We start from the raw sequence: 72,089 nt of genomic DNA, 5'->3' as shown, positions 1-72,089 counted from the left end.
TCTATGACCAAAAAAATGGGATTACTATGTTCATCCTGCTCACTTGGGCAACAGTACTTTTACCTAACTTTTAATATCAGATATTTCCACATGCAAACATTAGAACTGGATCAAGGAAGAGTACGTAAGTGTCCCACAAGGGACTTCATATTGGAGAACCAAAGCACATCCTTAACAGGCAAGGGCCCACAAAAGCTAACACAGCAAACCACAACGGGAAGGTTATCTGTGTGCTTTTCTAGTTTGTTTTGAACTGGAGGCTAAATGCCATAAACAAGCAGCACCTCCTTACAAAGTAAATGCTTACTTTTTTTATTCAGAACTGCTTTTCTCATTAATTCAGTCTTCTCTCTGAAGCAGCTTATTACTGTTCTGTTCCCCAGTGCGTGAAATCCAGCTTTTCCTCATATGAATTTTCTTTAGTAATAGGGTTTTTCTAACATCTCTATGAATTTCTTACTAGCGGTGCCAATGTTTCATTTAAAATATTGCTAAAGAGAATCCAATCCTAAATGTATCAAAATCAAACTATATAGTACTTTCCATGTTAATCCAGTAAGCGTACCTGAGGAGCAAATGATCATTCCCTGGACCTTCTGTAAAAGTTGCACTACTGGCACAATTTCAATGCTAACAAGGGTTTTACTGTATGTATAATTTTAACAAAGTTAGACATTACAGACTCTACAAAGAGGCATTCATAACACTCTGATTTATTTTTTTTTTGTGGGTTCTCTTTCATTCTTACTTGCAGAGACGTGAAACAAATCACATTTTTAGACAATTCAGTCTGGTAGGCAGTAAATGAAGTTGCAGAAGGGTACATGGGTAGAAAGCAGCTACCAATAAAACAAATCCTACAAATGTTTGGTGCAATTTCCTATAATTTTGATATCAATTGCTTTAACTTTTTATTGTTTATCTCCTTTTTTGGTACTAATTTCAGGTGTTGCACACTGCACAGCTCAGGGATGAATATTGAATGATATAGACCAAGACTTAATTTCCAGTTACTGCTGCTAAAAGAAATGACGTTATTTGGTTATTCTTTACTGTGTTACATACTTTGCTTCTGTAACTGCCAGTCAAAAACTCTTTTAACTCTTCCTTTGGCAAGACGGGGCAGCCACATTTTTAAGAAGTTGCATTATATTTTCTTAGATTCCTTCTTGCTTGTAAGCCCATACTGCCATAGTCTCTTTTACAGGTAGAATTTAAAAATCATTCTTCAGAAGTACTCTAAGATATTCCAGTTATGTTGTTAAAAAATATTTATATTGCTTAATAAATATTTCAGAGGAAAGTGTGGGAAAAAGGTATTTCTTACTGACCCTGGAGGCATCACAATGTCACCTCTACACAGAGAAGCGTCATACTCAATAGCCATCAGAGTTCTGCAGGGCAAGGATGGGCCGTTGCCCAGAGACTCAAATTTGGATTTCTATTATTTCACAAATTTCCTATTTTACCTTAGCCAAATTACACAAACCCAGGCCTTCAAAAGTTATCCAGCTACTATAGATTACTTAGGGTTTATTTACCTAAACAGTTTTTACATTCTCTATCCATTTTTTCCTCTCTAATATGCAGACAGTACAGCCTTACCCAACACGGATGTTAAAACTAATAAACACTTCAAAGATCATCACTTCCTCTGTAAAAAGTGTCAATGACTGACAGAAGGAAACCTAGCTTTTTGAAGCATCTCTTTTGAAGAATTCTCATTCTAACTTAAGGGCAAATGTATTTCTTGAATAACAGAGTACCACTGTCATTAACCTCGCCGAATTGCAAGCCTTGGCAAAAAAACCCCACCTTTCCTACTGTTGCTTTGATTCAAATTATTCATGTTTAAAAAAAGCCAAATTAGGAAGAAAGAGGAATTCAGTTCCATAAAGCAATTTCAGAGATAATGAGTACCTGCATCCTCACTACAGAAAACATTACAGAAGAAACCTTTTATTGTCTAGCATTAGTACACATGGGCTCAGGAAATTCTGGTGGAGAATAAATTAAATGTTAATTATGTTTCCTTTAACCTAACCCTCCTTTTGATATACCTGTTTCTAGGAATATCATGTCCATAGATGGTTAAACTTTTCTTGGGTTAAGATGTTTTATTTTAGATGTAAAAAGATTTAAATTGGGTATTCCATTCCCAGGTGGTTTTTTTGTGGGTATTTCCTTCTCTTGAAGAAAGTCCATTATAATTTTAATAGCACCACACTTTTTTTTCTTCTTCAATCCTGTTCACCTCATTCCACCATTTCTTGCAAATTGCAAAGAAATTGAGTTGTTTAAATATGGCACTATTGAACTCACTCACTGCATTTCAATGTCAACATATATTAAAGTTTTAGGTTTCTTTTCCTTCCATTTTACTACTATTCTACTAATCTTCTCTCCTTTCTCAGAGTCCAGCCCTTTGTGCAGTTGTTTGGCCATCTGCATTGTATACACAAACAAAAACCAGAAGTTAAAGACAAACATTTTAACCTTATTACATATTCAAGTAATATTTCCTCCAAAGAGAAATTTTGCTCCTCTCATGCATAATTTCAATTTTATTTTTAGTTAGTTATATATTCAATGCCATACTTTACCTTGAAGGTTCATAACTTTTATCTTACAATAAAATCTGTCATCATTTCCACTGGGGTTTACAGTATTAGACTCCAAAAGACTAACAGTCCTGCAGCTGGCACTGAACTTGTTCTCTTACACAAATCTAAGGGCTCTGTGCTGGCATCATGTTCTGCCACCAGCAAATCCTCCTGCTGGGAGGAACGCAGGGAAACAAGAAGGAATGAAATAATCAAATGTCAGGACTGCATAGGGAGTGCAGACTCACCAAAGCTTTGACAAAAATAAAAATCTATTTGTTATACTCATGAGTCTCAAAGAAATATTTGCAGAAAATTCTGGATGGAACAGAAGACAGAAACGAAGAGCTGTTTTAGTGTATTCTTGTCTTCTCTTTGTCTATAACATTAGCAGCATGAAGAAATGACACCACAGTAATATTACACCACTCTACATTATGCAGGTGTGCAGTCTTCGAGCATGTAGACACTGGGGTCCAAAGAAGCAGACATGACCCTCATGTGAATGGGTGAGTCCCATGAACCAACAACAGGACTGAAGCGCTGCTCAGGTGAAGACACTGCAGCCTGAAAAGCCCAGGGCATGCTGGGACAAATGCAACTGCTGGTTAGGTTTTTTTGTTTATTTGTATTACAGATGTCTAAGGGAGAGAAAGAAGTCAACTAGTCTGCTCTGCACACTGAATATTTTCAGCCAAATTGGTTTTGCTTGGTTTTGTGTTTTTCTTTTCCCTTCTCTCCCTTCCTAATCTAAGCAGCACTTATGAAATATCTTTTAAAACAGGCTGAATTTCCTGCTGCTGAAACAGTTGCTAGTTTACACAAGCCTTAGCTTGTAATTTTGACAAACTAAGTGAGCAAATGCCGATTCTTGTGTCTGTCTTGCTACACTAAAAAAGCCACATGTCATTATGATTGTATGTTTGGAGGAGTTTTCTTACTATAAACATTTCATAGATTAGCATAAGCAGTCATTAGAGGAAATAGTAAAATTGCTCAGCAGAGCAGGAGGAAAATGAACCTGAAAAGAAAAATACAGAAAATGCAGATAAGCAAAAAAGAATTGGGCAAGCTGCAAGAAAAATGAGAGTTGAGCTAAAGAGGAAGAGGAGTCAGTCTTTGGAACCACTAAGTTGGAATACTGCACTGTTTAAATGGGGGATACTGACATATCTTTCCAGACTCTCTTGGTTTCCTGGAAACAAAGTTTTGTTCAGGGGCAGAACTCAAAATAACCATCTTCCCCAGGACTCAAATAGGTAATAAAAAAACATGCATATTTCACATTAAGGCAGAGAGTGGTAACAGGTCACATCTTCCTTCTAAATAGAGGTACCAAAGGTAGGGACACCATGAGGACCCTTTGCCCCTAGAAATCTGAGCTATGAGGAATTAATGAATTAATGAGTGGAACTGCATCTTTTCTTTCAGAGGAAAAGACATATTATCAGTGAGAAAGTTTCTAGAACAATATCCCCTCCCCACAAATGGCTTTTAATATGAGACAATCACTGCCTGAAGTACAGCTAGGTAGATGTGGACCTATTCTGAGGTTCACACCTGCGGCTACAAACACATGAGCAAAAAAAAAAATCTCAGCAACACAAAGGAGCCTTTCCTTCATATCAAGACAGTTTCATATTCAAGACAGTTCTCACCATACTCTGATCACATCATTAATCATAACGGCCCCATAGCCACCAAAATATCCTCCTCTTCAGGAAGGGCAAAATAATACTAAAAGGTCAATAGAAGTAACAGCACAAATCACAATAGCATCCAATTGCATCTGCTGTGGTAACAACAAGATACTCAAAAATGGCACCAGAAGCCTCTTGATCAATGACTGAAGCAGAAGGATAAATGAGCTCATCAGTGAAAGCCCAGCTGACTGACAGATATAGCAAATGCCTTGACTACAAGTGCTTGAAGTTCATTACTATTAATGGTAGATTCCCACTTGGAGGCCTCAGTTACAGAATTCCTAGTGGAAAGAATGGTTTGCGACACAGATAGTTCTTCTCAGAGCCTTATTAGAATATTGATACACTGGGGTTTAGGATTTAATGGTGCATTATATGTTGAGGATTTGGACTGGTAATTTTAACTACACTCATTTACTAAGTTTTTGTTAAAGGCAACTCCATTGGAGTTAACTTCAAGAAGTTATTGTAAGATACCATGCTATTTCAGATAGCTCTTTTAAACAGCTAAGCATGACTTAAGTATTTCATATCATGAAGAGAAACATGATACATCAGCTTTTACACAAACATAACATGTTCTTTGTGGGGTTTACTGCAGTAAAACCTCCCACCTGCATTAGCTACTTAGAGATGCATTTAAGATCTTATGCAGAAATGGAGAAGTGTTATCCCAACACTTGCAAACTTGCCTTCTCTTCTTGTGTATCAAGTAACTCAGTTCAGAATCTTTTGCACAAAACCATATAAATCATTCTGATCTTAAGCATCTTTAACAAAACCACAAACATGCAGTGAGGATCAGCATGCTTACAAGAATACCCTAATGAATTACAGATTGCAGAATGAAGAACCAATTTTTGCATTCAAATTCTAGCAGAAATTTCTAGAAGAAAAGGTACCTTGGAAAGCAATGTATGGACAGTCTCCATTTCTGAACTTCTGCCTCTGAATTCCTCTGCTTCCATACAGGTAAATTAAGTTGCACTTGTAATCTCATTAGCTAAAAAATTCTTGCTGTATCTTACAGTTATACAATTTCTGCTTTTTTATTTTTGTTAGATATACTGATTTATACATATAAAGTGCTCAGTCACACACATTTTCCATTTAAGATGCACAGAATGTCAATAAAAGCTGCGTATCATCTTGCACACTGTCCAACTCTTTGGTAAATAAACTAACAGCATCCTGTTGAACCTTGCTAAGGAGAGACTTTGCAATTTTTATTGGAGTATGCAAATAACTATAATTACTTACGCTGCAAAAATTGTTAGTAATAAGTACTTTTGAAAGTCATAGATCAGAAAATATAATTTTAAATTAATAATAAAAATAATCAATATATAATTATTAATATAGGCTTACATAATATATAATTATATATGGTGATATAGATTAACAATTTAATTAAGAAAATATCTATAGCAATATCTCAGCTAACTATAGCCATAATTACATTTAATGCAACTGAAAAAAAAAGTTCTGTTAAAAAACCCACTTGAAGTGTCAGCCTGACATACTACTCTGTTGATTTAAAATGGTGCCTTTAAACATGCTGCAGTAAATCTGCAGCTTCCCTAATGTTAATCAAAAATATGCACTAGATCAATGATCCAATGCATTTATCGTGGTATATAAGTGCAGTAAATTTAATAAACAGCCACAGCCTGAATTGTGTTTATAGCTTGTGGACAATGCTTCTCCAGTCAATTGTCAAACACATTTCCTCCCCCTCCCCCCCGTTGAATGAAGTCTTCACTATAGGTCTAGGGGAACAAGTGATATTTAGAACCTCATGCAAGTGACATTCAAGAAATACTTCCCCTCATCATTCAGCAATAACTTATTCACTTTTTTTCATTTTATTCATCCAATTGCTACAAGAACAGTTGCCAGCACATTTACATCATAACATTTACCTTCATGTGTGGTTCTCAAAAATATTATTTCTCCACCAAATGGAACATAGAAAATCAGATAGATTATTTCTTGAGGGCAATGGAAAGAATGTTGTTTACTGCTATTTTTCTAGGTTTGTATATACAACAATACTCTGAAATTAGCTCTTTGGGAGGGTAAATAAAGTAGAGCCAGCCCACTCACTGTACAGCAGAAGGAGTAACTCATTTTAATCCCATGTTAACATAATTTTGCCTGGATTTTTTAGAAATAAGCTGATTCTATTCCATTCCGGTGCAAATGATGCCTCGATAAGCACAGATTCCATTATGTGTTTAATAATTGACTATTCAATAAAGCATTGACGCATTTTTGTCTGGAACTAATTCACCTTGGTCAGTGTATCAGCATGAATGTACAGTGAATTACAGATCTGGTCTTGAAATGTAAAGGCCACATGACTTATTCATCTCAGGTTTTTTAACCTACATATTCATGATAGGCACTGCTTGGAAATTAATATTCTAACTTGTATATGCTAGTATTTATTAAAATAATGATTCATTGAAAAGCACCTTGAACCTTTATCTGGAAAACAGCACCTTCTGTAACAGACCTGACCTCAAAAAAGGAATTACTCTTTGCTGTATTTGCAGAGATGTGTGTGACATGGCATATTAACAAATAAAAACAGTGGTATGAGCATTTAAAACATTAAGTTAGGAAAAAAAAAAAGCTATTGCTATTACTCATACATATCAATATCTCTGTGGCAGAAAAGCAAGCACAAGAAAGTCTCCACTGCTCCATGCAGACCTGTTAAACCATCATTTCCAACTCAGAAAAAAAGTTTTTAATGAAATATAGGATGTTCTGTCTCACCAAAAAAATGAGCATCTCCATCACCTCTGTTCTCACCAAACAATCCCAACCAAGGTCAATCAGCCTTTTTAGTTTGAAGCACAAACTTACTGATTTAGGCCACACAACCCCACTGAATTTAGTCAGTATTAGCTGAGAATGAAAAATAAGACTGACAAAACCAATCTCTAACATTTTCAACAAATGAAATTTAATGTCAAAGAGAAAGAGCAGTAATTTTTCTCCATTGGGAAAAATCTCTTTTAGCCGTACAGTAACCAAACTACTTTTTCATCTTTGGAAGCTGCATGTCTAAAGCTGAAGTTGGTCTATAGTATGTCAGCCAAGCTAGCACCTTTAAGAGCAATAAATTCACATAAAAATTATTCATGTCAGTTTGCCATAACTGCACTATCGGCCCAATGGTGCCTTTGAATTTCCTCCAGCTATAAGCAATGCCTAATGCTTCAGAAGTAAAATATCAGTGCCCTGAAGTAAGACATAAGTTGTTTTTATCCTGATCTGTAAAATAATAAGTGTTATATTTACTAGTCAGTTCTTACAAGACACTCTCCTTTCCTCCAGCACAGTGATAGGTCAGTGATATCCTTTGGATGATTATAGACTATATAGGAAGCCTTACTGATTTCACTTATTCTAAATGTGCTTGTCTTGAGCTTCACACCTTGGGTTACTTCTGGTCACTAGGATAGGGAAAGATTAAGAATCAATTAGTGAACCTTCCACAGTTTCGATTCCATCAGTCATACCTAGTGAAATCTTGCTCCTATTTAACAATTTCATCTGTTATACTATCTGATAACATATACAGGCTGACATAAATCATGTTATATGATAAACAGATTATAATATTCAATTTAGCACTTTAAGAGATCTCAGTTACAGAATGTGCTACTGCTTTATCATTCTTATTAGGAAGTGCTCATTCTCAGAAAAGTAAAGAGTACACTATCATTTCAAACATATTTTTGCAAGCTTACCTTAATTCTTGCTGTCTCTCCATCCATCCTGATTTTTTGGTTCTAGCCTCTTAACGTGTTCATTTCAAACCACAATAGATTTTCTTCTCTTAATTTGCAGTTATTAATTTTTACCTCAGAAGTTTCAAGAAATCCTACGTACCCCTCATTTTGCAAAACAACAAAGAGTACTGCAAACATTTTTATTTGCCACCATGCAGATGTATCTTGAGAAACATTTTGTTAAACTGGATCAGTTTTGCCAAAGCTGTGATAGAACCCACAATGAGAATTATTCTCCAAAGTCTCCATGCAACTGCACTGTTGAAAAAGCTCCATTCAAAGGGACCTGCTATCACAGCAAAAACTCACACTTACAGGTTCAAGGTATACACAATCTGACATAGTTGTTAGATTCTATTTTTGGGGCTACTTACAAATACCCCACATGCTCAGGCAAACAGCCTTTCACTGCTGCTATCAAAACAACAAAAGAGAGTTGCTGCATTCTGTTAAATAGGTCCTGTTTGTCACCCACATGTGTTGCTGATGAGCCAGGTAATTCTTTTGCATATATGGAAAGGGCCCAAATTCCTGTCAGCTGCAAGCAATTGGCTCAGCTGTAGCAGCGGGGCCACTGCAAGTGCCCCATTACCTTTTAGGTCTGGATCCCATATAGAAAAGAACAAACACACACTGAAAAGACCTGACCCAGCATTTTTAGAAATCCACGTTCATTGACTTCTAACACACTTGACATGTATAAATTTCATTTCCCTGAGGACTGCTGGTTTCACTGTGCAGCTATCCAAGTGTTAAACACCTTCATTCTTGATTGGATGCTTGTTCGTGCCTGTGTCTCATCTGTTACTGGTGGAGCCATCACCAGGAAAAGTCAATTTTGCAGTTTTCTGAAGCAAGCAGTAACTTACAAGCTGCGGACTCAATTCACAGTCCAGTTAAAGTGCTGGGAAACTCTAAAATGATTTCTCTAGATGTTTAATGTGGTCCTGTTGTACTTAACAATATTTCTATTATTCCACACCTTTTTTATTGAGAATACCTTTGAGAAGTGCTATTGATTCCCAGTGATTTATTTTACTTCATGTTTATTTAAAAAGATATGCACTGTAGCTATTTATATGGCACTTTCACACCTATACTTGTGGTTTTGTTAGGACTGCAACTGCAGACGCATGGGTAACAAGGATACTGCACATAAAGATCTTAATTCCATAGCCTATTTTTCTTTCCCTGTTCTTCTGAACAACTAATATTCATTTGTAACACAGAAAGCTGGTGTTTGGTTTGGTTTTGTTTTTTTCTGTTTGTACATAACTGTTAAATTGTTGCTGCATTTAGCAAAATGTATCTAGGGAAAATGATAAAAGGGAAAATGCTTTGAAGACTTTGGGACATAATGCAGGCTCTGCATTAGCTGGAAAATTACTGACATTTCATTGCATGAGGGATGCTGTTTTCTAAGTGGATACTTCACCTTTTAAAGGGCTTATTACGAGGTTGGCTATAAGCCGTACCATTACACACAGATTTTGCCTTTCATCACAACAATGGCAGCAACAACACTCTTCTAAAGCTCTAGAGACATTTCAGCTGCTGATGGCTTCTAAGTAGTGAAAATAAACCAGCAGTTTCTCATTCCGGAGTTATTTTATGCTCTTCCAGTTAGCTCTCTTGGTTCTCTGTATGCTGTCTCAAGTAAGTTGTCAAATGCCCTACCCAGGACTAAAATGAAAATGCACTTAAAAATCTTTAAGAGAGGATGATTGCTATTAAAGCATTCATATCTTTAAAGAAAAATAGACAAAGCCCTACTTATAGGTAGTCTCTTTTTTAATATTAATATATTGTTAAGTGAGTGTTAGCACATCATAATCAGCTACTTTATTTTGCAATAACAACTAACAATGACAGTTACGCAAGATTTTATGGCTCTCCTGAAGGAAAAAATCTTGACACAGCATTAATGAAAATGAAAATTCAAAAAACCAAACAACCAGCCCTTAGGTCTGCTTTTCACAGAGCTTTATATAGAATATTCTTCTCTGCAAGGGCTTATTTCACCAGTGATCTCTGCAGGAAGAACAGAGCTACAGATAAAGTCAGGCACTGCCATCAGATTCTGAATTGCCTGTGTACGGACAAGCCAATTAGTTACTAGCAATAAGTCATCAGGTGCAATTGAAAGGAATATGCAATCTGGCTTTCCCTTTCTCAAGAGGCACTTATCTTCTCATCTATTGCAGCTATAACTTGAAACTCCTCTGCAGTTGCCATCTGGCATGTAAGTGTGGATCTGGGCCTAAATGAGAAACAATAAAGATGGATGAAAGCCTTCATGTTTTGTGCTGAAAAATACTGCTTTGTAAAAGAACCTTTATATTAAACTCTACTGAAATCAAGATTTTGAGCATTATATTTATGCCTCATCATATCATTTTAAAGTTTATATGAAACAGATTAAATAATCTTCTAGCCAAGTCATTAAAAACTAGATGGGTAAGGGCTGAGAGAGAATTCCCCTAGCTGACAAAGATGACAGAAACCAAGGAGTAGAACTATGTTAAAAATGGGTAAAATATGATACTTAGATCACATTTTTTTTATTCTTTACAGTACTGCATATTTTTTAAAAGTGTACAAATATGAATGAAAAATATACCTTTATTTTTTTTTTTAATTATTGCTCTGTTGTGTATCCATGGTACTTGAGGAGGATGGCAATGTGAGCTACCTAGGGAAGGCAGGCATGCGGCTGACACTGAGGGCTGCAGCTGGCCCCGTGAAATTGTGTGTGGCTTTCTAAGAACATGAGCACCACCACCACCCGTGCACAGAGGGAATTCTCTTTTGTGGGAAGAGTGGCACTGCAATGTCTCCTCAAAACACGAAAACCACACTACTGACCACTTTGTTGGTCCACAAAAATCCCGGTGTATTAACTGGAAGTTATTAGCAGGCAAAATCTCCCTGAATTTCCTCCTGACATCAGTAGGAGAAGAGAAGGAGGGCACATGGGGAAAAATTCCTGTAACTATAGCTTGCCCTCAGAAAAAAGCCACAAACTTGAGCATTTCAGCAAACTTGTGTGGCTGCAGTAGCAGGAATCAAAGTCTGGATCACCTGTACTACTTACAGCGGGGAAATGATGCACCTTCAGAGGAATTCCTCTCAGATAAGCAATAACAAAATCCACAGATTATACCCCTTTTTCTATGTTACATGACTCCATGTTATGGAGAAGCTATTCTGAAAATTACAGAGCTCTCCAAAAGATGACAGCTCTGTTGCACAACAAACTGTCAAGGTTTTGAAATTAGTCCTTGTTCTGCATTGAAAGAACACAAAATCCTTTTGGTATCTTTGTAGAATGGAATTGTGACAGATATCCAATTTTATGAAAATCCACATGCTTTCCCGTATCAGACCTGTTTTCTGTTCTCTCTGCCGTACCTGTGCAAGAGACCAGCAAGAACTATACAGTCAAACGTTTATCAGAACAAATATGCCACCACAATACATTTCAGTTTTGATTAGTGCTATATTTTAACTAAAACTAATTTAATAAAAAATATTCTAATCATTACAAGACTGTTTCCTGCATTTTAAATAGAATGTTAATGCCCAAAGCTTCATTGTTCCTCTCACATCTATCAGTGTGAAGTTAAGAAGGTTCTGTTAGGGCTAAGAAGGCAAAGAAGTTACTGTCATCTATCAGTTTGTAAGCAAATGTTTGTTTTCAATCCAATTTCATTCTTGGTAAATAGATGTAAAATTTATATTGTATGATCAATAAAATCTTTTTTTTACAAGTGGCATTTCTGCTCTGGAGACTCTGTGGCCTGGGCGCTGCCCAGTGCGGCTCAGCTCCCCACAGCGCTCCTGCTGCCTCTCACTCCACAGAGGCCGCTGTCCCGCTCAGCACAGGGACGTCTGTCCAGCTGCAGCAGCACCCAGACACCGATCAAGTGCCACATCACATCACTGAGAGAAGTATTAACTCTGCTGATTTACTCACATACCACAGTGGGGACACTACAGCCACCTTTGCTGTACAGAAACATATTAAAGTGCAAGTATTTTTTGTTTCGTTCCTTTCTGAGCTAGAGCAGAGCCACACCAGGAAAACAGGAAAGATTTCCTTTTGACAACAGGGTTTCTCCCACTTTCAGCCCAGCAGAACTATTAGATCTCAGACGTCCAATGATGTAGAAGCTTTAGGTATAGGAAAGCTGAGATTTGACAAAATGTGGTTTCCAATACAACCATTAAAAACACCTGCAGTAAAATTCTGTAGATTACAGAGGAAGAATATAGAAGCATGCTAACACCCAGCAACAGATATGCCAAAGGGTTCAAGAATGAAAAGCAAGGTGCTAAATACTTTTATAAAATCCACTTGAAAGAAACACTACCAAGTTTCTTGTATTAAAAAATTGATTTTCAAATGATTTGACAAAAGTTGTTGTTACTTCCAGATACAACTCTGCACAATTTTATTAAGAGTCATTAAACTACCAAACATAATGCTAATGCTGAGATGTTATCAACCAATTATACCACTATGCTGGAAAGCTAATATGGAAAGTTGTCTGAAACATTATGCAAACAAAAGAAGCTATTTCAACATCACTGAAATTTGAAATACTAGTAAGTAAATTGATTACCAAAAGGAAAAGACAAACGAAGACAATGCCTACCAAGATACAATTGATCTAAATTGCCAGAATTTTACGAACAGTGCAGGATTAAGGAGAGAGGAAAAAAAAAAATTAAAAAAAAAAAAAGCATGCTTGACAGACTCCCTAATAACAGAGAGAAAGAAATGAACCAAATATTCCATTCTGTTCACTTGTGACAAAAAATTGCTTTGATCGTCATGGAGCCTGAAACAAGCGAGAAATTTTTATTTATCTGCCCTTCAGTGTTTGTATTGTATCTTCTAGAGAAGCCTTCCTTGCAGGCAAGTTAAAAACTTTTATGATTGTTATTTGATCCCTTTTAAGTTGTTTTTTTGTTTTCTTAGCTTTCAAATCAAGCTTTGTATTCTGTTCTGTCTCTACCTCTGCCCATTTATCTTCTGCAGCTTCAGAGGAACAGAGCACACTGGAGCCTGTTTTGCTTTGCTTTTGCACTGCATTTTAGCTTTTGGTTTCTACTGCTTGCTTCAGTAATAATGGATTTGCTAATGTTTGCCTTTAATTCTAATAGCAATCAAGCAACTGAACGATTTTCATTTTGAGGAAGTTAACATTTTCTTGTCCACCCATATTTGCGGTATTTAATGTTCAAACTAACTGTAACTGCAGCATTTAAGTAATTCAAAAATAAAAGCTCGTGTATTTACTTCATAGATTAAGCTGAGTGAATGATCACCTCATTGTCCAAGCCAAGACTTCAAGCTAATGCTTTCCAATTATGTTATGGAGGGTAAAGGTTAATGAACACTTCTCTCATGTTTCTCTTCTCCATCTCCTCCCAACAGAATTTTTTTCAGATCTGAAACACACATCAGTAAAGGCCAGATGCCAAGAACTAAAAGATTATGCTGACTTGCTGTGCCGCTGTTTTGGCAGATTTTGCAATTACAAGGCCTAATTCTACAGCCTTGATTTGCACAACTTAATGTAGGACCCTGGGAGCTTCACGTCTTGAGAACTGCAGTGGATGCCAAATTTTTGTACAGCTACCAATTCAGAGCATCTGGAACAACTTTGGCTTGGAATTTCATACTCATAGTTTTGCACCTTGACATGGGTATTCTAACTGATGTTTTACCTAATAGTAATAGAAGAGTAACAACATAGTACTGTTGCTCCAAACTCCCACGGGAACAGTCCAGAATTGAAACCCATGAAAATCAGATTACTCTGACAAAGAGCAGAAGCTGTTGCAGTGACTACCATTATCTTTGAATAATGTCAGAAAGTTACATGATTTTGCAGTGGCACCTTTGTCTTAATTTAATTGCTAGAAGACAGGTTTTAATTACTTCATCTTTCATAATAATCTTGGAACTTTTTGTTGTCATTTGTTCTTTCTTTGAAGCGTGGCATCTCAGTGCTTCAGCTCTTGCACAATTTCTTGTCTGATACTCATCTCTTCCCATATAATCTCTGTTACATTGCTGCACTTCAGGCATGATTTTCAATTTCATCCACTTCAAGAGGTCTTAATGGAAGACACAGTTTAGGATCAGACCTACTGCTCTGCTTGTTTACCATTAGCAAATTATTCCAGATACAACTCAGTTCAAAAATAATTTTATTTAATAAACAGTTTCCTAAAAACTCTGATTTGAAATAGAAAGCTAATCTTGAAAGGCAACACGCAAAAAATGCTTATTACTAAAACTATGATTCAGAGTACAACTAAAATGGTGAAGGACAGATCCTCAGCCAGCATAGACCAGTTCCCATTGAGATCAGTGGAGCCACATTCACTTGTGTCAACTCAGATGCTCACCCTCAGTTTTCAAGCTTGACACACAGATGTTTTAGTCTTTGAATTGGTTTTCCTTTTGTAAATGAAGTTCAGTGCTTCCTTTTATAGGGAATCTTATTTATTCCCAAACCACATAGCAGTAATTCAAAATCTACAAAGAGCAGGTTTTAATTCTAGCTACTGATTTTCAGAATAAGCTTTGTACGTTTAGTAAGCCTAGTCAGCAAAAATAAATGATCCATTATGCACTAGGATGTCAGCTTCATAAAGTTTTTTAAAATGGACATTCCTCCCTCAAAGGGAGTTGGGGGAATTATTGTTTCTATAACATTGTAGGTCCCTTGGTAAGAAAGATTATTTATACATACACATTAGTTATTTTCAAAATGGCTTTTCATCATTATATGATTGCACAAGGATTTTAAAGCTTGAGAACCTATAGTCTAGGCTGCTTGTAATAAGAAATTGTTTATGTTGTCTCTTTGTTCAACATTTTTCCTGTATTAAACAATGAAAAAAAAAAAAACCACTCCACCAGCAGTATTTTTTTCCTACCATCTTAAATTATAAGTTGTATTCTAAAATAAAACTTTGTGGGACTGGGGTAGGAGCAGAGAAGAGCAAGGAAATGCCATGGAGAAGCACACAGCCACACTCAGGTAAACAACAATTTCAGGACTGCCCACACAGCCACTTTCATCATCCTTAAGTATGAGCTCCAGGGAGCATCTGCTTGGGTGAGGGATTTAGCATTAGGGAGAAAGACCCAGAGCCACATGCATGTAATGTATGTAATGTATGTAATGTATGGCACATACTGTATTGATACAAAGCTTAAAGAAAACAAACATGGGGGATTATTTATAAAACTAAACAACAGGTGTTGCACAATGGAGGAAACAACCTTTAAAGTGGAGGAGAAAGAGGATTAAGTTACATAGTGAAAGGCAGATAAGATAAAAAAAAAAAAAAAGAAAGAAAAAGTAGTAACCATATATCCTCGTCTTCTTTAACTTTATATAATTACCTGGATCGTTTTTCTTTTAAGCTTGTGCCTTGTCTTGGGAGTCTAATTTATTATTTCAGACTTTCTTAAGTCGTGCCTAAAAAGTATACACCCTGCTCCCAGTCACAAGCCCAAGACAAAATCACCCCTTAGCCAGCCTTCAGCAAGGCCACCCAGAGATATAGGTACAGCTCATGAACTCCATATAGCAATGAAGTTTCATCATTTGCATGTGCCTTTTATACAGCACAGCCTAAAAATACAATCCAAGATCCTATTTATTTTTTAACACAATGTCAGAGAAGAGGAATAGCTGCGCTTCCCTTTAACATTATAAAAATTAGGAGGTTTTGGGTAGGCTCTAAAACTAGCTGGTGACATTCTGACATCTCAAGAAAGTGGATTTTATATACTGAAGAATTAAAGAGAATAAGCAAAACAACTCAAAACTTTCTGGACTTCACTTTTTGCTAGAATCTATTTAGCACACACATTTCATGCCATTCGTACATTTTGCAAAATATTCAATAGCTGATGAAGAAGGCTTTTCATCAACCAGAGGAAGCTGAGCTTCGTTATTCCCAACCTCTGAGAAATTCACAGGAACTCAAAAACTGTTTTCAGTTGCAAATCGACCTCGCCACCCTGTAAGCGCAACCCTGAAGCTGCAGAGCCCATCATTAAAAACAGAAATAACAGAAGGAAGCCAAAAGTTTGGAACGTCACCTTCTGGTGAATAAAGGAGTTAAACACCAACTTCTCTGCTCCCTAGCAGGAGGAGGGAGCCTAACAGTGCTTGGGAAAGAACACGTGGCCAGCCGCAGGCGCTGGCGGGAGCAGGTGGCGGTGCGGGGCCAGCCCCGAGGGCGAGGGGCACTGGGGCGCTAAGGTGGAGGCAGCGGCCGGAACCCGCGGCACCGGCCGCGCTTGTCCTGCACGGCCGCCGCGGGCCGGGCCGCGGTAAGGAAGGACGGACGGACGGGAGGAGGCGGTGGCGTGGGGGCTGGCGGCGGCGGGAAGGGGCCGGCGGGTTGGCAGCAGGGCGGCGCAGCGGCCCTGCCGTCAGTGTCACGGCCCCGTGGCAGCCACCGGGCGGCTTGCGCTCGGGCTTCGCCCCTCCGCAGGCAGCCGGGCGCGGGGAGCCCGCAGCGCGGCGGCGGCGCTGGGCGAGAGCGGGCCCGGGGCGGCGCGGCTGTGCGGGCGGCGCGGCTGTGCGGGCGGCGCGGCTGTGCGGGCGGCGCGGCTGTGCGGGCGGCGCGGCTGTGCCGGCCCCGCGCCCGCATCCGGGGACACAGGAACCGCAGCGCGGCGCCGCCGGGTGCGGAGCGGAGCGTCCGAACTGACGGCAGCGAGCTGGGGGAGCTTCTGTCGGATTGACAGCAGCGCCAGTTTAGCCCTAGAACACTGTGAAATAAACATCTAGGCCTTTAATTCCGGGACTGAAGTCTGTCGTACTCTCCATGTCAAATACATCAGAAACATATATCCAGGACCATCTATGTATATTTAAAATAGCAAAGTAAAGCTTTTTTTTTTTTTTTTCTTTCCCAGAACACCTACTCAAGTGTCAGTGAGTGTTAAAGAAGACGAGGATATATGGTTACTACTTTTTCTTTCTTTTTTTTTTTTTTATCTTATCTGCCTTTCACTATGTAACTTAATCCTCTTTCTCCTCCACTTTAAAGGTTGTTTCCTCCATTGTGCAACACCTGTTGTTTAGTTTTATAAATAATCCCCCATGTTTGTTTTCTTTAAGCTTTGTATCAATACAGTATGTGCCAGTAGTTCATTTTCCAGGCATTATTATTTCCTACATAAGTCTAGATATATTGTGTGATTCTAGCAGTAAATCAGCTGCATGCCTTTAAATTCAAAAATGCAAACTGTAGAATTTAACCTAGCTATGATAAGCTAATTAGCATTCAGATATCTAAAAGACCTTAGAGAAGCCCCGAGATGTCTGAGGCGGACACTGATGATGCAATAGGTGACAGTCCTGTCAAAGGGGAATTCAAGTTATTTGAGGTTCTGCCTTTTAAAATAATTTAATGAGACAAATCGGATTTCATTGCAATGATGATTTTTGAGGTCTTACTTCACAAACTGTACAAGTAGTTAACTGCTGCATCTGGCATAGCAGACCAAATGAGCCAGGTGAAGTTACAAACCAAACAGTCCCAAACAATATTTTTTGGCTTCTTGAATAGCAGTAGCTGCATGAACTTGACCATTTGAAGTGCCTTTCCTGAGCTGAGACTAGAACTGCTCATAGCAGTCAAAACATGGCCCCATCCAGGTTTTCTGCAGTGCTAACACAGCACCCTGCGTGCGCTCAGTACTTTTCTTCAGGACGCCCAGCATTTGGTTGGCTTTTTGGCTGCCAGCAAAAAATAGAGGAGGTGCAGTCAAAGTTTTGAAGATAGTATAACTGTATGTTTAGTCATATTGATTTCAATTATTTTAAGAATTTCTAAACATTTAGAGTGAGAGTTGCAAAGGGATTGCAGTGGTAATTAGGTACCTAATTTAATTGTAGTTATTTCAGAATGCCACATTTTTGATAGACAGAAATCCCCATACAGGTGAGGATATTATTAAAGAACAAGCAATATGTTTTGGATAGTAAGCAGGGAACATACGTGTTTGTATAATTTCCTTGAAGTCTTTTGTTGTACAATTTGAAGCAAATAGAAATTCTAAGTTCATCATTTAAGTAAAATATAAAGATAAGCAATGTGAAATCTTGAGCCTAGGAGCCATTTACTTAAACTACGTCATTGCTATGGAAAATCCCCTGTGTTAGTAAGCAAATTCATGTGTAAGAAATGCATGTAATGCTTTTCATTTTGGTGGCTTAAAAATTTAATTGCAAATAGCTTTCTCACTGTCAAGTATGATACACTTAGGGATACCTGGATGCCACTGAAATGGTGTAGGAAGGCATGTTGTTTCAAACAGAAGCTTTATATGTTCATTATTAACCTCAACTGTTGCACTGGGTTTGTTGCTTCTGGCAGTAACTAATAGATGAAGTTTCAGAGGAAAATTATAAGACCTATCATGGCACTTAACAGACTGAGCAGTTCTATATATTACAGCAGAATTCCTTCTTGTTTCCTGGAGGTGGTCAGGTAAACCTTGGAGCACTGAAAACTTTCTTAGTCAAGTTTTTCATTTTATTTTAATTTTTTACTGTGCTAGAAGATCTGTTCGGTATAACCATGGAACTAGTGAGATGTGCTTTCCTAACTACACAAACAGTGTCGGGAGGTAGTTGCTCCTCACACAGTAAACAGCAAATGTCCCTGTTTGGAAACAGGAAAATAAACAGTGGGATTATGGATGTTGATGTTTTAGCTTTGGTCTTGCTGGATGTTCTGGAAATCCTGCATTACACTGTGGTTGCTATAATATATGTGATTATTTTGCATCTGTGTGTTCTGCAGTAGGAATTTTAAGGGTTTCATGAGTTTGCTACCTTTTAAAGCCAGCTTTAAAGAAACAGATTTTAGTGATCGAAGATGCTTTCTTTACCACTTAAATATCTACCATTTTTGTGCAAGCTGTTTTTCTGTTACTAGACGTGCCTTAGGTTCTGCTAAGTATATTTTGCTAATTTTAAGAAAATTGCGGAAGACACTGATAGAAAAATCACTCTGAACGACTTCTAAAAAGGAACTCTTGAAGTTGTAGTAAGAATTTGTTTTGACAGACAAGTTGGTGCTTTCACTAAATCAGCAATTTGCTTAATAATAGCTACGCACGGTTGCAGTTCTATATGTGTCCTCTTTTTCTAGAAATCAATATCTTGTTCTTTGTGGATGACTGACTCCTAATGCAAATAGAAGGATGACTATAGTTTATACAACTGTAGAAGAAGAAAAAGTATATTCACTAGTGTGATAAGGGCACAAGGAATAGGAAAGGAGTCATGTTAGATGTTGAGAGATCACTAGGAGTTATTGGATAAGTAATTCTAAAGATCATACTGCAGTGAATACAAGAAGATGACAGGAGCTGACTGTCTTCTCTTGACTTTGTTGAAATGCTACAACAGGGTGCAGGAACTGCAGTTGTGGAATGTGTGCTGAGATCTTGCATTACCCAGCAAACACTGAGTGTGTCTGGTTTGCCAACCTGGTCTTTTTTTACTTATTTTCACGTAGTTCTGGGTTACTATAGTATCATTGGCTTTGTAACCAGATGAAACTGCTACAGAGCTCTGTGTCTAAGCGTTGCTGAATGTTTTAGGGGCAGTTGGGATGATATGCCTTCTTTACAAAATGGGGAGCATTCCATTAATTTCCCAGAGAATACCGAGAAAGAATAAGAGCATTATGCTGTGGTTTGTGGGAAAATTGCTGCCTGGAAAAAGCTGAAGAAAAACTGGCGAGTACCCCAAATTAAGCTGATCTTCTATCTAAAGCAAGCAAACCCTATGCATTACTAAAGACAGTATTTGTTGTGCTTTGGGCCATTTTCACAGATACATGTAAAAAAGCCTGGATGATTCTTATAAGGTTGTGTAAGCTGCTGCTCTAGTGAAGACTGCAACGAGCTTGGCGGTGATGAGGTTTGGGGGTTTCTTTGAAGCTGATTTACAAACCGTGATGGGACTTGTATTTTCTGAAGTCTGTTGTGGGGATTGAAAGGGGCAACTTCATATTTCTGATATGCTGAATCTGATAGAAAATAATGTATCCTATCATATACTTTGTTAATGGATTTCCAATGAAAGTCAAAGAAATTAAATGCACCCAAGTCACTGTAGTTTAACAATACTGTGATCCATCATGTGGCCCTGGAAAAGCTATTTTAGAGGATTAGTGTGTCACATTAGGCTATGTATATTATTTATGTGCATCTTGTAAAATTCTTCTTGGCTGGGATGAGTAACTTTGTGATGAGCAAATAAAATATCACCCTCGATTATACTTTTTTCATTTTTTCTCTCACCCAGATATTTATGTTATGTTCATTACTAAGGTGGGAGGTGGGGATATACAGGTAAGTGTTTGTCACTGTTGTGGAGGATTGACTTCAGTGACAGTAGATGTTGGGAACTTACTGACTAGAGTAACTTCTGTTATGGCAGTAACTCCCATTAGTTACAACGTGATAAAATCTGATATCCATTCATATTTTTAACAGATATTTGTGCTCTGTGATTTGCTATGATTTGGGTCAGGTACTAAAGTGTACTTTTTATTTTCTAATTTTTAAAAGGTGTCTTGCAGCCATAACATCCTTAATGACACCTGGTATAACTCAGCTGGGCTCAGTGCAGCCACATGAATTTATTGGAGGTAATGATGTGGCCCAGTAAAGAATGGATGTATGTAGCTTTGAACTTGTTCAAATCTAAATTTAATCTAAATTACTCTAGATTCACCCTCACAGGAGGAGATAATGCTTTTATCCTGTGCTAGGATTCAGTTTATTTCTGCTCTTCGCAGAAATTTTACCTCAAGGGTGAGTCTGCCTTGCAGTGGGCACGAATCAGCGTCTTGTCCTCCAGTTTATTAATTTAACAGCTCATGAATCAGACTGCACTGCTCAGCACTCTGTTGTGCTTCTGATAATTAATCAGATATGGCTCTAATTACTGACTTTCAGCAGAACTTAACTATGGTAATCTGTAATATCATCTATTATTGGCATATTGTAGGAATATAGGCAACAGAAAAAGAGCTTGTAGGAATTTTTTGATGGAAATTATTTTTCCATCATAAACCCATTTTTATATAGCTTAAGTGTGGCCTCCTCATTTGAAGGTATCTGCCTTCGTGTATGTAGCCACATGATGTATCATAATGTTGAAAGCTTTCTAAACTCCAGATGCTCACATGTCAGGTAACTGGCATTTCTAGGCAGACATCTGCTTGGCCAGGGCTGTTGTGTGTGTGCTCGGGGCAGAGCACACGGACTCAGAAGCGCTTGCCAGAAGGAGCCAGACACAGTTATTGCACGAGATGGGAATGTACTGTAACTTGTCTCCTTCAAACCTTATTCTTGAAGTCATCTCTTTCATAATTAAAAACAATATCTATAATATTCCAAAGCAGCAAACGTTCTCAGTCTCAGTTCAGAGCTGTGCTTTCGTTTGCTTCTATTATTTATGAATTTTGAAGATTGACAGCAAAGATAACAAAAATGTGTTATCTTTTAGTGATTAGAAGTACAACAAAAGGCAGTGTCTGACACGTCAGGAGGGAAGCTGGACTGACAGGAGATGTATTTACAGAGTTTACTGACTTCATGTGAAAATCAAACATGGTTGCTTCTTTTTAAAACCAGAATTACATTTTAGAAAACAAGCCAATTACTATGCTCTTAAAATAAGCATAAAAATCTTACTAATACTGCTTGCTAATAATATATTAACTGACTTATTCCCAAGTTTTCTGTCAAATGCTTTTAAGCTAGTAGGAAGTAGAAGATGTGGTCTTGCTGTAGAAATATTGTAGGCAATTATTAAAACTATTAATCACATCAATAAAAAAAAATGCTTTCGTAGCTCAGTTTGCATGTGTCTCTTGCTTTAACAATTTTTTTTCATTAATACACTATAAACATTTTCTTTAGAATTCTGAAATACAGTTGTGGGGTTTTTTCCAAGTGGGATTTCAGGTCAAATGATTTGATCCTTTGGGGTGCACACATAGACATGGTACTGATGCAGCAAACACTTAATAGCAGAGCAGGCTCTGCTAAAATCTTGTCATTTTTAAGCAAGGCAGCAGCAAATCGCTTCAATCATATGAAGACGGTTCAGAGGTACAGCAGTTATGAGCAGACGGGGAGAGCCTCAGTACAAATGTAACTTTTCAATGATTTTCTGCCTCTTCTCTCAAGAAACTGAGGATTTGAAACTAGTTTGCCAGGTAGTGAATACTTAATATAACATGTTACCATACAATTTACTGTTTCTGCTTCTTGAGTTAGAGTTTAGCAGGTGCAGTAGATGAAAAATTGTGGGGGTTTGTCTCTTTTAGCACCAACATCTGAAATTTCTGATTATTATGAACAAGAGAATGTCAAAGAAAAAATTTGAGATTTTTCCTATTAAAATTTAATTTTTTAAGAATACCACGTCATAAACTCAAAAGACAATGCTGAGAAAATGATGTGAAACAAAGTGTATGTTCTTGGAATTTTTTGTTGCATTTCTCCTCTGGAGCCTGTGCTTAATCCATGTCTAAATGTACTGGGAAGGTATACAGTGCTGTTGTATAGGTCAGAAAAGCTGCTAAAATTGCATGCACAGAACAATGCATTGTTCCTTGTAATGCATATAGTATGCTTGTTAAAATAGGGGTAATATCAGTATAGGAATTTCTTCAAAATAAATCCTGCCTGTGTATGTCACAGATGTAAAACTGAGAATTAGGGAGAAGACACGAAGTAAGTAAATTATTTAAAGATGTGTTCACCTCAGTACATGTGAAGCCGAGTCCAGCCTCTGAAATTGTTGAACATTAGTTCTGATTTCACAGTTACGGAAGTGGAATCACAGAGATAAAGAGCTGAATTGTAGAAAGACTGAGTGATGGCCATTTCTGCTGACTGATAACATTATTACATTGCAGTACTCCTGGAAGCTGAATAACAAGGAAAGAGCAGAGAGAAAGTTTGCTTTCTCGGTTGTGGCTGTCTTTTAGATGTTGCACTCTGTCCTTTCTTCCCCTTCCAATCTGTGTGCATGGTGCAGTTTTAATTCTCCTTTGCTATTGGAGACCAAGATACATGTTAGACTTAATTGGGATTTCTTTTTACAGCCTTGCAACAAGACTGGATCAGCAGTTGAATTATCCATGCACAAATTTTTCAAAAGTACTTTGTATTTTAGCTAGACTCGGGAGCAGCAATAGAAGGAAACACTTTGTTTTCTGGGGCACTATTAATGGAATATGCATTGTGTAGGGACAATTGCTAGGGAACAAATTATTCACAGATTATTTATTTAACAAAGTACATTATTGATGTTAAACTTGGGTGACTTTTTGCAAACATACAGCAACTAATAGGTACAAATTCCTATTAGCATATTTAAAGTGATGCATAAACTGCTGCTTTCTTGGTCTATTGGCCATATGGAAGAGAGGCAATTTATTGACGTATTCAGGACTGGCTTAATGGCTTATTTTTATGGAACACATGAAATCGAAATATATTCCTCTGGAGCAATGAGCACACACAGTAAATGCCTGATAACAGCACAGCCACTGACTTGTTTGTAGTTTCTATTCAGTTGGTGATACTAGTAAAGGACAGTCTGCTTCACACATGTAGGTAAAATACGTATGACTGAACCAAATATTCCTAGAAGCCTGTAACTGTAGGAACACGTGGATGCTGCAGCACTTGGAAGTGTGATGGCCACTGCGTCACACCAGATGAGCAGGTCAAGAGGTCCTCCTTCCCCTCTACTCTGCCCTGGTGAGACCCCATCTGGAATATTGTGTCCAGTTCTGGGCCCCTCAGTTCAAGAAGGACAGGGAACTGCTGGAGAGGGTCCAGCGTAGGGCAACCAAGATGATTAAGGGAGTGGAGCATCTCCCTTATGAGGAAAGGCTGAGGGAGCTGGGTCTCTTTAGTTTGGAGAAGAGGAGACTGAGGGGTGACCTTATTAATGTTTATAAATATATAAAGGGTGAGTGCCATGAGGATGGAGCCAGGCTCTTCTCGTTGGCAAACAATGATAGGACAAGGGGCAATGGGATCAAGCTGGAACACAAGAGGTTCCACTTAAATTTGAGAAAAAACTTCTTCTCAGTAAGGGTGACAGACACTGGAACAGGCTGCCCAGGGGGGTTGTGGAGTCTCCTTCTCTGGAGACATTCAAGACCCACCTGGACATGTTCCTGTGCAACCTCACCTAGGCGTTACTGCTCCAGCAGGGGGATTGGACTAGATGATCTTTTGAGGTCCCTTCCAATCCCAAACATACTGTGATACTGTGATACTGTGAGGCTTTTTCTTCTGTTAAAAGTTTTCTCCTCTGTTTGATTTCTAATGACAACTTAGCAGAAAAACCAGTTAAAAGTTGTTTTTTTTTTTTCCTGTTATTTTGGATGGTGATATAGTGATCATAAACCCGTAGTTAATTAATACCAGCTGAGATAGCAGCTAAATCAGAAAGTTTTGTTTGAAATCTTAAAAGTTCCACTATACCTGTTGAGTAACTTTAGGATACACTAGGTAGAAATAGTAGGAATAAAAACACTGCTGTTTTGGTTTTAATTTATGTATATAAATATTTTTTTATATGGTGGTGGGGGGTGTATATGTATAAAAACATCTTTTGAAATGCCTCTACTACATGTTTACTATTAGTACTTTCTTGGTTTGATTTTTCGTTGTTGTTGTCTTTGTTGTCATCTTTGTTGTTTTGGTTTGGTTTTTGAGTTTCCATTAGCAATACTGTCTGGTTATCATTAAGAATTACAGGTTGAAGTCTTACCCTGGGGTCTCTGAGGTATTGATGAGTAAGAGCTGCAATCAAACCATCCAACAGATCTGTTTCAGGTGAGAAATAGAGAGGTCTATAGAATTAAAAGCATCTTTAAAAAATAATATCATTCCATTTATAACTTTTAAGATGGCAAAGAAAACACCAAAGGAAATGTAAACTGTGCTTCATCAGAACAGAAGACAGGATGTCAGAGCCATCAGCTAGCAGATGGAAGAGCTAGACCTGCTATTGATACATATAATAGAGAAAAATGGGAATTTGTTTTTCCCCCTAAACACGTATTTGTTTGATGCGCTGACTGACACTGCTTGGCAATTGGGTAAAGTTATATGACTGTGTCATTGATTTTAGGTTGTCACAAAAGATTGTATAAACACATTTGCAGGGCTGGATACTGAGCAACGTCATTGTAGTTATTACTGTAAAACATTTCTGCTTCTAGGAAATTCTTAGTCTGGAATTAATTGATTTATCATTGAGAGTTCAGCATTGACTTATCTGTGGCAAGAGAATGTAGCAAAAAACTGGGACTATAGCAGAATACTGACATTCTAGCAACAATTTCTTTTTCAGGTAGTCACAGATGCTAATGTTTTGCTACCTGTTTCAAGACTAAAAAGACCTTTCCCCATACAGTGAAGATACATTTACAGAATTGCTGATTGAACAAAAGAACACTTTGGGTTTTTTGAATAAAGAACCTGTAAAGTTTGCATACGATTTTCACGTATGGGTTTGTTAGTGTCTATACAGGGATAGTAAATCAGAGTAAAGAGAGCAGGTGCTGTGAAATGTGCTTCCTACAGCTGCTGCAATTGTAGACTATAAAATTGTTGCTAACTTTCAACAGCTCTACAGCAGGCAAGTCTTTTCTCCCCCAGTGTATCTCCCTTAGCATGAGGGGAGATAAGAGAAATAAGTAAACTAAAATGAAAACATAAAATAATCTAAATATGTGTATTCAGTACTAGATGGTCAAGGTACAGGTAGCACATATGCTTCAACAAATTTTCTCTATAAAAAGTTAGCAAACTGCCAACATATCACAAGTTAAAATATTAAAACACGTTGCTAGGTGCACTGAAGGTTACTAAATGGTACAGTCCTAGTCTTCAGAGTTATAAATCCTCTGTAAATGAACTGATAGAGTTGGCAGCTATAAAACATCAACTTGACATTGATTTAACCATTATTGTTAAATTCTTCTAAGCAAGAAAAAGCGGGGTGTGAGGGGAAGGGAATATAAGGACTGAGAACAGCAAGAGGTAGGCTCTGATCAACAGTGCTTTGGTACACTGCAGATGGAAAATTTGGGTAAACAAAGCACAGAATCCATGCCAGATTCCATCTGATAACCCAAGACTGACTTCTGAAGTTTGGGATGCAAGTGTCTTTTGCAAGAAGACTGTTAGAATTGATGGAGAGGGCTGGAGGCCAGGGGAAGGGAAGAGAATGGTCTATGTATGATATATGGGTGGAAGCACTGTAGATATTTCAAATCCTAGGAAAAGAAGAGAGCCCTGTCGAAATATCAGATTCACAGATATGTATGTGAGACACAACTGTTTTTATCATGCAGGATATATTCTGGATCAGTTGTAAAAAGAGCTATGTAAAGAAGGAGCTCCAAGCACAGCGACTAACTTAAACTGTTTTCTGCTGCACTTTTATTGATATCTCTGACATTTTAACTAAATTGTATAAGGGCTGTTTATAAATGCACCTGCAAGACTCCTAACAGTGTTGCTCTCTACCCATTCACCCTATTCAGAGTTTTTTAATGTTCCCAGTGTTTTCCTATAAGAGCTGTAATTTCTCCTCCCTGCTGTTCCCTGTCCTTGATCCACCATCACCTGCTCTGCCATCTGACAAAGAAACTATACAGGCAATTACTGGTAATCTGGCTAGAAGTATTTGCCGGCTGCTTGCCTGCCCATCAGCCACTGCCACCCACCTCTAAGGGAGTCAGACCTGTAGGTTTGGATGTTGTGTGTGGGATTTTGTCATATGTTGCAAAGGTCCATTGTAAGAACTTAAAAAAAAAATCTGCTTTTTTAGCAGGCCCACAGGTTCCAAAGTTATGAATAGCAGATTGACAAAAGGACAGAACCTTGTTTTCTGATGAAAGGGGGTTGAAAATAATAAACATGCAAAAAATATCTGACAGTTTTTAATAACAGTATGAATTTCTGTAAATGTTTTCTAGCCATCTCTTTATGTGAGGATACAGAATTTGTTGATGCACTCCTAATGAATATCAAAGATCACATGTGTTTCTGAGCTAGTTCTTCCTGTATGCTGTGACGATACAGGGGAGTGATCTTCTGATAATTTCTCTACCAGCATTCTAGAAATACACACTTCTGAAAACAGTGCTCCTTATAGTTTGAGGAACAATGAACATTCTGCTCTTTCCCAAGTTTGTCTTTATTTTTTTTCTTTTTTTTTTTAAATGATTGTTCTTTTTTTTGTTTGTTTATTTGTTTTCTTTAAGGTGGAGTTTTAATGTTGCGATGTCAGAATGAAGAGCAGGATACCTCTCATTCTTCTAGCCTGTGGCTCCTTTAACCCCATCACAAACATGCACATGCGTTTGTTTGAGCTGGCTAGAGATCACCTGCACCAAACAGGTCAGTAAGGTCACACACACACGATGGGTTACTGCCAAAAGGAAAAAATACTTTTAACACTTGCTATAGATAAGCTGTCACTTTACAGCTGGCTTAATTTAAGTATTCTTTATTGATCCTTCAGTATGAGGCTTTCATGGCATATTCGATATAGAAAGTCTAGCTATACCTCTTCTTTTTGTTCAGTACATAAACAAGTATCATAATGAGTGTTCATGCAAATAAAATGAAAGTTTTATGAGCAGTTTTAGGATCACATTCATGGAACAGGCTGAGCCTTGTGAAAGAGTATGCTTAACAATTTTGAAACTGAGAAGAAACATTTATGTTCAAATTTCATGCTTTTATGATACATCGTGTTTTAATATGAAGAAGTGTTACAGCTGGCAGTTTTGACAGACGGCTGAAACTGGAGAGAAGATGAAACATTAATTATTCATTATCTGTCTTCACCAAGGTACAAGTCATCTCCCCTAGCAAAATAATTTTCTCATAAAGGAGATCAGAAAAACTAGATGTCAGCAGGCCAGCAAGTTTTGGCAACAAAAGAGAAAGGTGGGTAACATCAGGAACTTAAGGAAGAATCAGAAAAGCCACTGCGATGCACCGAACTCTGAGCTTGATCAACTACTTAGTTGCTGAGGCTTTTGGTTTTTTTTTTCATCTGGCAGCTAAAATACACACATATGTTTCTGGAAGATGTTGGATGGGGGTCGTTGTTTATTGGAACCTGACAGAGAAGTTCCTAGGGAGGTGGTTCAGTAGGAACTTGAACAGAAAACAACAGTAAAAGGAATTTCACTGTCAAATTGTGGGGGAGAGATGGAGAGAATCTGGTAATCCACTGATACTGCTGCGCAGTAAAAGCTTGCCATATACTATGAGAATACTTTGATGTTCCTGAGGAAGGACTACACAATTACTCTGAGGGCTGCCTCTATGAGTCTCTATTGTCCTGTAACTGTACAATGATGTTGTTGCTCCTGTAGGGCTAGAAATAAAGGGTTAAAAAGGGATTTGATTTGGCTTTTCTCCCTGTAATTTTGTAACTGCTTCTGCTGCCCAGGTGTGCAAGGAGTAGAAAGTTAATCTGCGACCAACTGTTAATTCTGTTTAAGTCGTATGTTATGGTCCAGTAATTTATTTCTTTACCTTGAAGGAAGGATTGCATTGGGAAATGAATTATGATTCTGTCTGAATCACGATTCATTGTCTGGTCTGGTCCAGGGTCTGTGGAACAAGACTCCACCCCTTACTTGGAGCAGTTTACTTAAACAAGTCTAGTGCAAATCATATTGAAAATGAAATTTTAAAAGGCTGCAATGAAAGTTGTTCATTACATTGCCCTTCTCTAACATCAGTGCTTAGTTCTGGATAGGATGTGACTTGCCTTTTGACTTCTTAGATTAATGTCTGGAGTTTTACTAGTATAAGGCCTTCATGCATTAAAGAGGGGACTTCATTTATGTCTGGGTTGCCTACACTGTCATCACTGCACACTGTGAATGCTTAAACCAGGATGTCTGCAAAGCAAGAATCCTCAATTAGCTTGTGGAAGCTTTACCTATCCCAAGTAGAGGTAGTTTTATTTGAAGGTAACTGTAAGTGTAGATATATGTGTTTATATGTATGGATACACAAATCTGGTATATGATCTTTCTTGCTAGGGTGAAGACAGTTTCTCAAACAGACGGGATTAGCAACGTTATAAAAATGATCGATTCTAGATGCCTGTTTTATGGCAGAACCATCTCCACCCAGGAAATTAATTGGTCATTCTCTCATGGTTTTAGTCCTGTTTCTGCTTCTGCTGTTACCCAGGGAAGGAGGTTAAGAAATTGGAGATTGTTTGCTGAGCAGAAGCACTAGTTGCAGGCTGGGAGCTGAGGGCGAGGCTGGAGGACAATGGCTGTACATGACTAAAGCTTGTTTGAAGTGAGCAGTGGTTTGCTATATTCACACTGATTTCCTCTCAGTGAGAACAGTGCAATTCCAAGCTAACAGACACATTGGATGCCTGAAAGGTAATTAGCATGAGTGAAGAAGTAACCAGCATGAGGGGCGATGTGTCCTGGGCTGTGAGAATGACTGACTTCGGTGCTACTTCAGTATTTCTGCTCAATCAGAAACTGGGCAGAAACGATGAGTTGTGCAATAGCTTGGCTGAAGTTGACTTCACAGTCAGGTTTTACTGTTATGAATGATGTGACTTTCCCTGATGTGCATCCTGACTGACATCTCCAGTAATTCTGTCTGCCAGCTTTTTGCATATCACTTCAGTTTCAAACGCTGTCTAATCTTATTTTTCATACATCACTATTTTAGGCAGGGAATTTTATTGAGTTTCTGATACTTTCAGCAGTATCTGCAGTTTCATTGCCACATGTCAAGTAATTCATCCTTTTTCTGTTAATGTCAGTTGACAAATCTTGTCATGCTGTCTTTTAAATACAACAGATGTAGCTATGTGTGACTGAATAATTCTAAAGGCTCTCTTTATCTGAATTGTTGTCTCATGTGCATTTGACTCTTTACGCATCCTCACACATAGCCAGAATTTTCTCGGATTCAATCCCTTGCTTTAAAATTGTTTCTTGAAACTTGCACTGACTGTGGCAAATGCCTTTCCAGTCTGTTAATACCTAGGGCCATATGCTTTTATTTCTCTTTGACTGTATTTCCCATTTGACCCAAGTCCAAAGAAATAGTACTAGAATCAATCCATGTAAGATTTTTAAAACCTTGTTCCCCAAGTATTGCCAGTGGAAAATACTTACGTTACTAAGTTTCTAGATAAGACCAAAAGGGATAGAAAGCAAAGGAGGGGGATATGAAAGGCAAGATGTTTCTATCTGTGACAAGACAGATGCAAGGGGGAGGTGAAGGACAACAAGTTACTATCTTACGAAAACTTGAGGAAAATGTGACACAATCAATGGGTTGTGTCAGATGCAGCTCTGGGCAGCAGAGCTGAGAAGTCCAAGGAATAATTAGTCAATAACCAGCCTTGGGAATTTGAAAGTTTATGTTGTTCAAGGGTTGCATCTGATTAAAATGGACTGATATTTTCAAGAAAGGGATAGAAACAGACTGTACCAGCACAGACTTCAATTTGTTTTCCTGCAGCAGTTCTGGTAACTGCAATTTGAAAACAACACAAAATAACCCTGGTTTGCTCCTGCTGTGTTGGTAGTGTGTATAGCAATACAGATATATGATTGGAATAAGATCAGATCAGCAGTAGTTACCACTACATATACAATAAATATTGTCAGACATAAGTTAAAATTAACTGAACTTAAAAAATGAAAGGAAACAAATATTTGATTATTATTATTTTTTTTTTAATTACAAGATTTAGAGCAGTGCTTGCTTAAATAGAGCAGTTCTTGGTTAATTGTATTAGGTTCTACCCTTGAAAGACACTTGAAGAGGGATGCATGCGTGGCTTAGCATTCGGAAAGAATTAAAGCTATAGAGTGAACTTTGCAGAGGTGTAAATCAAAGGAAAAAACCCATAAATCTTAAGACATCTCAAGACATACCACATCCCTAAAGAAAATGCTTCTGTAACACAAAACTCAGGTTTGTGAATACTGTTATCTGTGCTTACAGTTTAGGTCCTAACCTTTTTCTGAATTTAAGGAATGCTTTTCTAAGTGGAAAAAAATGTAGATGTCTTTCTGTTCCACAAGTTTTGTTGCTTACCCTAAAACCCAGTGAAACAAGGGGTGGGCATCCCCTGCTTCTAGTGGATTTGGGGTTATAGCCAGTATTTGACTTTGGAAATCTGGTAATCTGGTTTGTAGCATCTCTGAAGAGAACCATTGCTTCCCAGTCATGTTACATGGCTAAAGTCAGCTTGGATGAGAGCATTTCAGAATAGGGTGTCCTGTGAGTAGAGCTACAATACTGTATTATTCACATTGTTATTCTCAACTTGGTGTTTTTAGCCTTCCTTTTTTGGAGGAAATACTCATTTTCATAGCTGCCAAGGAACTGCTTTTCCTACCTTCTGTCCAAAACCAGTGAATTCTATAGAAGTGAAGTTGTATTTTGAGGTCCTAATAAGAAATGTTTATTATAGATGTGGTGTGCGGAGATAGATCATCCAGCATTTATTTGAGGACTGATCGTGCATGCTCAGTTACCCAGCTGTTGAAGGAGTTCCTGAAGTTGCAGTGTATTTGAAAGGCTGCCTGACCACAGAGGTAAATCTGCATCTTCAGGTCCTGTAGTTCACTCAGCCGGGTGGATATGATTTATGTTTCTCTAGGTACTCGTATGGCATCTGTCACTACAATTTTTGCACACCTCATCTAATTCAGTGAATGCACCTTTCAGGCACTTTGAAGTCGTTAAGGTAAAGTCATCCATCCTATGGAGAGCTATCCTAAAAGACTGTCCATTACTGCTCTGATGCATTTGTTGTTGACTTTCAATGCCATGATTGCTGAATTGTTTACCCTTTGATTTTCCTTCTGTTGATTTCGCCTTGCAGAAGGTGACTGAACATGAAGAAATTTCTTGCCTATTTTCTTTTCCTTTTTCATGCTGGGCAATCTCTACATACATGTCATGCGTAGGTAAGCATAGGATGGTATCTTTTTGATATTTAGTCTGTAAGCCATTTTGAACAACTCATATCTTTGGGATTATTTGTATGTAGTCATTAGCTGGTGGTATTGTTTTCATTTTCTCCCCTGCATGGCATCTGAACAAAGTTGTTAGATATCCCCCCCTCCACCCTAGTTAACTATAACCTAGAAATAAAATGAACATTTTGGTTTAAATGGAACAATGAAAAATCCTTTTATTTGTTTTCCTAGAATTAGTAGGCTGAGCGTTCTGAGAGCTCAACTGCTGATTTCTTGTGGGTTCAAGGGAGACCATGACTGTTACTCAAATAAAGAGTTCTATCATGTGATTTTAATGTGTGTGTAGTCACACACAGAAGACTGATTAAAGAAATTAAATGATCCAGTCAACTAACCATATGCATAAAAGCAAGTGTGCCAGTGGTTGTTTCAGTGAAAAAATGAAAACTGATATTCATGTAAGCTCTTGTTACCTCTTAAATGGCTAGAACATGAGATTATATTGTAACTATTTTCCAGCATTGTTCACTTCTGATAGCAAGTTTTACATCATTTTGTGTTGTGAAATAGCTGCCACTTTCCTTACAAAAGAGGACTGACTCCTCAGCAAAGTGATTTTTGCTATTTATGTGTTTGATGTTATATGCAAATTATGCAGTAAAATTTAAACTGTTCATCAGCCTCATTTTATTAAATCTTAGATAAGTAGGTGACAAGGCCTTTAGAACAGGCTTAATGAAGCAGAGGATAGGCTTATTTCTGCACAAGCTTTCCAAAACCCAAACCAAAAATTTGCAATCCTGTGTCCTGCAATTGTTCACATTAAATGCACTAATATATTGAAGTTAGTCTCTCATCCAGTGCTGAAAAAGAAATTGGGGCAATCTCCAGAAAAAAATATAAAGCTCAGGGAATTTTCTTTGGCTCATGCTTATGGACTTTGCATACATAGGACAGAAACCTTAGTTGATGAGTTAAGAGCTGTGACCTTGGTTAAGGTGTGTGGGGCTTCTGGGGAGGTTTTCTGGTTGGTTTTCAGTGTGGGGTTTTTTTTTATTTGGTGTTTGGGTTCGTGGAGTTTTTTTGGGGTTTGGGGATTGGGTGTTTTTTTGGGGGGGTGAGAGTTTTTTCGGTATTTGGGCTTTGGAATGGTTTGGGGTTGTTTTTGTTTGTTTGTTTGTTTGATTGATGTTTGGGGTTTTTTGGTTCGGTGGTTTTGGTTTGGGGTTCTATGGTGTTTCGATGTGGTTTTTGGAGGGAGTATTGGATATTTTTTTCCCCTATGGATGAGAGGTATACGGTCTTTAATGTCCATATCTGCAGAAAGGAAGAATTTGCGTATTTGAGTTTGTGTCACATGTAATTGATGTCATAGAAGCTACCACCAAGCCTAACTGTTTTTCTGTTATAAAGGATAAGGTGAGAGAGCTGAATACTGAATGATAAGGAGTTTCATAGTAATCTAGAGATGAAATTGGCATACATCTGTAATATTTTTATGTTAAGCTTTTGAGTTTCAATTGGAAGATACCAAACTTCATTAAAATAACTGTGTTGGTTCATCTGCTGTTTTCAGTCAAATGAAAACATAAAATCTTCCAGACAGAAACTTGACATGAAACATGCATCTTTTGATAGTCATTACTTATGACCAATGTACTCTTATCTAGAAGATACTGCTTAGGGTAGTAAGTTTATATAAAGAATCAGGCTGGATAAACAGTTGTGCAAAATTCTCAATTGTCATAGAGATGCAAAAGAGGCTTACGTTTTGTAGGCACTGAACAGCAGCGAGTAAAGTTTCTAGAAACTTTGTTTATGCCAAACCAGTACTATTTCATAATGCTTATTTAACAGCATCTTGCAAAAAGAGTGAAATAAAGCAGCACTCAGGCATAAAATCCTCTTGCAGCCTGCTCTGGAGATGACAGAAAGCAGAACAGCAATGGGGTCATTCCTGCTCGCTGGGTATGATAACGCCATAAAGCTGCCAGGCTTCCCACTCTGTTGTGGGTTTTCCTGTGGCACTGAGAGGAAGTTGAGAAGTGGGCGAGAGCTAAATGTATGGAAGTATTTATTTTATTTGGTTTTCTATAGTGGTTGTTTACTTTTACTATTTATTTTTTTATAGTTTCTAATAGTAAATCCCAGACTTATGACTAGAAGAAATGAATCTTTAAAATCCCTGCCAAAGTACACTTACAATTTTATATGAAATTGGCATTTGATAAATTTGCTTTAATATTGATAAACTAATTCAGCGTTACAATTTGTGTTAGTATTTGTGGCAATTTACAGTGACCTTTATAACAGAATACTAAATACCTGTTCACCTTAATAGTACTACTTTGACATGTTTAAGGGACTTTTTTTTTTTTTCATTACGTTTGTTATATTTAACTCTCTTACCAGTTATCCTAAGCTGTTCTTAGAGAATATGGGTTCATAGCAACAGAAAATGTTATGATGCTTTTGGTAGGTATATTTTGAAATACAAAGGAACTTAAGGGCCTGGAGGATTTTTACACATACTTAGGACAAAAAAATTATAACATACTTCATGTTGAAAACAAAGAGCATTCCAAATAAATAGAATTTGAAGATAATTCTGAACCAAGAAAGCTTTGAAACTACTTGTAGTAATTTATGAGACAGAGAAGAAAATTGCAGTAGAAATTAAAAGAACACCCCAAGATGCCAGAATTTAATGATTTCCTCTTTGCACACCTGCCAAAATTGAGGGCCATGTTTGAATAGGTGAACTTTTAAATTAGTGAAGAGGACACAAGTTGTTTAGAGCCAGTAATAAAATAGTGTCCTATGTTTTGAGTGTTAAAAGTTGTATTTTTAGGTGGAAGGCTCTCATGTGCATCATGTTTGCATAATGCTCAGTCACTTTGTTGTTGTGAATCATCTCAAACAGTTAATGTATCTCTCTTGTAGTACCTTCAGTGTAAGCAATCTTGATTTTTCACTTCCAGTTTGTTTCATTTCTGCTTTGGAACCAGCTGATATGGTATCAGAAGCTCTTATCCAATTTATGCAGTTCTAGGCCAGATTAGAGACAGAAATCTTTACAACTCACAAGGATATGGCAGGGGTGCAATCATTCTTACCTAGCATGATCTCACACAATCTTAAGTTTTTCATTCACTATATCCATTTAATACATAAAGGAACAATTTATACCTGTAGAAACTGAAAAGAAATGAACTGAAATATGCAAAATAAAATTCTTATGTAAGAAAAACCTTTTAATAAGGGTAATACATTAATTAATTGAAACTTTAGTTTCTTTTCTGTTTAAATGATAATTTGTTGTAGCATTCTATATTATCTAAGTAGAGAATAATTGTTGTTCATAAGTCAAGTGAAATTATTTCCAATTTCAGATCAAGAGATGGACTTCATTACAGACACATCTTTGTATGTTTCTGGAAAATGTTATCTTGCTCCATTGACCATTTTGCCTATAATAATGTTTAATGTGTAAAATGTTTAGAATGTTTAAAAACAGAGGGTTGTTTGGACTGACATTTTAACAGGAGACAGGCCTGTAAATCTCAGAGAATCTTAATGTTACTTTTTAAAGTCCAACTTGCTTAAGTTCTTTTGAAAATTTTCTCCTATTAGATAAAAATAAATGTGAAGTTACTTAATTGCATTTTAGAATTTTAAATTGTCATTTGCCAGTATCAGAAATTATTACTCCAAAGGCATCATTCTCATTACAAAGCAATAGAGGGAACTTGATGCATTTAAGTTTCTTTGTTGAAACAATTGAATTAGAAAAAAGGGCTTTTTTTTTCTTTATTTCCCTATTGATTTATTAAAATGAGAGCTACATTTTTGTTGCCTGATTTCAGGCCGGAACTGCAAAGTCTAACAAAAAGAGCTTGTTGTGTTAATGATTGCATTATGTCACAGGAGTAGAAAAATATGGGCATATTTTCAAATTTAATTAGCATGATCAGCCAGATAGAAGGGGCCTTTAGTGGCTGCTAAGCTGATGTTTGGACCATAGTGCTGTAAGCCTTATTTTAGACTCCATTAGCCCCATCTTTGTTCTTGAGTCTTCTGATTTGTTTGAATCACATTAATCACAGCTGCAGTAATATGCTATAGTTCTTGCTTTAACACAATGAAAAGGCACAAAGATTTTGATAAATAATAAGCGTCAAATGCTTAAGAACAAAGCAGCGGTCAGTTAAGTTATCCATTGCTCTAGCTATATAAAAGCTGTACTTATCGGAATATAAAACTTAAATATATCTAGTAATTTTGATAGTATGCATCATAAATTATAAACATCTCTACTTGCTTGAAAATTATATGTTCGTCCAGCTTTTCTTTTTGAATTGTCTAATAGGATAAACATATCAATAGTAATTGTGAGCAGTTCACAGAGGAACAAGAAGGCTGCTTTTTAATTTTTTAACTTACTGTTTCTGTATTAAAAAGAATACCTAGATCAAGTTGTTCATAGCCTTTTGAAGTTAACTGTGCTCTGGAGAGGTTGGACTAGATGAGCTCCCAAGGTCTGGTCTACCCTAAATTGTCAAGATTCTGTGAGGTTGACTTATTTTTCTTTTTTTCTTTTATGTTTTTCAAAAGGAAGATATCAGGTGATTGAAGGCATAGTGTCTCCTGTTAATGATGACTACAGGAAGAAAGGCTTGGTTTCAGCAAGGCACCGAATAGCGATGGCTAAACTAGCACTGGAGACATCTGACTGGATTCGAGTTGATCCATGGGAGAGTGAACAGGAGACATGGACAGAGACAGTGAAAGTATTAAGGTAGCTACATTTTCTTTTCCTTTCTTTGTGAAGTTACTAATTGATAAAAATCTGTCAGGCTACCGCATCAATGCATAGAATTGGCTCCTGTAAAACACCCAAGCAAAGCAGAACATGTCTGTTTATGGCGTCACCTGCTATGAGATAAAGTATTAGAACTGTGAGCAATGAAAATTCCCATCAGAAAGGCTGTGTAGTCAGTATTTCCCATCTGAAGTCTTTCCTCTCTTAGTGCAAGGCAGATAGGCTTTCCCTGGACCACTGCAGTAATCTACAGTACTGCACTTGTGCTCTTTAAGAAGTTAGATGCATGTGGAAAGCCTCTGCTAAGAAAGGGTCTAGCAAAATTATTTTCACTGAAAGAGTTCTGCAGAAAAGTTTTTGGCTCTCACATTATTTCTCTTAAAACTCTAAGCGGGTAATATAGATATCTTATCAGAAAGTAAGAGAGTTTATAAACAAACCTATTCTTCAGGATCATCCCTATTCAAGTTTAGCTATGTTGGCATTATTATGCCTGCAGGTTTATTTATTCACACATTCTTGCAAAGTTTTCTTATTAACTCTAATGGCAAGTTAAACCCAAGCCCATAACTGCTGATGTTTTCTTCAAAATCACTGAATTTGCTGGGGTTTTGTGCTGGAAGGAAAAATTAAACAAATTGTTCAGTATCTGTGAACTTGATGTAAGGACTTTGAAATGTGCCCTTTTCCTGTATGGTTGTTCTTGGTAATAAATGCATCATGGGGCAAGGTATGAAAGTACAAACTTCTTGTGCTAGCCACGTTTTGGAAACACAGATGCTACAGAAGTCAACAGATATTGTGAAAGTGTAAGACTTCACGGATATCTTTCAAGAAATCAAGCTGGGCTGTAAGAACGATCAATGATTCTTCATTTCTATCAGCATTTTCTAGGTTACTTTCTAACTGGGAACAGTTATTTGTGTAGCTTAAGGCTCTGAAATGTGCCTTCCAACAACAGCCCAAAAAGGTCTTGTGGCTCTATGTGGAAGCAATTAAAACCCAGACCTGTTACTTTACAAAAGCATACATAACAATACCCTACATACTTGCAAAACAACTAGTGGAGCCTTTTAGTTCTTTTGTTTGCTTAGCTGAGTGAACATAGGCATCCAGTTGCTTCTTTTGCCTCTTCCCTCCAGCCAGCAGAATAGGCACGGGGTGAGTAGAAGGCTAGGCAACACTACCCTGTCTCTGCAGAAAACTTTAGTGTTCTTTTCTTTATTCACAATTGTATATTCCAGTGTGAGAAATCACCAAAAGGTTTGTCCTGCAGTGTTGGTCAGGTATGGGATTTTTCTCCTAGACTTTGGTTTTGTAAAACTATTATCCTCCAAAGAAGCAGCCACAAAACTTACAGATCAGGTGATCCTACTTACACAGGCTTTGATCTTGCACAGCTCCAACTGCAGTGAGTACTACTTGCAAGATTGGGTTTGTAAATTGTAAATCCACTTCAGTGTCCTTTAGCATAAGAAGTACAGTCAGTAAAACCTGTATGTATAATTTTCTCCTCAGGGAAAGTATCAATGTGGTATGAACAGCCAAACTTCCTGTCTGCCTACAGAGTATGACACTCGTTTTATAAATAAATTCACAACATGTTAAAAAGAATGTCTCTTAAGGAGAGAAATGAGATTAAATAATTTTTTCCCAAATGATGACCTATATTAGTGAGCTGAACCAGTGCTATAATCTAATGCTGAACTCTGTCCCCTGAGTGGGAAGCAGCATCCTGATGAAATAGCACATGTAGGTATTTTGACTCTATATTTTATTTTAACTGTCATACTTGAATATTAAAAAAAGAGATGGCTTTAGGGCTAGATCCTTACCAGATGTAAACAGGCTATGGTTTATGGTGGAGCTGTGCTTCTTCACAAGTGTTGATGCTTAATGTACAGATTCTTCCCTGGTCAAAGAACCAAGAACCAATTGCTGCCTTCACTATAAGCTCCCTCAGATAGGAAACTTTAGTACCAATAGAAAAGATTTTGCTATCGCAAGGCAAAAAGGAAAAAAATGTTATTGTACCTAAATGTCTCTTCTTATCAGTATTTTGAATTGTACACTTAACTGTAGTAGAACATTCTGTCCTGAGACACATGAATGACCTTTTCCTGCAGTACTAGCTGTACCTGAATGCTATGAAAATGTCACATTTCATCAAAATTTGTGGATTTTGCAGAGGCTCACAAATAGTTATGACACAAAAGAATTTTAAGCAACAAAGCTTATATCCCACTTGTGGCAGTGCTGTTAGTTGCCTGTTACATTGAGTATGAGTATTGGAGACTATCCCAAGGCTTTTTTTGGAGAAGAAAAGGGAACATGATAGAGCTATTTCCCACTTAGCTGCTGTTCCAGAATATTCTTCCTAGACAAGAAAACAGTATTGTGAGTAACTAAAGAACTACATTCATTCCTCTTGTAATGTGGGTTTGATTGTGGTGCAGATATACTATGAATTTATTTAGAATTGGCAAAGATCTATCTTACCCAACTTTTGTTGAATTGCGCTTGTGATTTGATTGTATAGTTATTCAAAGCTTCATACTCAGTTCGGAAAATGACAGATTGGTTTGAGCTTTTTGGTGTATCTTTAAAATAGAAGAACCGTCCCTGCCCCAGCACTTGAAACACCTGCTGAACAGACCTTTTGGCAGTTAAGATTTTGCAGTACTTGTAACAGTAGTCCTGCAGTGAGCTCTTTGCCAAGAGTTCTTAGTTTTGAATCACGGCCCAAGAATGTCAGTCCCTGATACAAAGTTAGTGTACTTGACTATACATAGCATCAGCCTGTTTACAACACGGCAGGATTAAAAATAGAAATGTAGGAAGGCACAGGCCAAGCTACTGCTACCTACTCTCTACTACCATATGTCACTCACCTCTGCTCTATGCAGTTTCTTTAGCCAATGGCTGAGCATCAAAAATTGCTCGCGATAGTTACGCAGCCTGTCCAGGTGCAGGTTCTTGACACTTGTGCAATTTAGTCCCATGGCTACAAGTATTTGCATGATTTGAAGAGTGTACATATAAATTACTAAACTATAAATTCATTCCTTAGGCCAGACACTCAAAGGGTTATCTTTGGCTTTATACACATACTGAATTCAGACTGTACCTTGTAACTCATAATCTTTGGTTTTATACAGTTTTATAAGACCTGACGGTCACTTTGGCTATATATGTACTTGACAGAGATGGGACACTGACTGGAGTCTGTGTCTGCCTCTCCTGCTTAACAGTGAGCTTGTTTCCTGAAATGACTTTGGCTCATGCAAATATGAGCAATGCCTGAGCATGACTCAGGATGGTGCAAGTCAGGGACTATTGTAAACAGGCAAGGCCATGCTGACTGGAAGGAAGTGTAGGTGTTTGGCTCTAAAATTGGCACTTGCCCACATGATCAAAGAAGGGGCTACTACCATGAGGTAATAGAACCAGTATTGCAGTGGCGCACCAATGATTAGGAGCAGCAAAAGAATAAATTAATAGAAACCTGAAAAAACTGACAAAAGGATCCTTGGGTGCCTTATGGATCTGAACTCAGTAAAAGTAGAAGCATAGTGGATGTCAAAAATCTTATGAGAATTGTATATTTTGAGTTTATCAAGATTTTTATTATTTAATTAAAATGAAATGGAAAACCACAAGGTTGAAAACTCAGGGAACATGATTTTGTGGAGAAGAGGATGAAAGAGAGTCTTCTCCTGAAAAGTGAGTGCATATTATATAATAGAAATAGCATTGTGAAGAATGAATCAAGAAATTGAATCTAGTGATTGAAGCGTGATTTAATCCTGTTTCTAGCAAAAACCTCCACAATGTTTTAAATGTAATGTTGCTACCAAAATTGCCATAGTGGTAGAATTTCAAAAAGGAATTGAAAATCAGAATGTCATTACAGAGATCGCTTGTGAATTCTACAAAATGTTAATTACATTGATACTAATCTCATGGTAGAATAAATATGCTAAATTCTTAACAAATTGTATTCAAAACCGAAGTGCATAAAAGCAGACTGTGTTCTTGAATCTGAAAGTGCCAAATAATCGCTTTGTGCATCTCTGAGAGGATTACCTCACACAGAAGCCTTTATTTTAAATGCAGGCACCATTACAATGAATCACTCAGATTGCTCCAGTCCAAGAAGGAAATAATGAAAAACAAACAGCCCATAGAAAGATCTACAGAGGATTCCCTTTCTGACCAGCACTCAGGTTGGTTTATAACTGTAAACAAGACTCTTTGTTTAGCATTAAAAACAACACAGCTTTACCAGACTAGACTAATTGATGAAAAAGTTGAACATAGTAGCTAGTAAGTTTTGAGGGTAGGAGCTGCCTGCCAAAACCAAGCCGTGCTAAATGCCAGCTGGTGCAGTTGTTTTGTAGTAACTCCCACATGGGCAGGAGACTTATTCTGGAGTTGTATTAATTCTAGGTTTTATAAGCATCTTTTTAGCTGTGTCAGAGATACATCATGGCCCTGCTGGTCTTGCAAAGCATAGTATTTATGAATAAAAAATATCAAAAAGTATAGGAATTGCTTAGAATTGTAATTGTAGTGTTAGACAATGGACAAGGTATATGGGCACCACAGCAGCGATGCTGATGCATTGGTGTTTATTGCATTTCTGGACAGAAGAGCTTCTGTTGACATCAGAAGTATGGCAGGTTCTAGAAACACTGCCAGTTTTGGGTTTCCTATTCTGTCATGTTCCCTAGCCCTATGATTTGCTAGAATGCTGCTAAATTTTTGATACATTACATTTTTCCTGTGGTATTGCAGCACTTCTTGGACATGAATAATATGTTTAGGTTGTTCATGGTTGTACAAAAGTTTCCAAAAGATAAGTTGTTGTATCTTTATAGATGGTAGAGGGAAAAAAGGTCTCAAGGCATTTGGACTGCAGTGCAATCTTGTGTCTGATGTCGTTGATGATTATTGGCAAGTAACAAATCAGATTATTCCACGTTTACATACTAAAGAAAATTAAAGTGAAAGTAATAAAGATTCTTTTAGTTTTCCATTAAAAAAAAAATCTTTTGACTATTATTTTCTGTAGTTATTTCAAGCTCTATATCATTTTATGTAAAAACGGTCAAGAAAACAAATGTTAGAGCTAGTCTTTCTTTTCCAATAAAGATTCTCAGTTTAGAATTAATCAGTCTTCATCACACGATTCCCCTATGGTTGAAAACAAAAGGCATAGCAAAAACTGGGTGAGGAGGAGGACAGGCAAGAAGTAGGTTTCTCTGCTAGTTTGTAGTGGCTGGATTTAATTTTTTTAATTCTATCTGGCAGCTCTCTGCATAGAACAATAAAGGCTAGAATCCTCTTGTTATGTTTTCTGCCTTCAGCGTTTTGACTGACTGGGCAGTAGTTTGGATTTGGCTATGTTAAACATGTGGCCCATCAAGAAGGAACGGAACGGTTTCTTCCCACTTCCTTGGGTCACTAGCATGGTATGGCACGGGGCATGGGGAATGACAAAGAGCTACTCAGAACTCTAGAGCAGAATACAGTTGCTTCCATTTCTCATAAATAAATGTTGATTATCATGAACTTTCTAATGGCAGGAAACTGCTATCCCCCAAAAAACCCACTCCCAACAATGAAATCTGTTGAACTGGGGTTTTCTGTGAAGTTCATAGAAAGGCTCAGTCACCTAATGAAAACTTTCACAAAGATCAGCTTGATGGCTGAATATAGCAATGGCAAAATTCCATAACATTCTTTTTTGACTAAAGGTATGCCTACTAAACTGTAAGACTTGTTTGCATGGTGCTGAACCTCATGATTTTTTTCCACATCAAATTACGAAGTCACTTTAGTATACATTGCAAATGAAAAGGTTCACTGAGGACAGATGTAAACAAATGATTGCAGTTTTAATAAACTTATTTGTGCTAGTCCTTCAGGAAGAAGATTAAAATGACAAGACTACGGAGTTCTTTTTCTCTTTTTTTCCATATCAGGCATCTGCCATCGCTCCTCAATTCACCCAATATAGATTCACATGCAATGTTGCTTCTCCTGCTTACAAGAGATGGTTGATTGTCTTCATTTCATTTGTAATTGAATCCCCCTGCACTTCAAGTCTCAGTTGCTTTACATGAACAACCTTGCTGAATGCTTCTCCTTGGCATATTGCAACAGCAGTCTCCCTTAATTAGACCTTAAATCCAGCTACTTCTTTGTGTTATTAGTTATTTCTCCTTTAGCTTGCCCTCTCCTTTTTCCCTGAACAACACTTCAAAGAATTGGCATTCATTTCTGTCCACCACCATTGACTGAGCTACGCCAATCAAAAACAAGGAAAAATTTCCCAGATCCAGACATACCATGGCCTGTAATCAAGGTTATTGTACTTATTAAAAAAAAAGGACCACTGCAGCAGCCATTTGGGTTTTATACCATTATCTATAGTGGAAACTGCAGATCATCATTTAGCAAAATGCCACTGAAAGGCCAAAGACATGTTTTTCTCATTGACACAGAAGATGCGAGGATATGCAGAGATACATCTGTAAAATTGACAGCCTTTTTGGAAAGCCTCCAACCTGTTAATTTATCTTACAGTAACCTAGAACTGCAATGCATGTACATTTGGAGAAACCCATCAACACTATAAAAACTCTAGTGTAATATTAGCTCTAATACATCTTGGGACAGAGTACTGTTTTATTGTGGAGGTTGCTGTTAAGTAAAAAGCAAGCTGTGAAAGCAGGAGGCTGGAAACAGTTGAACCATGGAATTGAGGACAGGGAACTGGTAAGGAAGAGTAGAATATGTGAGCGGAAAGACATGAAGATTGGAACTGGCATGAAGAAATAGAGAGGCAGAGGACAGCTTGAAAGGGATGATGCAGAAGAGATCAGCTTTAGCATGATAGAGCTTCCAGGATTGTATGAATTGTAAGGTTCTTGGTATCTCATTGCTCATGAACTGTCAGAAGTATCTGGGACATTCTTCCTGTAGCCCTGGTCAACACAGGGATCACAAGGCAACTTTTGCAGGTACTTCTGTACTAGCTCAAGTTCCAGAGATGAGAGCATTGAATCTAAAGGTTTCACCTTTGCAGTTGTGGTTATCAAAATAAAAATTTACTGAATAGCTTATGGGGGAGAGGGCTGTTACAAGAACTGCAGTTTCCTACCAAAGACACTATAAAGTCTAAAAAACCCCAGAACTATTTTTTAAGTATGTGGATAGTCTGTGATGATTCTGTCAGGCATGTTTCAAGATTGCCTTGTCCCATACAGTCCTGCTGTAGTAATACTGCATTCAGAGCACAGGAAGGTGCATTGCAGTACCCCTGGCACCATTGTTGTAGGGGTTGGAAGGTATGTAGTGAGGGCTGTAAGAGGAGAATAAATGCTTTCCCTGAGGGCAGTGGGGCAGCTGCTCCCTGAGGGACAGGCAGCCCGACAGATGAGGGTGTCGCTGCCTGGGCTTGGTCCCATGTACCTGAGCAAATCAAGCAGGACAGACTGGGATGGAGTAGGCCAGGTTCAACTAAGTCTAGCCTTTGTGCTAAAATAATTTCTTCTTTATTTGCCTCTTCCCCTTTTTGGCTTGCTTGAGTGGAGGAATAATTCTCCTTTAACATTGTATAGATAATATTTTATATACTGTGAGTGGTGAAGTAGGAGATAAAGTAATTGTGACCAGATACATAAAATCCAAGCTGAATTTTTCTTGCAACCTTTTAAAATAAAACTGGAGTAAAGGTAAATGATTGAAAAAAAAAGTGCCAAGTTAAAACCAATTTAAAGTATAAGCTTCCTAGAAAACCAAGCAAGTATAGAAATCTCCCATTTCCTTTTGTCTTTCCAGCTCTACCAGAATTAAAGCTGCTCTGTGGAGCTGATTTTCTACAGACTTTTAAGACACCCAATCTCTGGAAAGAAGAACACATCAAAGAAATAGTGGAAAAGTTTGGTTTGGTCTGCATTAGCCGTGCTGGCTCTGACCCTACTCAGTACATCAATGAATCAGACCTTTTAACTCAATTTCAGCACAATATCTTTCTGGTGAAAGAATGGATTCACAATGAAATCAGTGCAACACAGATACGCTCTGCCTTGTGCCGAGGATTAAGTGTAAAGTATCTCATACCAGATTCTGTTATATCCTACATTGCACATCATAATATCTACACAGAAGAGAGTGAGAGGAAGAATGAAGGTGACTTGCTTCAGCCTCTTAAATTGCACAACACAGCAGTAAACCCACTAAATGACTGATGTCTGTACTGTGTGAAGTGGACACACCTGGTGTTTTTTGTGTAAAGTTCTTGCAAAAGTTGTTTCTTGTAATTGAGGGGAAAGTACCTCAGTCAAAAATGTATTGAATTAATGTGGTGTTTTAAACTCTTGTTTTTGTGTGTGGTAATGCTTAAGCAAATTGGGATGATTAGCTGCATAGCTTAGAATATATATAAAGAAGAGCTTCCTTGTGAAAATAAAAGAAATAAGATCTTAACAATAAATATTAATTTCCAGTAATACTTAAGGGTCAAACATAGTACTTTCCTGAATTGTTATTCTGTAATCCTACAGACAGTTTTAGCATGAAGATGCGTTACTGTTCTGAAGCAGCGAAATGAAATGAACACTAACATTTCTTTATATATATGTATGTATACGCACACACATATATATATACACAAATAAAATTAGATAGATATTACTGCTAAACTTTGACTTTTTAGGACCCTGAATAACTTCTTGTGTTTTGACAGTTTGGACAAGAGATGGAAATAAATCTTTCTTTCCTGCAAGTGCTTAAAAATGCATGTACCATTCATGTCATTTTTAAGCCTCCAGATTCACAAATGACAACCAGTCCTCAGCCACAGATTTGAAGTAAGTTTCTTTGCTTCTCTGATCCGGAGTCTTCTATAGGAGTAAGTAATTGCCAAAGCCATAGAGGAGATAACATTTCCAAGAAGATCTTCAGCTGTAACATTTGAAAACACACGGCAGAAAATAAATGAAAATAGCTTAGAGGCTATCTCAGTATCTGAGCCCTAGTGTTAGCCGTAAAAATCCATCCACTTATATGTTAATTGCCTATTCTGCTGGTCAGTCTATCTCAATTTTTACAGGGGACACCTTCAAAGAATATAGAAAATGCCTTTTCTGTGTTGCTTGAATTAGCTGAAATCATGTGTTCAGGAGTGATGGAAGATTTATCAATACACAGAGTTAGCCGCTGTTTCTTAATACAAGTTTCCACCTCACTGACCCTTTTTGAGCCCTCAGTTGGCCAAACAACTTCCACTGGTAGTTGTCCAGAATTAAGGAGTTTGTGGAATAAGTTCAAGTAATGCCAGGCTCAAATTACTTCCACTGAAAGAGTCTATATGATCACTTTCTGACAAGTAGAAGGCATAATGTAGCTGGAACATATTCCAGGAAGAAGGATTCACCTCAAAAGACACACAAGATAAACGCTTGTATAGCTTTGGCTAATATCTGAAACTACAGCTGTTTAGAAGGTTGGTTGGTTGATTGGTTTGTTTTTCTGAGTGGTATGTAAAATGAAGAGTAGTGTGGTTAAAATGGATCTTCAGATAATCAGCACCCTTACAAAAGTTATATGGAAGGTGAGTGTTTCGTTCTGTTTAAATCAAGTCATCCTGCTGTCATTAGAAATCTCAGAGGTTCAGCCTTGTGGAAGGTTTTAAAGGCAACACTTCACCAGTAATCGGATTAGAAGGACTTGCATAGCTACATGGTCTAAAAAAGAGATAAAAGAAACCAGAGTTCAAACTTGCCACAAAGAAAAGCAGTGAGCTGTGTGGTGCACAATCAACACACTCTTCTGAGACTTTGATTGTGACAATTACCTAAAGTAAGCATGCCTGCAGATTTCAATGGTTACTGGAAAATGGTCAGCAATGACAATTTTGAGGAGTATCTGAAAGCATTGGGTAAGGTTCCCTTCATGTTTCTTTAACAAATAATCAATAAATGCAACCTGTCTTAGTCTTTACAATAATCTGTTTTTTCTTGTACAATCATAAATCATTTTTGTGAGAAATATTTTTTTCAGGAATGCACTCTAGGAATTGCATTATGCAAAATTGTTTTGTCTTAAGCAGCCTCTATTTTCTACTGTCTTGATATTACATTAACAGATTAAACTACATAGTTTAAGAGGTAAGTGACAAATTTCAAACTGAAAAAAACTCCAATGTAAATTGAAAAAGAGTAAAATTTTTATGTGTAATAATGAAACAATAATGTACTTAATGCAATTTTGCATGTTTGTATTTGATGTGAACTTCTAGTATTTCTGTAGAAATATTGAAGGCCTTATTAACTACAAAACAAATGGCATTTTTTAGGACTCCACATAATCAGGAAATCAAAACATTAATTTATTTAAGTTAAAAGAATTAGGTTATGGACTTTTTCCTCATGAGAAAGCTGGCCTGAAAGATCTGGACATTTATTTATTTTGTTTTAGTTTTCCCAAGAGGTACAAGCTTCTTTTTGTGGCAGACTTTTCTGGATTAAAATAATCCTTCTTCTTTTTCAGATGTAAATGTTGCTGTAAGAAAAATAGCAAACTTGCTAAAGCCTGACAAAGAAATCCTTCAGAATGGGGATCATATGATCATTAAAACACTAAGCACTTTTAGAAACTACATCATGGAATTTGATGTAGGAAAGGAGTTTGAGGAGGATTTGGCTGGGGTGGATGATCGCAAATGCATGGTAAGAACTACAGCTGTAACAATGGACAAAAAAAAAAGGATATTAATAATCTGATGCCTTTCACAGACCACATCTGTTAACCATTTTGTGTGGCTATTCCTAAAATTATTTCTGTCTTTCTCAGTTTGCTGAGATTTGCACACAGTTTTTAGCATGTCTTTACACTAAGGAAATGCTAATTTTAATCAGGAGCACAAAACAGTTTTATCAATGAATGAATAGCAACTTCAATGAGACATTACTCAGTTATACTGGGATATTTGTTAGTCAAAAGGACATTTAGGTTTAAACTTTCAGAATCTCTTTGCTGAGTAAGGTTTTACAGTAAAGGAAATTCACTGATTGCAGGATCAGGCACTATTTATTCCCCATGTGTAAGAATGGCCCAATTCGTAGGAATAGCAGCTTTCTTTCTGGTTCTTGTCCTTGTGCTCCTTCCTTCCTAGTGTATTTATTAGAGCAGACACATTAATTAGCCTACTGGAATGAATCTTTCTGTCATTAATAAGCAAACACTGAGGATTCTGCTTTATGAGCTCTTTTTGCTTGCCAGAGAGACAATATTTTCTAACTTATGACTGATAAATACCAATTAACAGAGGAAAAACTTGAGAATACCAAGTTCTTTCTTCTTAGTTTGAAAGCATGACACCTGCAATATCCTATAGTGAAGAAGCTGATGGGCAAAAGAAAATTCTCTCAGGAGGGACTGCAGAGGAGAAATCACATAAAAAAGAAATAATGGGTTTCCATTCTTAGAAAGGTAGTGCCATTTAAAACTCATACTATTCTGTAACACTAGGATATGCAAATTTGCCTTTGCTCTGGTGATAGCAGGAAAGGGAAAGATTGTGAAGATCAGGAAAAAAGAATGACTAGTTAGCGAGTGCCTCAACTAATTCTTCTGTGCTCCTTGTTAGAGAGGGTAGAAGTATGCTAGAGTTCAGGATACAAAACTCAGAGAAGGGAGAACCAATGTGTAATTTTGTACAGGAAGGTGCCCCACTGTCATAATAGATTTTTGACTGCAGGAAAGCTCTTAATCAGAATCATTAGGTCCAGATCCACTGGACAATTATGAGCCCAAAGGAAGACTTAGACTTAAGTAGCTAAATTACTGTCAACGGTAGCAATGTTCAAAACATCTGCTCAAGCGCTAAAAATGTCCAAAGTCCTTAATGTTTGATTCAGTGAAGCACTGGTTTGTGTGCGTACATAACTGTCTCCATCTAAGCATTATCTCAAACACCATTGAACCCCAGGTTCAGGAGGACTGAAACATCCCCTACCTGGTGGAAAGAAGTAAGTGTTCTCTGAGGCTGTCTACCATGTACCTGCAATGAGTGTCAGACAACCACTGTGCTGAAAAATCAGATTCAGAAGACATGGAAATGTGGCCCTTGCCTTGTCCTGCTTTTGAAATGCTGAATAGATCTAACTCACAACTCTTGACTTCCCAAAAAATACACAAAATATTTATTTATTTGTGGCAGGCAAAAATTCTCTACCCTGTTTTGCTAAATTGAGCAATGAGGAAGAATTTGAAATGTTGAGACAGAAAGAAGAAATTAGAGAAGGATTATTCTGGTCACTACAACAGCTATTTGATTTGTTTTGGAACCTAACTCACCCTGCTGGCAAGGGTTGCTTAAACATTTTATCTGCTGGCTATTTAGTGCAAAATGCTTCCTCAGCTTTGGAAACAGAAGGTACCAGCATTCCCTTGCCTTTTCCAAAAATCCCCAAGGAGTACTCACTAATCCTCACTGTCTGTATTCTTAAGAATGACTGAGGCACATTACATACACTTCTAGAAATCCCCTGTGTCCCTTCATGGCCTCCAACAACAGATACCAACTGCAACTGCACAGTTAAGGTCAACCGTCACTGGTTCTGTATTTGCCTTGTAGCAATGTATCATCATTTTCTTATTAAAGGTTTCTTTTCTACATGAGAACTCAGTTTTCTCAAAGGCAAAGCGGTACAAGAAGCTGTCCTGAAGTCATTTCAGCACAAATCTGACAAGCATAATGTCAGACAAAACTTGCTGTTGGAACACAACAAAATAGCTCCAACAGCCCAGAAAGAGTCTCATGAGAGAAGGGTCATGGACCACTGCCTGAGTGGTGTTGTGAAGAAAACCACCATAAAGCAAAGGTTGAATATCATATCGTTCTTGGTGTTTCCTTTTCTCATCTATAGCTTGTGAAACAGCATGCCATAAATGGCTTAATCATTAATAATCAACCTGTGTAATAGGAGAGATTGTGAATCGATTATTGTAATTTATATTGTGGACAGAGCAGACCACTGGGCAAGTATTATCCAAGTAGCTCAATGTATGAGAAGTACAAAGTAACACAGATAAGACAAATTACACATTAAACATTAATCTATATAGCAGAGCAATCATCAGGAGCAAAAAATCAGGAGCAAAAAAAATCAGGAGCAAAAACTAGCAAAAATAACCTTAGAAGTAATTCATCCAATAGGTGTAAATAATTTTTTCTTTCAATGAAGGATATATCATCTAACTAGAGTTAATATATCAGTAAAAACAATATGAGCCCAGCGAACAGGTTAGATCTTGTGTATAATTCACTGAAATTGTGTTTACCTTTCAGTTGTAAAACACATCTTTAAGTCAGAGTAGAATATAACTACAATAATTCCAAATCAATACTGTCTGTGATGAGCAAAGGCTACAAAGTTCTGCTGATACTTATTTTAGAAGTCGAAGGCTTGACAGTTTGAATTGATATTCCTGTGACAGTGTAGACCCTCTCTTTCAGTTAGCATTTTTTCATATTTACATTTGGTCACTTCTGGAAGCCTGTCTGAAATTTCTGGAACAGCGAGTTAATTGAGCTGGATAAATCTCAGCATTTTCACTTTGTCCTTTTTTTGACCTTTAACTGTTACTTTCTTGTATGCAACATGTTTTTGGTGATTCTGTTTTCTTAAGGGATATAGATGACAGCAGTTGGTAACATCAGTTCCTTTAGATTTTGCTTCTGTTGGGAGTGAAAATTGGGTACTCTGCAATCTCAAGAAACTCAGAAGTTCTGCTAGTTTAGTTAAAGATGCAGTTTCTCTGTTCTGTAAAACCAAAGATCAGGAGAGTTGACCACACAGATGTGCAGACACGGGAGAGGATCACAAATCACAGTGCAAGGAGCTTCCAAGAAGACTGTTGATACTCAATGTGTTCTAAGCGTTACTGCAGCCCTGTTTGGAGCAACCTGCAGCACAGCCTGGTCTCTTAAAAAATGCAGACAAGATATCTGCATTCACTTGGCTTCGTAATGCTATTGTGCTTCTCCTGGAGCTTTTCCCCAGAGATCTTATCTCCTAGATAAAAGTTAAATAAGAGTTTGTCTGTTTGTTTGGCAATTTCATGAAAGATGTGTTTCTGTAAGTTTAATCATACTTAATATTAAGGGTTGTTAAAAACTTGGCAGTTTGAACTACAAAGGTAAAATGAAAGTTTATATATTCAGGAGCACCTTTTATTCTTTACAAATGTTATAAGGTGGACATTAGATGGTATAGAAAGAAGTTTAGAATATTAATATTGCATTACTTTATTTCTCATATGATGTGAAGTTTGATTTGGTCCATGTGATAAAATTTCTACTACATTGAAGAATTTGTTCATGGTTTTAATTGGTAATATATCAGACATATAGTGTACAAAGACAGGAATTTAAAGTTAAATGGATGAGTATGGCTTGAGTATTTCCTGAACTGCATATTTTATCCTGCTATCTCCATTCTCAGTGAAGTTCCAATCTCATAATAAAATTTCTTTGATTTTAAAGATAAAATCTATAATCTGTAGTTGCGATTAATTTACTGTGTCTCAGGTATTGCCCTACGTATAAACCTTGTTTCATGCACATAAACTTTACTGTGGAAAAAATTTACTGTGCACAAGAGGCAAGACCTTATTGAAACAAAAATTAATCGAAAACTATCTCTGCAAGTATGTCTTATATATCACCAGATAATCTTGCCTCCCTTTTTCACCATCAGTAATAAACAGTGAATCTGAGGAAACATCTGCAATGTGATATATATACCAGTAAGGATAAGAACAGGGCAGGATCTGACATGAAGCAGGAAAGTTAGCCTTATGTACCTTCGCAGTGTATTTGCTTAGTACAACAGCCAAAAGTTTATAAAAAAGTTAACTAAAAAAACTTAAAGGCTGAAACAAAGGCTGAAGTGTCATGTTCCAATTCTTTCCACCCAATGAATCAAAGCAGATTGAGAATGAAGTAGCTCAGATGCAAAAATTACTTCCCTAAAACTTTTGCTTTTCAAATGAAAGATGCTAAAATGCTAAATTCAGAGGAAGTTTTTGCATTATAATTTTTCTCTGCTGTTAAAGCATTTGAATGAGACTGAATTGATTTAGCTCACACTATCCAGAATGAATCTGTCTTTTGACAGAGACTATGGGCAAGTGATCTATTTAAAAAATCAGAGAAGATTCTATGTTCTAAATAAAGAACAGCAGAACTTCTTGGGTAACTGAGAATAGTATTAGTTGCATTAGAATTTAATATTTAGCTAAGCAAGTGAAGGATGCTTCAGTAATTCAGAGCCTTGTGCTCTTTGGCATAGTGATTTTCTTCTTCCTTAGAAGCAGGAAAGGAAATGACCATGACTGGGGACTGGTAAACAGATGAAAGAGCACAAATTTGAAGCTGAAGGTGGCAAATGGTACATGTGAACCATTTAGTTACCCAAACCAGAATACAAACAGAATATAACCACTTATCAAACGAGTGTTTAGGATTCCATTATTGAAACTAATATAACTTCCAGTCATAGTTAAGACTTGCTGAGGTGTCGTAGGGTGAGGGCAATTTGGGAACTGTAGAAATCACTCATCAGATCTGTCATTCATCTTACGGTATGAAGTATCTTCCTGGAAATATTTAGTCATTTAATGTTTAAAACAGCCACATAAGGATGGCTCATAGCTACCTGACCAATCCATCTGTCACACAGGCCAGCGCTAGTTACATGTGTCATATCCTAGTGAAAGGAGGTAAGTTGTTTCAAACACATTATGGCTCTGTTTTAGATAACAAACAGGCCTAACATGAAACTGATTCCTCTCTAGTTTGTATTCAGGAAAAACGAAATGAAGTTTAGTTGTTCTGGACATAATTTGATTTATACTGCTGCAAGGACAGAATAAACCCTATTATGAAGTCAAATGGCTCATGAACCTTGTGTAACTATTTAAGCAGGGTTCCTCTGTTGCACAATTGCAATTCACAGCTGTTGATCTAGTTTAGAGTAGGTATTGAAATGAACACTGTGCTGCCAGAAAAAAACCAGACATTCCAATAGTTGAAATTTCTGTGGGGATCCCTCACAGGGTGAGAAGACTCAAAGTAAATTGTGCATGTCTAGTAAGATGCAAGATCAGCAATATGTGTTTATTCCATCCCTCTGAATGAACTGTTTGGCTTCTTTACCTCTTCAAATGCTGTCCTTTTCTTTTTTCCATATACTACATAGCATTGTTCTAGAATTACTGTTTCTGGGAGGTGTTTTTATGTCATTGCCTGTGTGCATGTACAAGTCTTCTTTCACATCTAGTGCCCTCTCTCTCTGCAGTACTGTAAAATCCCCAGCTCCTCACTGGAGTCATCTCTGACTTTTGAGAGGTTTTATTTAAAGGAGGTAGTCTTCATGTAGTTTTCTGTTGATACTTTCAACCTTTTACAAACCACTTTCTACAAGTGAGGAATAACAGTCCTCCAGGCAACCCCTCTGAGGCTTCAGAGGACACAGGGCCACTCTTGGATCTGTCTCAGTTTCTCTAAAACTCTGGTTCATTCAGTCTCTGTGGCTCAGTAAAGAGGAGCTGTTTCCTTTTTCCTGCCTTGTTTCACATTGCACGTTTTTGGCAGTACTGCTTATTACCTGTAAGGGATAGGCCCAGCACGTTTGCATGGTGATATCAAATGAGATCTCTAAAATCTTTTGCCATATAATTTAAGATGTCATTAACTTTAAATTTTGCAGTGCTGGATTCATGCCTGAAACCTGTGACTGATCAGAAGCTTTGAGCTAATTATTTACAAAATCACTGAAAACATAGTGAAGCTGTGTAGGGGAGATGGTTTTGGATGGGCTTAGCATTTCAGCTTTCTGTGGATCCTATAAAGCTCAGAGTTATGAATGCAGAAAGTGTAACCAGAAGGACTCAACTGAAAAGCTGAGAACCAGACTTACCAAATCCAGTTTTGAATGACTATATGTACAATTGCATCTTGCTAAAATTACACAGAGGATAAACCAGTTATACACATTAATTTAAACAATAAGTATCTTAGAATTGATTCTGATCCTTGTTATAAAGTGAATTAGATCTGCTGGTTTGTATTTTTTTATGACATAGGATATACACAAGTCTTTCTAATTTTTGTATTATTTGTATATTATTTTATTTCAGTAAGGAAAAAAAAAAAAACACACAACATTCCCACATATTTTCACCTGCATACCCTGGAGCTTTGCCACATTTACTTTCCTATTCCCTGGAACATGTCTGCAGTCATTGCTTTCCTTCGTTGCTCTTGTGAGCAAGGATTCAAAATAAGGAATTGTAACATTTCAGGTCTGATCCTATCTGACAGCAGCCTACCCTTTGATCTAAAATTTGTCAATCCAATCCTAAGCCTCTTTGCTAGCAATGGAGATGCTGACAATCACAGAAAAAAAATACACTACAAGTGTCTCATCTTTTGACTACAGTGAACTTAAGTAAGCTTATCAGTCAGGTACAGAATACCCACATTATAACCAGCTTGTCTTCTCATAACAATCTGAGCAAGCCTGTAAAGGCATGAACACATTTCAGAGTCCTTTAGCTAGAGATACCTGTTATGAGACATCACATCTGCCAGCCCAAAAAGCAGCTGAGAAATTAGTTGTGTTACAGTACCAGCTATTTCCTAGGAGTTAACTTTGGGAGTTCTGTTGCTGCATGGCTAAAAGCAGGAATGGTGAGATGGGAGGTTAGATTTTTAAGTGCTTCTACAGGGTTGAACTGAAGTTGGTAAGGGAAGGAAAGGTTGGTATAGACTAACTCATTCAACCTGGCTACAGGATAGCTAATGTGTAGCCTTTGTCCAGCAACAGTATATTGAGACAAAGACTGGGAATCCCAGCACTTATTTTCCTGTTGAGTTTGTTGTTGTTTCCTCGGTAGTTTATATGCCTGTCACCAGCCTGCCCAGTACAGATTTGATGAACTAAAAGGAGTTACTGGATGGAGAGATGACAGACCCTGAACATGATTGTAGCCCTCCTGTTAGCAGTGCACTGCATGCCTGCTATGCACAAGATCATAGGTGACTACAGCATCATGGAATGCCCCTTCACAGTTACATTATATTTTGTCTGTGGTATCAACAGTAGTTTATTCTATCAGCACTTATTTGATAAAAAATTCCCCTGCAGAAGACTTACTAAAGGTTTTTATATCTCTTTGATACTTAGTACAGATGAAAATGCTTTACCTTTGGAAGGTGTTATATATCTTGTTGGATATATTGCCATGTTTGACTAAAAATTCTAGGATATTTTCTTTTGTTTTATCAGTAAACACAATACGAGATGCAGCTCAACTTGAATTTTCCGATGTCATCTAACCTAAATAATTACTTTCCATTGCTTAATCCTTCTTAAATCATAATTACAGTTGCAAAATGACTAGTCATTCTCATAAGCAGAGAATTACTGGATTATGGTGGAGCATGGAGTGTGGAGTGCAGTTTTAGAGCATGGCAGACATTTTCTGTACTGTAATACAGAGACAACACTCTGAAGGAAAGTAGAAGAAAAACAAAACTGTTCCTGCTGTGTTTCTCCTACAGATGGGAAAACCTATAGAATATTTTTTGATGAAAGGTGGTAACTGCAGTTCAAATTTGTAAATGCAATGTGTTGAACATAAAATGTTCAGGGACTACTTGTTTTGGTTTTTTTTAAGTTCTTTTCTTTCATTCACCTGTGAAATACATTCTGTATCTTTAACTGCAGAGCGCATGACACAAGCAAGCACATTAGGAATAGCCAGCATTGGAATGAGAAACATTTGCAGATCCAGCATCAAATGTTTTTGCACTTAGACCTCACTAGGAAATGCAAAGTTCTCTGATAAAATAGTTTGTTTAATGAATGTTTCAGTAAATTACAAAAGTCAGTATCTCTGGCTGTAGGTCAATATGACTTGCCACTAGAAGCTGGAAGTAATATCTATTGTAATTCTTCAAGACTTCACTACTGTTACTGCCACTAGAGAAAATGCAAATGTGTAGTCAATAGATTTGGCTTGTTTTCACTAAATATTTAATTTAATAAATATACCTTGTCTCATAACTGAAACAGTAATGAGAATAATTATAATTTCTTCTAGCTTTAATTTTCAGGAAGATAGTGTTGCTATGTATGTGTGCTTAAATCTTTGTAACAGAAAGATTAAATCACTAACAAAATACTTACTAGTCTAGTCAAGTGCTTGACTCCTAATTATACAATGGCAACATCTTGATCCAATCTTTAAAAATAAACCTTTGCTCTTATCTACAACAAAAGAGATTATATTTAGCAACATTTGCCCTACAGTGGTATTTTTGTAATATTATTATTATGTTCTGACTCAAATATTTGGAAATGTTCTAAGGGAAGCATTGCTGGATCTCAGCTGTTGGGCAGACTCTGAGCAGCAACCAGTGTTCATGTAACAACCACAGCAACTCCAGCCACAACACATACTCAGTGTGTGTCTGGAATGGAAGAACATGTTTCAATCTGAGTTAAAAGAGAAGTTTCTATCTTCTATATTAGTTGTGTCTTTTATTGAATGAGACATTACAGTTTGACCTAAAGAAAGAAAATATTAAAATGCTACTGATTAATCTTACTATCATAAAGTGGTTGTTCCTGCTAATAAAGAAGAGGACATTATGCTCTCCTGCATTATATTCTCTCCTTTATAACCTTCATAGCAAAATAGCCACATACAAAAATAGAAACTGTTCGGTTTACTCATGTCCCTTCAGTGTTTATATTTCTCAAAGGGAAAGCAGAGGATGATAACCAAAAATATTGGCTGATAAAACAGCTTGGTTAACAGTCTGTGGTATTATACTCTCTGTGGTTATCACCAAATTGCCAAAAGCAATATCTAATCTTGACTGCAAAAACAAGAAAGCTGGAGAAAAAAAAGTATGTTGTTTTCTGAGATGAAACAATTTCAGTCACCCTTGGAGGCTGAAGAAGTGAACATTTTCTTGTGCTGCTACAAACATTTCTCAATTGCCCCCAGGTGTACTAAGCTAGTGAATATTATCAGGACTAATAATGTCCACAACTGACTTTGAACACTAGTAGTACTAATAAAGTTGGATCTTACTTTATCATAGTATACTGCCTTTGAATGCATATATAAAGCCACAAAATTTAAGTATTTAACTATCTATTAGTGAGTAACTAGTCTAAATGATTAAACTATGCTGAGTTAATACTCAATGAATAATAATGAATGTCGTTACTAAGCAAAGTTGCACATACAAATGCTTCATTCCATAGTATCCCTCACATCTACAAATCATCAGTAGAAATAATGTTAATTTTTCTGATATATTAATTTTTTAGAATGTCAGAAAGCCTTAGATATGTTAACTTATAAATTGAACATTTTTCACTTCGACTAGTATTATTTGGTATCGTCTCCAACTGGACATCTACAGTTTCAAAACATACACAGAAGAGGATATAAGCTCTGATGATGACATTAACTTCAGCTTTACCCAAATGTGTTGTTCCTGCCTGCATTAGCATTTTGTACATTAAAATGATATGGCTTTTTGAAAATGTTACCTCCTGTTTGATTTAAATACTTTAAATACTTCATTTTACAAGAGTGAACTGAAGAATTGGTGAATACATTTTCCAAATTTCAGAGATTTTTAGCAAGGACACATGAGATTGTCTTTCAGAGACCACATACGGTGCAAACAGACTATATGGGATCAATAACAATGCTTTGCCTATCATTATCTGGGCTGGCACTATTTCTAGTGATTCATTTTACTTGCTTGTTCAGTCTAAACCTTCCCAGGGGTGGAGACTGCTGGCTGTACGCATTTAAATATAGTGGCTCTCATCGTTATAATTTAATAATTAATTGTTTGTGATATTCACAAATTAAATAAATAGGGCTGCATGCTTCTTGAATGTTGAATTGGTTTTAGTTCCCAGGATGACAAATGTAAGCTGACTTATTTTCTTAGAAACTACACAGGATGGATGCATTAAGTTTTCGTTTAATGACAGATCAGAATTAATCTTCTCTCTGTATTTGACTACTCATACAGGTGGTGGCTGAAGACTTTTACAAGGTAGACAGTAATTCTCTAGTTAGTTCTCACATTCACTTCAAACAAGCTAGTTTAAAAGCCATGTGCTAATATTGATGTTAAACTATTCCCATGGAGCACAAATTGTCACTGCTCTTCACCTTCCCTCTTTAAATATTTTACAGTATTGCTCATCTTTGTCTTAGGATGACTTGAAAGTCAAATTGTCAGTAAAGTCTAACCAGAGTAACAAGCTGTAGATTTCATGCTTGTACATTTAAATAGTTTTATGAATCCAGTCCTACTGAACTACTCAGGACAGCACCAATATTCAGAACAGTGCTGTGTTGGATCCCGCAACACCTTTACTCACACTCTTATTCAGCCAGTCCTGGCTCAAGTAGTTCTTCAGCTATGGTTACACAAAGCAGGATGCTGGCAAAGTTACCAGTTTACTGATAATTCCAGACCACTCCGCTCCATGACGGAAGGCAGATTAAGACATGGGAAAAAAAAATACCAGCTCAGGATTTAAAAGCCTTGTTCATCCATAGCTGCCAGTAGGTGGGTACTTTTTCAGGTAGAGCAGCTGATGGGAAGTCCTTCTTATGATGGGAAAAAAAAAAAAAAAAGCTGAATCTCAAGTTTTCAGCTCCTTTTGCAAATACAGTGTTAGGCTGCACATCCCTTCTGCTGCTGTAATTTGTCAGCAGAGAGAGAGGAGTACCCTCTTACACCATGATTTTTATGATAAAATATTTTCTTGCATTTGGACAGCTTTATCTCATCCTTCCAGGTTTTGACAAGCAGCAACTTGCTATTTAAGATAATTTCTTTTGTAATTATCCTAAGTGTTACAGCACTCTACTATTATTCTTCTTATGAGATCATTTATTATATTAGAGAGAAGTTTTGCTTTAAGGAAACTAATCATAATATCAGAGAGCACTACAGTAACACTGAACATGTCTGTGTTGTTAGACCACAGTGTCTTGGGATGGAGATAAGCTTCTCTGTGTACAGAATGGAGAAAAAGAAGGTCGTGGTTGGACCCAGTGGATTGAAGGAGATGAAATGCACCTGGTAAGATCATGTAACAGGTTCTAAATGCCACTTTATTAAAATGGTTAGATGTAATAGAGTAGGCTGTGTGCTACGTTATCTTGGGTTACTCTGACATAATTATGTATTGGTGCAGCATTTGACTTGTTTCTAAAGCAACAATTTCATTTGGAGCCATTATGCTTTTATGTCCCTTACAAAGACTGCCTGATTTCAAAGCAGTGCTCTTTCTGTGTTAACTGTCTGTCCAGACATACCAGTTTGAAATGTTTACACTGAAGAAGACATTTAACAGAATGAATGTCCTTCATACAGTCTGCGAAATACTCAGTATGGAAGCTGGTGAAATTATGCATCCAACAATAAGCCATAAGAGGAAAATACTCCATTGTTCTTTTAAAATAATTACAGTCCTGACTGCATTATAGCCTAGAGAACTAAAACAGCAATCAAGTTTTTGAAATGTCATGTTCTTTCAGATCATCATTTTTATCTTTCTAAGTTGACAGAACCTGAAAGAGGATGCCTATTATTTTCTCACATAGCTCTTTATAGCATCCTTACTCTCTCGTCAGTGTGGGTAAAAGGCAGTCTTCCTGCCGAGATAATAAAATCCAACCTCCATTTCTGTCCACTGTTCAGTACTATTAGCATTCAGCAGTCTAAATGGATATTCTCTAAATATACAAATTAGTAGCAGAGTTATGAAATCTTTGCTAAAGTATCCCAAACTCCTTATTACTAAACACAATTTTCAGGGAGTACTGGAAGTCCCAGAAACCAGTTCAGGAAAGGAATGTATATGACAGATCTTGCCATCTGGACTACTTACCTGATATAATGCAGGTAGGGAGAAAGTTACTGCATAAGTGGACACTTTATAGCTGAGCTCATGGACTCATGAAAGTAAGGGGGAGCAGTAAAAAGAAAACTCAAGAATTTCCTGTGTATACATATTCCCCCTATCTATATAAAAACACACTACAGTATTTCCAAACTACCTCTCAGCATCACAACAGTTGGTGCCATGACAACATGCATCAACCCTTTCAGATTGTCTGCTGGCAAACAGGTTGGAATTAGCCAGACAATATCTGGGCTAGTTCAACTTACACCTTGCTGCACTCAGTCATACACATCTGTGCACTCATCTGCATGTATATGAAGCGGTAGCACTACTTGCTCTTGGATTTCTCTGTATTGGCATCCTGCTTTCTGTCTCTTGCCAGCTCTGCAGCCATTATTTCTTCCCATTTCCTGTCCCCAACACCAGTTTATTTAGCCCAAAGTTCTGCTGTCCTTACTCTGATTCATGCTCTAGCCATACAACCTAGCCATGGATGTCTAGGCCAGACCACTTTCTATACCTGACCCTGTCAAAAGTTTAATTTTAGAAGTCATTAATTCAGATTCAGTTGCTCAAACATATGTGTCTAGTGCCATTTTGAGTACCATAAGGTAACCTGACTGATCTGAGCCTGCTTTTTCAGAAGGCTGTGAAGAGTTCTGTACTCTATAATACCTGCCAGCTCTCACAGGCATCCACGCACTCACTGGCACTTATGCAATTTATTACAGTCTATCTCCCATGTACACAACAGTCAGTTCATAATTCTTCCTTAATGCAAAGGAAGTAACCAAGTATTTTAGAGGCCAGTCCCAAATATTTCAATTTTATCGCTTTTTATATTTCATTAACTTCAAAAGATGTCCTCTTTATTTCTCTGAATCCTTGTTAATGTAACTCTCTCCATTAAACATAAAAGAGTTCCATTTAGTATCTTATTTTTGACCAGGTAAGATTACTAAGTGCTATACTCTTCAGAGTCCTTTGATACAATGGGCAGTTACCTCCCTAAAATTGATACTTCGATAGCTTTATGATTCTATTGAACTTTAGACAACAAGCCAAGTGTTAATTTAATTCTTTCCACAGTTCTGTGGAAGGCAGTACCACATTCTTGAGTAGTTTATTGCCTCCTTTTTTCTCCATTTCATTCTGTGGCCTGTACTTTGTGGTTCTTTTTCCTCCTTAGATTGTTTTATGTGAGTAACTTATTTGATCATTCTCCATTTCCTTTTCAGTTTTATTGTCCTTTTCTATTGTATTGATTCCTGCCGCTCTGTGGGTCTAAGTCACTGTCAGTAGCCCTTATTGCACACTCCTTCTTCCAGGTTACCTATATAGAAGTGAACAAAACAAGTCCTAACTAAAATCACTGTGTCAGTCTGCTTGTTTCATCCATTCATCATGAAGCACTATCTCTTACTAGGGACTAGCAGTGTATGCCAATAAGGCTATTGGCTCAGTGTAAGGTTTTTTTAATACATTATTTTATCAGAGTCCCCCATAAGAAAATGTGCATAACTGTACAGGAAGTCTTACACAAAGTCTTATCTTGAAATAAAAATTACATCACTTAGGCTAGGCCATACATAACCTTTGTTTTTATGTCCCTTAAAAAGTTCCACCTCTTCTTCTTCTTCTTCTTCTTCTTCTACCAAAACCAGTCAAGACCTCCACACATCTCCACACATACTGTATGCACTTCTCAGGTCTAACTTAAATAGTTTAGCAACGGGGAAGATCAAACTGCATCTTCACTGAGGTTAGGTAAACAGTAGTAAGCCTCACAAATCACTGCCCAAACTGAAACATAATTGCCCCTGCTTATGCACAGTTCACCATGATCCCATGACTCACAAGTAGGGATTTTTGAAAAGCTCTTATGGGACACAAAGGAACAGCAGACAGCATTAGGCAGCCAGTATGGTCAAGTTCGGTCAAAACTCACTGCTGTGCTGTGATTTATAGACCTAGCTGTACACAACTACCTGTGCTTTTCTGGCCATGATCATCCTGTTACTAGAGTGGGCTTTCAAATGATTTCTGTGTTTAGGCTTGAACTACCAGTCATCATCATACAGATTCAGAACTCATTAGTCAAATCCAGTGATTTCTTTGTGTGTCTAAAATAGAGAATGTCCATTTCAAAGACCTAAGCAGTTGCACACACTGCAAATAGAGAATAATGCACCAGGAACACATTTGGCCCTTTAAGATCTGAGATCCCAAAATAACTTCTCTCACTCTACCTTTCACCAGAAAACAAACCCAAACTAGCTGGCTCCTTTTAGTGTTAAAAATAGTCTAAAATATGTACAAGCTACCTAATCTAAGTTGATATGAAACTGTGGATTCAAATTAAGTTGGACATACACATGAATGTATAATGCACGTGTCCTATGTAAAGGTTGTATTTTTTAATTATTTTTTCTTCCTAGGAAATAAGAGTGTGTGGAGTCAAGTGTAAGCAGGTCTTTAAGAAGGTACAGTGACTCTACAGCTGATACAGAAGTGAAGAACGGTAGAATTTACAGACTTACCACCAAATCTCCAAATGCAAGTCATGAACATCATCAGTGATGTGAGCAAATACAGAAATGAAGATCACATTAGAACTGTATAGCTAGAATAAAATATTTTTAACAAATCATTTTAAAGAAATAACTGCAAATAAAACTATTTTTAGAAATGCCAATTAAAGATACTAAACACTACAAATGTGTGCATACCATAATTCTTGACTATACCAAAATAGGACTGTTTGGTATAAAACAAAATATGGGAGTTTAAGACCTTGTAAGCTCATTTTTTATTTACATTGGAAATCACCCTTCCATAGCCTTAGAAAGGGGCCTTCAGGTAGACTTGTTTTCAGATGTTACATTGTAGTTGTAAGAAAGTGAATGAGAGTGTATGTGGCTTACACTTAAATCCTGATTTCACAGAAGCCAGTGACAATTTTACCAGCAGCTCCAATGGTGCAGTACTTCACTGAAAGTACTCTGCCAAAAATAAAAAATCTGATTTCTCAAAATAATTAAAGGTATGGATCAGTAGTCTGGAAAAATAGTATTTACAGAAGTATGGCCAAGGAGCATTTTTTTTCTGAATGCTTTAGCCAACATCTGCCCATTCATTTTTTTCTTACTCTGGAGAAATTAATAGTAAGTTCACTGCTAGAAACTATATGCTGATACACACACCACACAAAAGATATAACAAACATTGCTTTGTACAATATCATTTGCAAGGTTTTACAACCCATCACAGTCATGTTCTCATGCAGGCAAAGTGTGTAACAAAGCACTGGCCAAGCAGTTTCCAATGCTGATTTAACCACTAGTTATAGTAATAGTAATTTGCAAACCAAATTGTCATATTTTCAGCCTAACACACAGGATATACAATTAGCACCACCACTTCACATTAAGTTCAAAAAGATACAAGGATACAGGATGCCTGGTTGGATCAGATCTTTAGCACGTGACACAGTATTACAAATCTCTCCCATAACAACTGTTATTAGCCATTTTCAGGGACTTAATCGTGGGAAAGTTGCTATGGCAGAGTCTGTGGTGCTCTAAGGTAAGAACCTGCCTTTCCCTACTCCACTGCGACTCCTGCGCATAGCATTGCTTTGGCCTTCTTTTGGAGCCCAGCACTGAGACTGAGAGAAATATTAGACATGTAAATGGGAACAAATACTGCCATTCTCTGCTAACCAGAGACAGTTTTAAAATATGCACTATTTTTAAGCTTGTTTAGAAAAGCTAGCGGCCTGATCTAACATGAAGAAGTGAAGGTTCAGAAACAGTCATTGTAAACTATGAAATTAATACAGCAGGGATGATAAACTTTCTGAACTATGGTGTTGCAACCATAATATTTATGCCATGAGTGTAGCACCAAATGTCCTGTAATGGACATATAATTCAATTTTGTAAAGTTTTGGTTCACACTTTACATCAGAAAGTACAGAGAAAATATCATACATGAAGACTAAACCATCCCCCTGTGATAAACTGGTGAAAAGTACCCACTGTCTATGTAAATTCTTGTGTTACTCTTACAACAGCTTACTACTTAAAATTACAAACATATGTAATGGAACTGTTTAAGTTCCCTTGTAATTTTTTTTCTTGAGTAATACTCATGAGTAATACTCATGCCTAAGGAAGACTCTGGGATTAATACTTGAATCTAGTCAACTAGATGCATGCAGAAGCCATTTTTCTCTCAGGGAAGCATGTTTGCCATCTAGCTCCGTTTCCATAGCTAAATGCGTGTCCCTCCTGACTGATATACAGACTAGCAGTTAATGCTGATTGTTTTCTTGTACTTGAAGTGGGACAGGTCAACACTGGTTACAGTTAAATAAGATAGGAAGCTTGTAGAGGAGGGAAAAGGATCAGAAGTGTGTATCTCGGGTTAAAAATATAGTTCTGCTTAAGTGAAATTGCAAATAGCTGTCTAGTCACAATGTTATCACTTTACACAGGGTTGGGATACCCTAGTTGCCAAATTTCAGTTCCTCAGTCATTTGTTCTACTTGAAAGATTATTGCCACAGAAAGTTATTTCCTTCAAGTTTCTAAATTATTGATTTCATAACCATGCACACCCTCTAGATATGTTTCCGCCCCAAGAAAGGCAAGAGAACAATGGAAAATAAGGAATGAACTCCAACTTCTCATTTATAACAGATCTTAATTTTTTTCAGACCACCTATATTTACCTTCTCATATGAAAACTGAAACTGCATAATAAATAGATGGTTCACACCACTATCCACAATTAAAGCTTGAATAATTATTTTAATATTCAGAACTCAGACCTTTTTTGAAATGTAGTTTTCCTTCAATAGAATTTGGCAGTTCATAACCCTTAATTTGCCAGATGTCTTCTAATTTTTGCCTGCAGCTCCCTGCAGTCTTGTGTAACATTCACAAACCCTTTTTGCAGAAGGTTGTAAATGGATCAATTAACATCTAGCTAAGAAAATCCAGTTGTTAAAAGCTATTATTATTGTAATCAAACAGACAGCTTTTTCCCTTTGGGTCATTTGGTACAACGGCAAATTTAGCACCATACTAGTAACTAATGTCTTAGCAACCAGAAACAATATAACCTGCTTCTGATTATGGAGAAAAGGCAAGCTCAGGAAGTACTTCCACAGTTCACATACATAAAATACAGAAACTTTGGAAATATTTAACTTTGAATACATTCTCTTCAAATCACCTCAATTGCTTAACATTATAAGTGTAACCTCTTATCTCTACTGCAATGCAACCATTTCCCTTTGAAAAGGAAATTATATTTGTTCATTGCTTCCATGATGATGCTCTCCAAACAATCCATATAAAATTAGCCATGCTGTTTCCATAAACCTTTAAGAATTTGTTATCATAACATGTAATTTAAAACTTCCTCCGTAAAACAGCTGCTTACTGAATATATAGCATTCAACAACTTCTTGACAAACATCATCCTCCTAAACTACTTTCAAAGCTGCTTAGTAGCCAAGACCTTCACAGTGAATTCATAACCAGATTTGCTTCCTACTCAGGAATCAAACTTCATATTAATTTTTTTGATCTTCCACATAATTTCAGCTATGGTTTGCCAATACCAACCTGTATTTCTGCACAACTGCATTACTTCTAGATAATGGACATTTTAAATTTTGTAAGGAAAGACCAGTGCTTACAGCAAAAAGTTTCTCTTGTACAGCATTAATTAAACTTCCTAGTGTGTTTCATATTCTACTATATTCTTTTTTGGACAGTCTCATCTGTAATTGTATAACAGCCTCATGGCTACTCATCCTTTCATCCACTATTAGTAATAATTTTATCTTGGAATACTACCTATGTGGTATTGCTATTTCTATTTTAAGGAATTATTTAACCTTAAAGCAAATGTTTATTTAGATAATTTACTCCTGTCTGGAAAAAGTGCACACACAAGTAGAATGCCTTCAGTACCATTTCTTTTATTACCAGGGCAAACACTTTCTCTATATCAATAGCTGATAATGAGCATCCACATGGAACTTTTAAGCAGAATGGCATTTCAGTTCTTCGCTAGCCTCTTCAATAGGACTGCCTGAAGATTAGGTTTCTACACCATGGAGGCAGAATAAAATTCCATCTTTTAAGGGCCACATTCTTCTTAAAGGGATGAGGGCAAGAAGAATGGGAAACAGTCTGTGAGTTTCAACGTTACAGTAATTTCTGTAACAAGAGACAAGTTATCTGGTGGTACAACACTATTCTAATGCTGTGAGCAAATTAAAATGACAATATTGTGACAAGAGCATTTAAAATTTAAATTATTTTATTTAAATGTTCGGCTATTTGATAGTTCAAGATTCAAGCAGAAGTATGAGCAGTTAGTTATGGGTGCATAAGCATCATTAAGTAGCTAACATTTATAATTTGTTTATGCCTGTGCAGAAATACACAGGGCATGATTATCAGCAGTAAACTGCAAACATGTGCCATTCTTAAAAATGCTTTTATCAACATTGTGGAATCACTTCAAGAGCTTTCCTGTAACTGTTTGGCTGGCCTTTCTTTCCCCCCCCGCTTTGTGCTACACAAAGCCACAGTTCAGAGGTGCTAATGCTAAATTGTACTGAAATCTGAAGTTAACATTTAAACTGAAAGGTCCTTCTCTGTCCTGATGTTTGCACTGAATTTTTCTCAAGCACTAGTCCATGCACTCACTACAAAAAGGAGGTATTTATAATGCAGTGCATTCACTTTATAATTTGTTAGGGCTTAGAACCATAGCATATGGGGCGAGCTCACTGAAACTTAACATTCAGTCAAGTGCAACAAGACTCACAGCAGTTCATTGCTCCCCTTCTCTAATTCTAAATCAGCATGATTCAATTCATCTTTTCTTACCAAGACACTGATGCTTATTACCCATAACCATTACAATTTCTAACACTTCTCTCCAGCTGGGCATGTTAAGGGCATGCAGAAGAAGTTAACACATTTCAGCAGTACTTCTGTGAAACGACTGTGTGATCTTTCACTCATCCTGTCAAGAAACATGCTGCCATTCTTTATGCTGACATTTCCAAGTTTATTTTTGGAGAGGAAAAGGGGAGAAAAGAGTCATTTTATATATGTTACAGCAACACAGGAAAGAATTTATTCAAATACACTACCAAGCATCTCCTTCAAGCGCTCATTTTTAGGTACAACAATGTAGTTCACTGTAACGTAGTCAGTCCTCTCCACTCTATCACTGATACTAAAGTTAAAAGACACTTAACTACTCAGGACAATCCTTAAGGGCAGCATATGGTCTAAAATACAACTAGCTAGAAAGCTAGTCATCACTACTCCTTTATTCCAACACGTATGTTCCATTATTTCAAATATAAACACAGATACTTTCTCAGTTCCTAAGAGCTGCTCACAGACTACTCCAAAAGAATTCTGACATAAGTACTAGTGAGTTTTAGACTTATTATAACTAAGAAACAGCAGAAAGCACAGAACAGGCTTTCACAATACTGCAGCAGTATCACATAGTACCAACAACTTCTGAGACTGGCTTCAACTAATCTCAGACATGGGGGCTGACTTAGGAGCTAGACAAACAAGAACTGTAAGCTAATTTTCACGCTGTCCTAAACGATGCAGAAACAGATGACTCATTTGCTACCAAGCAAGACAGAAAATAAGTAGAACATCAGATTTTCATAGCAAAATAATCTCCCAACAGTCTGGTTCCAGTTCCCTAAGGACCAAAACCCTCCAAATTTCCATTAGAAACTATCCTTGTCTTCTTTTGTGCAATGGAACACAAGACAAATGTCTCCCAAAAACATATGCAGGATTATTTCAGATAATATTTTTTTGCAACATATGTACAATCCTTTATAATGCATTTTTCTCACACAGCAAGTCTGTCTTGTAGATACTTGAAGTACCACATTACACAAAATTCCATTTCTCTTTCCAACTCCCAGCATGATGGCAGATATTTTTTCCTGTATTTCCAAATGTATTTTGGTAACCAAAGAAACAAATAGGCACTTAAACTGCTGAAGGTCACCCAAAACTCTTACCAGATGCTCAGCTGTTACTTAAAATACCTGATAAATACCTAATTTGCTTGAATATCATGTGAGGTTTTTTTAGGAGAGCCTTTTTCCCTCATCAAGCACATAAATGCTTTGAAAAGCTGGCCCAGTGTCATGCAGCACTTCCAACTCCAGCTTGTGTAATTTGAGGAACTTCTAGTTGCCTTCTCAGTCACATATTCCCCTGAAGTTAATGGTTTTCAGTACAAAAACCAGATCAATTTGGATTAATCAGATTGTCTCATCAGACACTAAAGTTTTGTAGCAGGAATACCTAAATCTTAGTGAAGTGGAGACAAATGTGGAGTACATCCCCATTTAAAACAAACAGCATTGTTCTTCTTTGAAGTCCCCCTTGCACAATGAAAATAAGAAAAGCCCCATCACAATAAAATCTTCAAGAGCAAAATAAATACAGAGATGACCAAAGGTTCACTACACTTCATGTCTGAAGCATAAAACCTCAAAACACTGGATCCTGTGCCTAAATACAGGATGGCAGACTTCTTATCTTGCCTGGTAATTCTTCCACCTAAAAATGTCAGTATAAGTCAAGAGAAAAAATAAAGGTAATAGGTATTCACAGAAAAGGGCACTTATCATAAGAGGTATTTCTTTGTGAAGTTACGCTCTTCCTGGACTTGCTACAACATTTTTCAGAGTGCATTATGTGCTGTTGTGCAACATGTGCATTCCATAGCATAAAAACAAACAAAGAAACAAACAAACACAACATTAAGGAAATAGCTTGGGCAAAGCAAAAAAGATTTTCCTTTCTTCATATTCCTTTCCTTTCTCATGCAAGTGCTTCTTATTTTTAGAAGATTCAGCCTTGTAAAGCTGTACCATGGGGCATTTTCGGTGCTTATTTGCTGATAATTTGCTCTCTTTACAATGAAAGTATTTGCTGAAATAACACTTTTTTCATTCTTTCTTTTTTTCCTTGAAAGTATAGCAAAACTACCTGTAATTGCACCAAGGATTTCAAAAATACATTATTACCATGTTTAAGATCAATGCAAATATTTTTACTAGTTGTAATTAAATGTCTAAATTCAGTCTACTATCTGCAATGTAAATGTGCCTGAATGGGATTCTGCAAGGTACTGAGATCTCTAACATGATACGAAAACTATTAAAACACAATTCTGTCTACTGACAGAAAGCAAAAAAAATATGTAGATGTTCTGTCTGGATAAAAGGCAGATTACTCAGCAGCCTCCATGATCAGACACTAACGAAACTTATTAATAGGGGGAAGAGGAACAGTTTGGGGCTGCTTTTGATAAAGCTGAACTTTCAAAGCATCCCATTAGAGACTCAGTCCAATGAATGTTCATTTAATAGGCACTATATAAAAGGTTATGATAATTATACTATGGCTTCTTTGAAACATAAGATATCTCTGATTGCCACGCAGTAATATAACCTTTAGTCACAAGTGCAGGATACATCGCTGAACAGAGATAGCAAATCAGCCTTCACGGGCAACGAGCATATTCCAATGACTGGCAGGCAGAAAGCAGTTTCACAACGGTCCATTAGCAGGACGCATGTACCTGCCAACCGTGTTGTACTTTGCCACTGTCACTATTCAACATGGTGCTATTTGAATCCTTCAAACTGCTGGCTGAAGATGTAGCTGTGTTACTCACAAGGAGGAAAAGGGATTATTTCTCTGCCTCTCACACTGAATATAGTTATAACAGACATTTTTCTATCTTTAAATGTCTGTTGCAATCTCTTGATAATGGAGCTAATTAAACTAGCAGTCTTTTTCCCAAAGAGTTCATCTCTCAACTGGGAAGCAATGGAGACAATACCTTGATAAGCAATACACTTTATTTTCCCTGGCAGGGTTGTCTTTTACTAGCAACAAAGGCAATGATAAACTTCATTCTAACAGATATATAGCTTACTACAAAGAATTCTGCTTATGTTTGGCAAGTAAGAAAAAATTACCTAGATATCTATATTTTTACAAGTAACACATTTCTCACAGGACTTTGTTTTCCCAGGGAGACTCTGGATAAGGAGTCCAATGGTACTGAGGAAATATGATATTTCCAAGCTCAGGCTCTTTTTTTCATGATTGCTATCACAGCGGCCAAAGTTGACACTTCACTTGCACTGCTGTCACACACCTGATGGTCTGTGTTTGTTGATAAGAAAGAGATACTTGTTTCCATGTTGGTGTTTTTCTCTGCTCAAACCTCAAATCATCTGGAAATTCCCGTACAAACAAGGTGAAGCCAAACAACAAATAACTACAACTTCAAATACAGCCTGAAAGGGGCAAGTGTGAAAAATCTGTAGAGACCAGACTGGCTACTTTCATCCTGCACTAATTCCCAAATAGTTTTAGCAAGATAGATAAACATGGTTGTTCTGCCTTCTTCATTCAGCTTCCTTAAGTTCTTTTGGGCAACATTCTAGGCAAGCTGTTATACTAATTACATAATGAATTACAGATAAAAATATACTTTTACATCCATCAATAAAGACTCTTTCTCCCTTCCTTCCCTCCTTCCTTCCTTCCTTCCTTCCTTTTAATGGAAATTAGGAAAAATAACTTTCAAATACTGTCTTAAAAGTAACGCTCCTAATCAATTGGTTACGTTAACTTGATTTTCACATATAAACTAGAGAAACCTATAATCATGACTGAATTTCTGGGGAATCCTTTCTTAATCTGACATTATATTTAGGCCTCAGTTTTTTAATTTGGATATCACTCTGTTCAATTATTTTTCTCCCTTTTTTTTTTAATCTTCTCATGAAAGACAGTCTGTCATTCTGTTATATCTGTATATCTATATCTATATCTACATCTATACATTTTCTTCTAAAATACAAATCAATTGCCTATTCCAATTCAGACATCCAGTGGCAACATCAATAAATCAGATATAAATTATCCTCTCTCCTGCTTCACATGCATGTGCTTCCAGTTCCTGAAGCCCCACGGTATCACTGCTATTAAGAACCTATCCTGGCAGAGGTGTGGGAGAAATCTTAATTTCAGCAATGTGTCCTGAGTTATATTGCTTAGCCCACCACCCATGATTCTTAAATTGACTGATTAAATTGACATGCTTAAAGAGCCATCTTGCAGCATCAACTATGTTGCATTTGCATTTTAGTAACACAGATGATACAAATTCATTTAACTGTATCAGACACTATTTGGATTTTTTGATTTACATTTTTTTAAAAATTACTATAATTACCTTAAATGCTGTTTCTATGAAATAACTGCAAACTTAAAGCCAGAAATTCACCACAAGAACAGCCACTGCTACTACAACAAATTATTTTCTAATAAGTTCCAGGATGTACTGGAGAATTAAACACTAGTTTAGTTTTTCAAATAGGATATGGTAGAATGAAGCCAGAGACTTTCCCACAGCTGGAGTGTTGTTGTGGAGCTGGAGATGCAGGCAGAAAAGAATAACCGTACAGCACTGTAAGAGAAATAAATTTATGAGATTTACAACACAGAGCAACTCTTAATCAATAGGAAATAGAGATTTATGCCTGTATTCTAAGAGATCTGCAATAACGCAGGACAATAGCATTCTGTTACCCCGAAGATTTTGCTTCTGGGTTACTGAGCAAGTAATTTTTTCAGCTGAAGCAGTAAAATGGATTTCTGGCAAAAAGAAAGCATTCAGGAAATAGATACAGTCACCTACCCAGGAATTTTCCTAGGACTAGGATAACAGTTCTGTAACTGCTCTGCACTGGTAGCAATATAGTGAAAGACAACAAACAGACAGAATATTATTGTGGTTTTTTCTCAATATATCTGGACCTAATCTGCAGTCCTCCTGGGGCAGTGGCTTTATGTCCTTAAGGGTATCACAAGAATGGTTTTAATCTTTTTCTAAATGGCTACA

General features: G+C 37.1%; 2 protein-coding genes across 2 annotated transcripts; both read left to right on the top strand.

Moving 5' to 3' along the window:
- Positions 1-27,103: 27,103 nt before the first annotated feature.
- On the top strand, positions 27,104-45,303 carry NMNAT3 (nicotinamide nucleotide adenylyltransferase 3; the record flags this gene model as incomplete). Its single annotated transcript, XM_080349986.1, has 4 exons — positions 27,104-27,629; positions 36,842-37,021; positions 41,162-41,271; positions 44,894-45,303. Exons 1-4 carry the CDS (start codon positions 27,517-27,519, stop codon positions 45,301-45,303), a joined length of 813 nt encoding a protein of 270 aa, XP_080206112.1. The 5' UTR covers positions 27,104-27,516.
- A 1,618-nt stretch (positions 45,304-46,921) lies between these two features.
- Positions 46,922-62,576, top strand: RBP1 (retinol binding protein 1; the record flags this gene model as incomplete). The annotated part of the gene is made up of 4 exons (XM_080349930.1): positions 46,922-46,994; positions 47,606-47,784; positions 59,157-59,258; positions 62,523-62,576. The coding sequence occupies 4 exons, from the start codon at positions 46,922-46,924 to the stop codon at positions 62,574-62,576; spliced, it is 408 nt and encodes a 135-aa protein (XP_080206056.1).
- Between the last annotated feature and the right edge of the window lie 9,513 nt (positions 62,577-72,089).

The sequence above is a fragment of the Nesoenas mayeri genome (genome assembly GCF_963082525.1).
Source record: "Nesoenas mayeri genome assembly, chromosome: 9".
In the NCBI taxonomy this organism is placed as follows: Eukaryota; Metazoa; Chordata; class Aves; order Columbiformes; family Columbidae; genus Nesoenas; species Nesoenas mayeri.
The sequence above is the reverse complement of the archived record's forward strand: the minus strand, read 5'-3'. Positions and strand labels throughout refer to the sequence as shown.